At 43.7% G+C, this 72,089-nt stretch overlaps 1 long non-coding RNA gene across 1 annotated transcript; it reads right to left on the reverse strand.

The window, feature by feature from the left end:
- Positions 1-38,159: 38,159 nt before the first annotated feature.
- On the reverse strand, positions 38,160-49,534 carry LOC124798454. Its single transcript, XR_007016942.1, has 2 exons — positions 49,396-49,534; positions 38,160-38,353 (listed from the first exon to the last, which is right to left on the reverse strand). It is a non-coding gene; the product is annotated as an uncharacterized LOC124798454 (long non-coding RNA).
- Positions 49,535-72,089: the final 22,555 nt, after the last annotated feature.

Consider the following 72,089-nt stretch of genomic DNA (forward strand, 5'->3'; position numbering starts at 1 on the left):
AGCAACAGTGTCCCTAATTTGCTGGGAAGTGGCGGTGCGGTCCCCTACGGCACTGCGTAGGATCCTACGGTCTTGGCGTGCATCCGTGCGTCGCTGCGGTCCGGTCCCAGGTCGACAGGCACGTGCACCCTCCGCGACCACTGGCGACAACATCGATGTACTGTGGAGACCTCACGCCCCACGTGTTGAGCAATTCGGCGGTATGTCCACCCGGCCTCCCGCATGCCCACTATACGCCCTCGCTCAAAGTCCGTCAACTGCACATACGGTTCACGTCCACGCTGCGCGGCATGCTACCAGTGTTAAAGACTGCGATGGAGCTACGTATGCCACGGCAAACTGGCTGACACTGACGGCGGCGGTGCACAAATGCTGCGCAGCTAGCGCCATTCGACGGCCAACACCGCGGTTCCTGGTGTGTCCGCTGTGCCGTGCGTGTGATCATTGCTTGTACAGCCCTCTCGCAGTGTCCGGAGCAAGTATGGTGGGTCTGACACACCGGTGTCAATGTGTTCTTTTTTCCATTTCCAGGAGTGTAGTTGACCAGACTGCGTATTTGAAATACAGTTCAGGTTATAAATATTTATTAATACGAATTGATGTGTATTTCAAAAATGCAGGGGTGCTGCTCTGAAGAACCAGTTCCAGATGCAGTTACAAAAATATACAGAAGAAGTAGTAGGATTACGAATCACTTAAAAACATACTTGGGTAAGGAACTATACAATACTCGTTGAAGTAGGTAAAAGTAAAATTAATCACTACTCATTGTTTTCTACCTTTAAAACATCAATTGTTGAGCGAATCAATATAACTCTTAAATGTAATGCATTGAAACATTTCACTGCTCAGCGTTCTTCCAAATGGATGATATGATGCAAGTTCTAGTAAGTCAGTACAATCACAAAAAGCATAGAACAATTAATATGAGGCCTGTCGATGTGATAAATAGCAGCATTTTACCTACTGTGTATAATAAGATCAAGGAGATAGATACACAAGAAGCTAAATTCAAAGTCAGTGGTTTTGTTAGAATGCGCAAACACAGGATAGTTTTCGAAAAAGTGTTTAACCCCAGTGGGCTAACGAGATATTCAAAATTCGAGCAGTTCAGGAGACAAACCCAAGAATGTCTCTGCTGAAAGGTTACGTGTTGCGACACTTAACAGAATTTTTCTTCAGCACTGAACTACAAAACACCAGATTCCCACCAACATATCTAGCCGACATAATCGTGTGAAGAAAAGGAAATAAATCTTTCTTAAAATCGTTGGGTTTTGATGAAATACACAGTTCTGGGATTACATTGTCAGAGAGGACATGTGTAGGAATTGTTTGGATGGAGACAATCACGTGCAGGCGTTATTCCAAACAAGAATCAGTAATGAAAGTGACATGACACAATTCAAGCACAAAGTTTCTGGCTTCTCCACAAGGCAGTAGTGTCGGGAGAGGCATATCTTATCAGGCATCACTTTCAGCTGGCATGAAAACAATCTCTCCGACTGTTGTTGCTGCTGAGTTAAGAAGGCCTTACCTGAAGTAGCCGAGTCCTTCCACAGATGCTTTCTCTCCGGCGCACTGTTGCACTCAATCTGAGGATGAGAGCACAATATCTCTTTCAGATGTGTGTGTATGTGGTGTGTGTGTGTGTGTGTGTGTGTGTGTGTTTGTTTTGTGCCGATGGTTTAACTTAAGCACCCTACCCAAATTACCGTAGCTGATTAGGGCGTTAGGACACGAATACAAACAAGGTATCTGACACTCATTCACAGCATCCATTTTACTTAAATCATCCATATAAAGATAATTTAGTCATTCTAAAACAAATACCCCTCCAAAGTTTACACACTTCTACATATTCTTCAAACTATAAAAAATCATTTCTCAAAAAAACATCAATATACCAAGACATATAACCGCACGATCTCAGATACTGGCCAATATCTCTACAATGGATATCTTACCAAAACTCAGAAAAACTTTTACAATGTCTCAACACCTTTACAACAATTTTCCCAAACGTTAATTACACCGTAGCACGCCAAAAACAAGTTTTAAAGAAAAAAAACATAAAACCACATTACATAACAGTGCAAAAGCATTAGCCAAAGCCTGTTCAATTTTGTTAATAATATGGCAACACCATTCAGTAAAACAAATGATCAAGTTTGAAATAACGACAGGCTGATTGCAAGTCATTTAGACCTGTCGAAGGCACAGCAATTTTACGTCGTACATTCCACATTTTCCGCCCATCTCTTAACGACCAGCGAGGCGACTAACATCCACTTTCATCACAACATGAAACAGATTCACAGTATACATTGAACCTGTTGCCTTTCCCTTAATGCAGTAAATTTCCTGAAACATGTATACTATAGACAAAGGCTGACGGAGACCATACACAAGTAGAGCTTGCTGCGGGATAGTAACTTTTCAAATCTAGCCCTGAAAACAGAGTGTAAATAACAGCCCTTTAAGGTGAGGCACAATAGTTCCAGTACAGAGAAGGTCAAGCGAAACATGCAAAACATTTCTAATGTCGCCTCAGAAAATATAATGAAACCTTCAGTCTTAACACAAGCCTTTTCGTGTACTTGACAATCTTTACATTCCAGAATGAGATTTTCACTCTGCAGCGGAGTGTGCGCTGATATGAAACTTCCTGGCAGATTGAAACTGTGTGCCGGACCGAGACTCGAACTCGGGACCAGAGTTAGCCTCGGTCCAGCTCACAGTTTTAATCTGCCAGGAAGTTTCATCTTTACATTTGCCACGACAGTACATATCATAAGCCACAATTTTATTGGTGCTTAAAGAGCAGTAGTATTGAAAAAGACAAGCACAACAATACTCTTAAACGAAAAAGGACGAAGCACGTAAGCGTTGTGTAACTTGAAACAAGCAGAAGTAATTACTACTCATGTTTCAGCTGGTGTGGCAGCACTAATCTTCCAGGCTAAGTAATACAAGCACAAGCATACACAGTAAATGTCAGCAATACGCGACCATAACGTACCATAAAAGAGATTCCAAACCAAAGCCACATCATAGCAACACCATCCAACTCAAAGGTAACCAGATGAGCACCACAAGAGACCCCCCCCCCCACAGCGCAGCACTGCTTGTCGAATGTGGCTTTTATTTCCTTGTGCGTACACTCGGGCGCGAACCGTAATGCGTATCCGGAAACCCGACAATAGCCGCAGGGGCGGTGTGCTGAGCACGTGCCCCTCCGTACGCCATCCAATGACAAGAGGATGACGTGGCGGTCGGTAGGACCCGAGTGGTCGATCTAGGGTCAGGCCGCGTAATTTCACTTTATACTTACCATAAGGGCGTGTTTTCTTTTCAATTGACATAAATAATGTAGCAGATAAAGGCGGAAACCTCACGAGGCTGTTACAGACAAAGCTAGTCTCTCTGGTCCATTGTATGTCAGATTACTATCATCCCGTTTACATGGTGTTCCGAGAACCGGATTTCGCAAACCGATTTCCCAATACCGCTTCTGGGTGTTCATGTGAACACTTCAAAATCGATTCTGGGAATCCTCTTCTGGTTGCCGGTTTTCCAATGCCGCAATCGATTTTTGCTCCCATGTAAACGCAACCGGTTTTGAAGCGTGCTTGGGCTGTCAGTTTTCGTCTTGTTTTTAAAACTTTTCGGCTAATAGGGACCGAGCGGCTCTTTGTACAGTGAAGGATAAGTAGAAATGTTAGACTGAGGCTGTTTACACCTTGTCTAGTTGAAGAGAAATAGCGATTGTGCTGACTAAATCATAAACTGTGTCAGCTATTTACCTGCGTCATATTTAACTGGGCTAGAAAATCTGCGTCACAATCAGACTTCAATATGCAAGCACGACAGCGAAAAACGGTTTCCGAAATTCAGTTTTCGTTTTCGGGAAGACGTATCACATCTAAACGTAGTGCATAGGAACATGCAGAAACACTTGCGGACGGTGGATGATTGATGCGCAGACGTAAATAAATGTAACATTTAGTCATAAGTATGGGAAGAGCTCTATTATGGTACAATAACGATACTGGCGAAAAATCGTTAGAAACAGTAAAATTCGTAAAATACGTAGATTAATTGCCTGGCGCAGCCTAAAATGGAATGAGCACATAAAATAAATTGTTGGACAAGCAGATGCCAGGCTGAGATTGACAGGAAGAATCTTACTGAAATGTAATGCAATTACAAAACACTCGTTGGACTAAATCTTCTTGAATATTTCTCTTGAGCCTGGATCAAACGAACTCCAGTGACGCATTTACAAGAATAGTCTTGAACGAAGGTGACAGAAGCCTGAACAACGATGGAATGACGTGCTACGATATGCATTGACACTATGAAATAGTGCATTGATAATGGATAGGCACTAGCCGTACATTTGCATAATCAAACCTGAAATAAAAGGACAACTGATGGTTGTGCTCGATGATTTGAAAGGAAATTTAGAGGAAAGGCGTTGTACGTCAGGGAAAAGTTACTGTCGAAATTTCGAGAGCGACTATTCCAAGAAGATCAAGCAACACATTGCTTCGTCTCAAATACTCCCCGCGAAATGACCACGTGAGAAAGTAAAAGAAATCAGAGCCCATATGAAGGCTATACATAGAAAATGTCTGAAAATTTTGCAATATATTCCCAAGATACCGACCTCGAATAACCCTGACAGTTCTCTCGATATCTTTATCTGTTTCCGAAATACAGAGGTTCAAAGTTACTTTATTCGTGCACGTTAAACATGAGCGTAAGATCAGGTGTGAAGCAAAAACGTAGTTAACATAGTGACTTAGGTTGATTGTCATAAATTTAGAAGGTGCTGCTCCTCTAGCGAAACCTTCATTTCAGTGTATGCACAGAATAGTACAATGCAATACCCGCTACTATACAATATGATGCTCCATGTTACGCCACGCGTTACCCCGGTTTACACGACGAGCGATTCATTTTAGGCCTTATTCGTCTCCCCTTCTTCTAACACACATGTTTATTCTGCATGGGGATTTCAGTAAAAACGTGCTGATTGACCCTCCATAGAACGGCATGCCAATGGATCTACTTGAATCTTACATGATACAGACAGTTCACTTTGCAGCTAGTGTTCAGGGAACATCAGCATGACCATAGACAACATTTTCATAGATCGTTCTCTGTTCGATGGGAACAGTGTGAGGAAATTTGGTGATGGCCTGTCAAATAGTAATACTGAAAGTGTTATAGTGGTAGCCGTGTATCACAACTATCGATTAGCAACCCACCTGTAATTGCAGACCCATTTCACACCTCATCGTCTTTTTAGAACTTTCTAGAAAGTGGCCTTCGATAGAATACGGCATGTTACACCTATTATGTATTTTTTGATGCTGTGTGTGCGCTTTTGAGATGATAGGTACAGTATTTGACATAAATCATTTTTCAGCATTTTTTTTTTTTTTGATGATACGGGTCATTCATATAGTTTTGAGCATAGCGGCGCTATACTGATCGGCATGTATCATTTCAATTACTGATGAATACTTGATCTTTGATTGAAGAGATGTAAATGAGATGTGTTGGCTTAAAAGCCCTCTCATTGGTGCCTTTACAACATAATGGGCATGGCATCATGATCTCATTGTTATGATGTCAATAGAAAAGGGTGTGGCTTGTGACGTCGAGATGTTATCGTCCTAGAAAGGGATAGTGGCTTGTGGCGTGACGGATAGGGCACTGACTGTTACACGTGATTACACAAATGTAGACAAAGTGTACTGGAGTCGCCATGGCCATATTTCTTGTGATCGTGAGTGATATGTTACTGCAGTAGAGTATATAATCAGTTTCACATATTTTATGGGTACTGAAAGCAATGAAATTAATGACTTTTAGTGATTTTGCTTCATTTCTGGAAACTTGCACTGCACTATGAAATCTTTTTGTGGCATGATGCGTATGATAGTGCGTATGATTTCCTTCGGACTTGACTGATGAATCCTTGGGTATTCTTTCTCTTCAATGATGAATCCTTTCTCTTCACTGATGAATCCTTGGGTATTCTTTTTCTCAGCATGGTATGTACGAAGTTGGCGAATAGCAGAGATGACTCGACTTTTCTCGAATTTGTGGTGAACGTTGCTTGAGTTAATCTAAGACTATTTAGTATAGTACGATATTCTGCGGTGTCGTATTTCGTACATTTATTTTTGATGTCCTTCTTTTGTGCTGACATCCAGAAAGCCTTGTGATGCAGTGGTAAGTGGTTCCTTCGTGGTCTAAGGTTTGCATTACAATTATCATACACTCCTGGAAATGGAAAAAAGAACACATTGACACCGGTGTGTCAGACCCACCATACTTGCTCCGGACACTGCGAGAGGGCTGTACAAGCAATGATCACACGCACGGCACAGCGGACACACCAGGAACCGCGGTGTTGGCCGTCGAATGGCGCTAGCTGCGCAGCATTTGTGCACCGCCGCCGTCAGTGTCAGCCAGTTTGCCGTGGCATACGGAGCTCCATCGCAGTCTTTAACACTGGTAGCATGCCGCGACAGCGTGGACGTGAACCGTATGTGCAGTTGAAGGACTTTGAGCGAGGGCGTATAGTGGGCATGCGGGAGGCCGGGTGGACGTACCGCCGAATTGCTCAACACGTGGGGCGTGAGGTCTCCACAGTACATCGATGTTGTCGCCAGTGGTCGGCGGAAGGTGCACGTGCCCGTCGACCTGGGACCGGACCGCAGCGACGCACGGATGCACGCCAAGACCGTAGGATCCTACGCAGTGCCGTAGGGGACCGCACCGCCACTTCCCAGCAAATTAGGGACACTGTTGCTCCTGGGGATTCGGCGAGGACCATTCGCAACCGTCTCCATGAAGCTGGGCTACGGTCCCGCACACCGTTAGGCCGTCTTCCGCTCACGCCCCAACATCGTGCAGCCCGCCTCCAGTGGTGTCGCGACAGGCGTGAATGGAGGGACGAATGGAGACGTGTCGTCTTCAGCGATGAGAGTCGCTTCTGCCTTGGTGCCAATGATGGTCGTATGCGTGTTTGGCGCCGTGCAGGTGAGCGCCACAATCAGGACTGCATACGACCGAGGCACACAGGGCCAACACCCGGCATCATGGTGTGGGGAGCGATCTCCTACACTGGCCGTACACCACTGGTGATCGTCGAGGGGACACTGAATAATGCACGGTACATCCAAACCGTCATCGAACCCATCGTTCTACCATTCCTGGACCGGCAAGGGAACTTGCTGTTCCAACAGGACAATGCACGTCCGCATGTATCCCGTGCCACCCAGCGTGCTCTAGAAGGTGTAAGTCAACTACCCTTGCCAGCAAGATCTCCGGATCTGTCCCCCATTGAGCATGTTTGGGACTGGATGAAGCGTCGTCTCACGCGGTCTGCACGTCCAGCACGAACACTGGTCCAACTGAGGCGCCAGGTGGAAATGGCATGGCAAGCCGTTCCACAGGACTACATCCAGCATCTCTACGATCGTCTCCATGGGAGAATAGCAGCCTGCATTGCTGCGAAAGGTGGATATACACTGTACTAGTGCCGACATTGTGCATGCTCTGTTGCCTGTGTCTATGTGCCTGTGGTTCTGTCAGTGTGATCATGTGATGTATCTGACCCCAGGAATGTGTCAATAAAGTTTCCCTTCCTGAGACAATGAATTCACGGTGTTCTTATTTCAATTTCCAGGAGTGTATATTGTGGAGCGCAGTACGACAGCGATACAGAAATTTCTTATTATTATTTATTGAAATATGGATAGAAATTTTCAAATCGTAGAGAAACCATTATGTCTGATGATGATGTTAGTGTAATGGATACTGGGGGATGGAGAGTGGTCCTGTAAGTGGTGATGTTATCACATCTAATGAGACAAGTTGTGTCAGTGTTGGTGCAGGTTTAGACGAAGCTGAACTGATTGCTCAGCTTACCCGCACTAGTAACTGTGAAGTTTTATCCGATCGTAATTCTCTTCTTTGTTAAAGCTGAACAGAAAAATGCTCTTCAACTCCTGAAGGTACTGTTGATCATAGTTTGTTTTATGTATTGATGAGTTCTCTGGGAGCAATCACTGTTAGAGATTACTACACAAGAACAAAAGGATAGTAAAAGAGAGGAGTTTGAGCATCATGCAAAAGCATTAAAGGAACAGCACAGGGCTAGTACTGATAAATTAAAGGAGGGATTATTAATTGTGGGAAACACCTGCAGGAAAATGGAGGAGGAAAAGAGGGCTACTAGAAATGAATTAAAAGCACAAATCCAGAATTTTGTAGAGTAAGTTGTTATTTATTGGGGAGGATTTCAAATAGATTTAACGAAGTCACTAGGCAAAAAAGTGGAAAGCTACAATCTGAATACGATGGGGGAGTTACCACAGCTGAGAATAAGCTCACTGTAGTAGAAATGAGCGAAAGTCAATTGAGGCAATCAGAATAAATCGTTGCAGGAGAACTTAAGTACCCTACAAGAGAAACAGGCTAAGGACATGGTCGAAATTCCAAATAGGACTCAGAAAGTTATTAATCATATTAAGGAACGAATAGCTAGCCATGCTACTGCTCAACAGAATTTAAAGCAAGGGATAGAATTATTACAGCTCAATATAGGAAAGGAAACTTTAGGGACTAAAGAAAAAGTTCATAAAAATGCTTCCAAGGTTGACGAATTTATTGCTGCTGTAGCACAGCTGTCTGAAAACGTTGATCAGAGCTCAGAGGAAACTGTATGAGTAGGAGTCGAGGATTCTGAAGAAGTTGAGTTAATTTTGCGTTTTAAAGAAGGGTAGGTGGAGGTAAACCAGAAGAAAAGAGAACTAGGCCAAGAATTGCAGAAAATAGTATCTAAGATTGAGGAAAGTTAGGGTGACAGAAGTTTCAGCAACAACTGTGACATCAAAAGTCAGATTCCTAAAGAACAGTATGGCTCAGGTTATGAAGATGAACCAGAACCTGAACATAGTGAAGGTAGGAGACAGACTCATCACAGTAGAGAACAATATAACAGAGGAACCATATTTCGGGAAGGCACACTAGATATTGATAAGTACTATTTCCTGTCAGTGCGTACATTTCAAATCTTTTGAAATAATCCAAATAATATTCCTCCACATGCATGGCTAGAACAGGTTGACATTTCTCCTCATTCATGGTCAGTTGTCCAAAAAAATGAGTTTATTTGCAGGCACTTAAAGGCACAACTGCGATGCTGAAGGACACCTTGGCTCAAAATATTTCCGACGTTTATTCTTGTCTGGATATTAGTCTGATGCAACATATGATCAGGTGAAACATGGCATACTTACGACGCAGATCTTTCGTAGGTCTAATTTTATGAATTGTGGACACTTTTCGAAGGCATGATATTGAAGAATCAATTCTTGTACAGTCTATAAAGCCCAGATGAATTAGTTAAAATCTGTTTATTGAAATTACCTTCAAGTCTGTGGCAATTATTGCAGCCAGGCACTGCAAGGGTAATTCTGAAGCATTCTAGAGTATGTTTCAAGAACTTAATTATAAAAATGGGGAAGAGCCCCACAGGAAGAGAGAAATGAATGAATTTAAGTATCCAAATTCTAGTTCACAGCAGAGTCGTAATAATGACTGTGGATATCACGAGTCTCATAGACACCCACACAGAAATGGAAATTGGCAGCACAGAAACGAGTTTCTAGGCTACGACAATCATGACAGCTTCAGAAGGGATAGATGTAGTTGGAACCCAAGGGGGTTTGGACAAAATTATGGTAATTGTGAGGATTATAATCGCAGTTGGCAAGTCCAATCAGCTGATCCTAGGACAACCCATTTGTTGACAGTGTGCCTCCACGATAATGATGAATACTGTTGGCTGCCAATACTGTAGCTGCATGAGGGAAAGAGGAAGGCATTGAGCACGTGAATATGACAAATTCTCAAGATATGAGGAAAATATTGTCGAGGAAAATAAAGACGCTACCAAGTCAGTAATTAAGGTAAGCGATATTGTTTTCTCGTGCATTCTTGACAATGGATGGCAGGTGCCTGTATTAAATAGGTCTGAATTTCACAGATGTGAAGGGGGTAGGTTCTTGACCAGTTCTACCTTTACAATGACCAAAACTGAAAGGGGCAATCTTTGGAAAACTGGCCCTCAAGTCAAGCAAAACTGTTTACGGCGCCCATTCTTTGTACCAAATTCGTCGATCACACCTTCGTAATCTAGGTGCTATGTGTCATGTTAGAATTTAGGGAGAAAATGGCAATGCTGTTGTATAGATGATCACAAATAACTGTTGAGTCTTTTGTGGGGTGAGGAAGAGCCCTCGGCCGAGCAGTTGGTTGCAGCGGTTAACAAAAATATTCATAGTGCAGGAAACAGTTCTTGAATTTGGTTTCTGCTCAACATTCTACTTAGTGTACTTAGGGAGGACGTTGCTATTTGTTGCTCTTCACGTATGCTTTAAAATAAATAACACCGTCATTCAAAAATTCTTAAAACTCGTCATTGTAACGATGTTGCAGTTTTTAAACGTATTTCAATAGTTCAGTGGTCTCGTCCAGGAAAATTACTTCGAACTCAAAATTACCATAAAAGTTTTACAACTTTTTTTTCTTTTCTGTCATTCAGATGTCAATGTGTCTACAATAGCCAGAAATTTATTCATCCGAAAATCTTCCTTTTCTTCAACAGTAGTATCAAGCTCGGCTATTTCACATACTTTCAGTTTTCTTGATTTATTCTCTTTGTGACTGTTTTGTGCATATTTGCCTTACACCTTTCGATGCCAGCGTTTTCATATGTGACGTACATAGAACGATTCTCAAGAACTTATTCAAGTAAAGAATCGCTTAGCTTCATTACAGCCCCATTATCGGTATCAAGACTTTGCAACAATTTATTTCTAGCATTAAATCTCTTCACTGTCGCTGACCAAAAGGTTGTCATTATTACAGTTTTCAGACTGCTCGGCATTCCAGTTGCCTCGCATCTTATTGAAGCGCGATGAGTTTCATTATCCTGAATGATCTCCAAAGGTGGTATTATTTCTACTAAGTTAACACTGAGACTATGGCAGGCTTCGTGACGCCCTGAACAGCGGGTTTCTGAAGGTCGTTTTACGGAGACTGAACTATGTAATTTTGACTGCAAAATATTCCAGCGGCTCGTCGAAGCTGAGAAGAAAGTGAAATTTCTTGCAACATACTGAAGAAAACGAAGCCACTTAAGGACAATACTCGGCTGCAAACGATCCTACTAAGTTAATGCAGAGAGGTGCACACGGAATGTTCACAGCAAGAGGGTTGACTTGCTTAATTCTAGCTTGGAGACCAGAGTAATTAAAAGCTGTATTGTTTATACTGTAATAAGACAGACCCCTGCGCAAGTGAATGTTCAAACCATATTTACTTCGTAAATTTATTGATAAATCAGCTAATTCATCTGATTTGTGCCCTGAATTTGGGACAAAACATATAAATCTTGCAACAGGAAATCCATCGTTTGATAAATAGGTTATAACAAAAGTCAGCTAAGCCACATGCGTAATATCGGAGGTGGAGTCTAACATGGTGGAAAAATATTTAGTTTCCTTCACTTCATCTGCAATGCGCTTCACCACCCTTTTTGTAGAACAGATAAAAACTCTTCACATATTTGAAAAGAAAGATACAATGTGCTCCTTTTTCTTTGTTCCAATAAAGTTCTGCATGTTCAGTTACAAAAGGATAGAATTCCACTATTAGCTGTAGTGTCATATCGAAATTTCCCCATTGAGTTGATCCAAATATACAGTTGCGATTCCTGAAACATAGGCCTAGGAAAAAGTTTTTGACTACAGAAAACACTCGTTTTAACGCATCTCTTCAACATTTTGCTTCTCAAACTGAGATGTTGGTTTATTATCTATTCTCCCTGTGATATGTATTATAGTTTTTAAATTTAGCGTTTCCTAAGATCAGCTGAATTTTCATGGGTAGTTCATCGCGACTGACCGTTTCCCCATTCTTTCAGTCCCTCATTACTTTTTGCAAAGTATGATGTTTCATTAAACAATAAACATGGGTACAAAATACTCTGCCCTTGCTTTGAGAGTATATTTTTTCTCACTACTCCTCATGGTTCCGAAAAACAAACAATTACACATATCAAAAAAAAGTTTTGCATCACCCCGGTTCCCAGAACTCCTGAAGATAGACGTTGACTGTGGATATTGTATCACCGGCACAGTTCCTTTGACTGTTCAGAGATGTCACTAAATCAAAGATGTAAACAACCATGCACGAGCAGCGCCTATTAGGTGGTCCGACAGCCGATCAGTTCCAGTGATTCCACCAGGAAGGAGGTGAACGGCAGGTGTCGTCTGTAGTTCAACCATGCCTAGACGGTCAGTACCGCGGTTCGATCGCGTCCGCATTGTCACTTTGGGCCACGAAGGGCTAAAAAGACAAGGGAAGTGTCTGGGCGTCTCGGAGTGAACCAAAGCGATGTTGTTCGGACATGGAGGAGACACAGAGAGACAGGAACTGTCGATGACATGCCTCGCTCAGGCCGCCCAAGAGCTACTACTGCAGTGGATGACCGCTACCTACGGATTATGGCTCGGAGGAACCTTGACAGCAGCGCCACAATGTTGAATAAAGCTTTTTGTGCAGCCTCAGGATATCGTGTTACGACTTAAACTGTGCGCAATAGGCTTCACGATGCGCAACTTCACTTTCTACGACCATGGGGAGGTCCATTTTCACAACCACGACACCACGCAGCGCGGTACAGATGGGCCCAGCAACATGCAGAATGGACCGCTCAGGATTGGCATCACGTTCTCTTCACCGATGAGTGTCGCATATGTCTTCAACCAGACAATCGTCGGACTCGTGTTTGGAGTCAATGTGGCCAGGCTGAACGCCTTAGACACACCGTCCAGGGAGTGCAGCAAGGTGGGGGTTCCCTGACATTTTGGGGTGGCATTATGTGAGGCCGACGTACGCCGCTGGTGGTCATGGAAGGCGCCGTAACGGCTGTGCGATACTGAATGCCATCCTCCGACCGATAGTGTAACCATATCGGCAGCATATTGGCGAGGCAGTCGTCTTCTGGGGGACTGATGACCTTCGCTGTTTAGTCCCCCTTAAACATCCCACCAACCACCACCACCACCAGTCGTCTTCACGGACGACAATTCGCACCCCCATCGTGCACATCTTGTGAATGACTTCCTTCACGATAACGATATCGCTCGACTGGAGTGGCCAGCATGTTCTCCAGACATGAACCCTATCGAACATGCCTGGGATAGATTGAAAAGCTTATGGACAACGTGACCCACCAACCACTCTGAGGGATCTAGGCCAAATTGCCGTTAGGGAATGGGACAATCTGGACCCAAAGTGCCCTGATGAACTTGTAGATAGCATGCCACGACGAACACAGGGTTGCATCAATGCAAGAGGACGTGCTACTGGGTACTAGAGGTACAGGTGTGTACAGTAATCTGGACCACCACCTCTGAAGGTCTCGCTGTATGGTGGTACAAAATGCAATGTGTGGTTTTCATGAGGAATAGAAAGGACGGAAATGATGCTCATGTTGATGTCTATTCAAGTTTTCTGTGCAGCTTCCGGAACTGTAAGCACCGACGTGACGTAAAACTTTTTTTGACATGTCTATTAAATGCCTCGAAAAGTCAGTATATTGCTTACATGAATTATTGAAATCACAACCATATTCTGTGCCTCATGGCTTTGTTTTAGCGATACAATCGAGAGGGAATTCATTGATTATCCATTTTGCAGGGTCGTCAAAAGCTGAATCACTATAATCATTTCTTTATATGTGTCATCTGGGTCAGCTGAAATGATTGTTTCCGTGCCATTATTATTATTTCTAATTTCTGAAACGCCTGACTCAGATAAACCACACGCTGCACTGTTTTCGATACTGTTCACCACGTTATTAAACAGTAAATTATTACACTCTGATGTTTCCAGACTCGAGCCCGAGCTGGAACTAACTGTCTGTGTTTGATTCTTAAATAACATAGATTTTGGCACTATTTCTCACAATTTCCTCTTTCTTCATTTCCTCATCTATGATGAATTTCTGGTACCGAAAAAAATCTTACTGTTCTTCGACTGTCACTCATTTTAACTAATACTAGTATATGAATCACAAACTGAACACTAAACAATGGTACTCTTTGCAGTTTGAAATGAAACTGAACTACCAGCCCAGCGACCGGCTGTTACTCGACAACTGATCGTATTTTCTTTGAATCTGGAGTCTGAATGCGCATTTTTGACTGTTGAGACCGGCTGCTCCTATGAGAGTGTTAGCGGTGTCTCCCATCACAGAGCTTAACTGTGAGTAACGTGATTTACCTCTCTGATGTATGCCACGTGAGAAGGCACAAAACTGAATGAAGTGAATAATGGTCACATTTTCGTGACGTAACGTCATTGCTAAAACAAAATCTGGGCAGATCGTTCATGAAATTTGAGCTGATTACTGCCAATGTTACTCATATCCATTCCATTGTGAGTTAAGGCAGCATTCTCTTTTTCAGAGTTGCGAATAATATGTTTAAAAAAACAGTACCAGCTCATAAGCCATTCCTTGAAATCCGTCGCCTCTTAAAATCCATCGCCCTAGGTAGTTGCCTAGTCTACCTAGACCTAAATACGATTCAGATAAAATTTGTGCAATTAGAGGTTTTCCTATTTCTTCAACCAAGAAACAAGTTCGCTCATTTTTAGGCCTTTCAAATTTCTATAAATATTTTGTGAATCTCATCACGATTGCTGCGCCACATCTCTCTCTACGTGCTGATGAGCAAAAACGTTCAGTGGGAACAGGACGACCAAGCACAGACCGATTTTGAAGGTGTAAAACAGGCTTTTCTTACTGCTCCGACCCTGTCGCATCCTGCCATAAACAAGAAATTTGGATGGAACTTGTCGCTCAAAGATTGGACTTTTTCAGGATTTTGAGGAAGATGGTATTCTGTGTCGTAAAACGATTACTTTTGCAAGCTAGGTGCACCCGAAATTTAAACGTAACTATTCCGTTACTGAGTTGGAAGGCTCCGCTGCTGTGTTGGAATTTACAAAACCTCATTGTTATCTGTCCAGTCAGATGGCCTAAGTTTACGCAGATCATAGTGCTTTGCAATTCTTGATTACCACTAACACATGGACGCTTTGTCAGGTAGGTATTGTCTCCAGAATAAGATATTCACTCTGCAGCGGAGTGTGGGCTGATATGAAACTTCCTGGCAGATTAAAACTGTGTTCCGGACCGAGACTCGAACTCGGAACCTTTCGCGGGCAAGTGCTCTACCATTTGAGCTACCCAAGCACGAATCACGCCCTGTCCTCACAGCTTCACTTCTACCAGTACATCGTCTCCTACCTTCCAAGAGCATTTGCCCGTGAAAGGCAAAGGTCCCGAGTTCGAGCCTCGGTCCGGCACACAGTTTTAATCTGCCAGGAAGTTTCATATCAGCGCACACTCCGCTGCAGAGTGAGTATCTCTTTCTGGGAACATCCCCCAGGCTGTGGCTAAGCCATGTTTCCGCAATATCCTTTCTTTCAGGAGTGCTAGTTCTGCAAGGTTCGCAGGAGAGCTTCTGTAAAGTTTGGAAGGTAGGAGACGAGGTACTGGCAGAAGTGAAGCTGTGAGGACGGGGCGTGAGTCGTGCTTGGGTAGCTCAGTCGGTAGAGTACTTGCCCGCGAAAGGCAAAGGTCCCGAGTTCGAGTCTCTGTCCGGTACACAGTTTTAATCTGTCAGGAAGTTTCAGGTAAATGTTGTGTTTGCAAGAATTCAATTTTACTACTATTCACATTCCTGGAAAGAAAATGTCATTGGGGATACACTTTCACCATCAGCTCTGGGGTTATGTAGTGCATCTGAAGAAGATCATAATGAGAATAATTTTAGTCTTTTGTTTGCGAATGGCTTAGCCTTCGAAAATTTCATTACACGTTCATTCGTAGATATAGCTAAGGAGCAGGCTAAAGATCCCTCGTTGAAGGGAGTCAAACTGAAATGGAGAGTCCATTCTAACTCGACAGTTACGCAATATTATGTGAAAGAGTATCTTGTTTAAATGTAATAATCTACATAGTTTTCAATGGGCTATGTGCATACCAGATGATGTAGTCAACAAACATTTTGTACACTCATCTCAGTTATGCGTATTTTAGGCCTAAGAAATTTTGTGATCCTGGTTACTTCATTAACATTTAAAAGAAGATTTATAGGCTTTCAGCTACGTGGAAACCATGTCAGAGGCCTAAACTGCTGTCAGTAACTCATCAGGTTCCATCTCTTCCTGTGAGGTTTTCTAAGCTAAAGGAACTTGCTGCTATTTGGACATCTGCCACGTACTTCCAAGGTTTTCCCAAAAATTTTCGTATTTGTGAAACTTACCTCGAAATTTGTCATTGGCACCTCTCAGGAAACCCACTAGTAGGTCTGTGTAACCGGCTTTTGTGAAGGATTTTCTTAAGTTGGTTGGTCATGTCAAAATGGTCGCTTCTGACAGTGGCCCACATTTTTTCTCACAATTTTAAGAGATAGCTCTACTTACTTACTTATCCGTGGCTTGGGTCTTACTGACCATATGCCTGTTTCACACTCCTCCTCCATCGTTCCCGGTTGCGAGCCTCCTGCCACCATTCGCCCGCTCCTAGTCCCATGTCCTCGGTGTCCTTGTCAATATTGTCCTTCCATCCTGTCATCGCTCGTCCCCGGTACCTCCTTCCAGCTACAGCTCCCAGAAACACATCATGGGGTATCTTCCCTTCATTCATCCTTGCTACATGTCCATCACAGGTCAACCTTCTTCTTCTTATTCTTTTTATAATGTCAGGCTGTGCATAAAGATCTTTTAATATTTTTTTTAATTCTCCATTCCCCTGCTTGTGAATTTATCACAGGACCATACATTTTTCGGAGGATTTTTTGTTCGAAAACAAGTAGTTTCTCTTCACCTGTACTCCTAAAGGTGAGGCTTTCACAACCGTACATAACTACTGGCATAATCATACTTTGGTACAGCCTGATCTTAAAACTTCTTGACAGGGATCATTTCTTCAGCACATCCTGAAGGCTAAAGTATGCTCTGTTGCCTCCGACAGTTCTTGCATTTATTTAAATTTCTCAGGGGTTCTGATCACTGCAGAGACTACCAAGGTACTTGAAAGTAATTGACCTGAATCGGAGATTGTCCACTGCGAGCGGGTCTCTATCTCTCGCTGATTTTCTCAAGACCATGTATCCTGTCTTATCGCCACTGGCTTGCAGACCTGCCCTGCTGGCAATCTTGCGGTACGAGCCTGCCATTCTTCGGGAGCTCTTCTCTACTACCGCTGATTAGGATTATATCATCCGCGTGTGCCAGTAGAGTCATTGACATGTTTAAATGCGAACATTTTAGGTTAGGCTTTACCGTGACTGTTATTGACATTAAATGAAACAACAAATTTACTGTTACCAGTCACCGTTTTATTTATTTCCACGACGCGTTTCAAAGGTTTAAACCTCCATCATCGGTGGATTTACATTAGTTAGTATGACATTTGTGTGTGTGCTGTGTTACGATTTTTTGGAGGAACTTGTGGCACTGCCTAGTGGAGAAACAGGACACTGTTTCAAAACATGGGTTTGGATTTCTTCTGACAAAAAATTAAACTGATATCTAATGGTAAACATAAAATAAGTAAACTAGAGTACCTCCAGTGATCACAGGTTCCTTTCGCTGTCGTAACACATCACATGTATACTGTCACATTTGTAAACAAATATGGCGTCTGGAATCTGCTGCGTACAAGGTTCGTATAGAAGAAGAGAAGACATAATCGCAAAGTGCAAAGAATATACATCGTAACAACATTATTACAGAATAATTGTTTAAAGGATTTGGAGGTATTTTGTTTTGACGTGTCGAATGTATGAGTGTGTACTTCAGGCGGCATACAAATCCAATTTTGACAAGTTAAAACAGCTTAACATTCGTACTCGTTTATACAGTCAGGTAAAATGTTAAAATGTCTTAAACTTCATACTTGTTAATAACAATCAGGTGAAATGTTACAGACTTGAAGTACAATAATCATATTGGCTACAGCAATAAAATCATACATAGATGACACTATTTGATTGAGATTAATAGACAGATGTGAGAGGCTGGAGGCAGAGGGAGAGGAAGTGAGAGAGAGAGAGAGAGAGAGAGAGAGAGAGAGGGTGGAACGAGTGATTATATGAGAGCAAACATTTACTTGGCAAGGGGTCTTAAGATTACATGTTACAAATATTAGCTGCCTAAACGTTGGGGTAATACTATAATGCTATAAAATATGTAGATATATATACAATTTGTGCCAGGAATTGATGTACATACAGTTTCAAGCTGACAAGGGTTACAAGCTATTGGTGTGGTCAACCTCTTGTACTCTTGGCGGCTGTCACTATTTATGGTAAATATCAAGGTGTGTGCACGTGTGTGTGTGTGTGTGTGTGTGTGTGTGTGTGTGTGTGTGTGTTTGTGTGCATTTTTAAGAATGTAGGCAGTTGCTGAAAACAGAGATGATACTGTTGTAAATATTGTCATTTTTGTCATTTAAGATGGATTCCGGTTGTTTCGTTTGGTGTTTGTATATTTGGAGTGTTTCGAGGATGTCTAGTTTTCTGCCTTTTGGTTGGATGTGTAGGATGATAATACTTGTGTTATTAACGTGGTGTTTTGTTTCATGCAGGTGGGTAGCTATTGCTGATGTGTGGTATTTTTTGTTTTTTAGTTCTGCCATGTGTTCCTTGAATCTAATCTCAAATGATCTGCCTGTCTGGCGTATGTAGAAGCAGTCACAGTCCAAACATTCAATTTTGTACACACCTTTGTGATGAAGTGGGTTTCATGTGCCGATGTTGTGGGGTAACTTCTGTCCAATCTTGTTGTCTGTTGTAAAGGATATACTTATGCCTTTTCGTTTGAAGACATTGGCAATCTGGTATGAAATGTTACCTAGAAAGGGGATTGTATGGAAGATGTTACTCTCTTTTTGTTTTTTGTGTCGTGATTGCTTTGCCATTATTGAGTGTTTTAGGGTGTCTACTATGGAGCTGTTATAACCATTTTCAAAAGCTGTTTGTTTTATTATTTCAATTTCTTGATCACATTTGTCTTCAGAGAGTGGTAGTTGGATAGCTCTATTGATCATCTACCGGAATGCTGCCGTTTTGTGTGCTGTGGATGACAAGAGGAGTTGTGGATTGTGGTATGTGTTGCGGTAGGCTTCCGATAAATTTCAAACTGATGTCTGTTATTCTTTATTCTAATGGTAAGATATAGGAAATTTATACTCCCATCTTTTTGGTGTTCAACTGTGAACTTTATGTTTTCATCGTAGTTGTTGAAAAACTGGATCAACTCACTGATGTCATCTTCAGTGCCTTTGATTAAAATGATGGTATCATCTACATATCTGTAGTAGCAGATGATATTTTTGAGGAGGTGGTGATTTGAATTCAGGATTTTGTCTTCTAGGTTACTAATAAGTATTTCTGCTAGCAATCCGGAAAGATTTGAGCCCATTGCCAGACCATCTGTTTGTTTGTAGATTTTATTGTTAAATTTAAAATAGTTGTGTGGAAGTGTGAATTCAAGCAGGTCCATTAGTTCAGTAATGTGAGTTGAAGGGATATTTTTGTGTTTATGTAAGTTGGCATTGATTATCTGTAGTGTGGAATCTATTGACACAGAGGAATAAAGGTTTTGCATGTCAAATGAGGCAAGTGTGACTCCATCAGGTACTTGTATGTTTTTGACATATTGTGTGAATTCTGTTGTATTTTTACGTGTTCTCTCATTGACATGTTGTCCAGGGGTATTCCAATGGGGTCAGTTTTCAGAAATTCCCGCTCTATTTTTCCAAGCACAAGGTTGAATAATACAGGGGAGAGGGCGTCTCCCTGTCTGAGGCCGGTTCGAACCTCGAACTGTTCTTATAGACCAGTACTTGTCTGCACTTTACAGACTGTTTGTTCTAGACACATTGCCACCAAACGGATTATTTTAGATGGAATCTGAAATTCCTTTGGTAATTTGATTATAGTTCCCCTGTGTACGCTGTCACAGGCTTTTTTGAAGTCAATGAAGAGAATGTGCATATCTGTATTATATTCCCAGCATTTTTCATTTGTTTGACGTAGGGTAAATAGATTGTCCACTGTTGATCTGTTGCGTCTAAACCCATATTGGTAGTCTCCTACAGCTTCTTCAGCAAGTGGTAGTATCCTGTTTAGGAGGCATAGAGATGGTACTTCATAGCTGACATCTAGCAGAGATACTCCCCTGTAATTGTCAGATACCAGGGGGTCATTCTTTTTCAGTAGTGGACAGATGATGGCCATTTTCAAATCTTCTGGGAGACTTTCTTGCTCCCAGCCCTTCCGTAAGAGGCTTATCAGTAAAAGAAAATAAAAACTGTTTTTATTTCAACCTAGAATCCTGCTTCAAACCCATCAGACAGTTTAATGAAGTTATGAAGTTGCATACCTTTAACTGTAATTTTCATCATCAGTTGTGGGAGATGTACATCAGCAATTTTCAGCAGATTGTTAATGACTTAACAAACTATTCTACTCCTTTACCGCCAGTAACTGTATTGAAGAATAAATATCCTTTGGATAAGATTCGGAAACATGCATCTTTACCGTCTTCTTCGAAGCTGCAGTATACTGACGTGGTAAGTTTGGCATTGGCGCATATTCAGCAGAATACAGAGTAGGAAGAAGAGTGACAAGATTACGACAATAGCGACCATAGCACAGAACGTGCTGGTAAGCCCACACAGATTTTCGAATAAACAACACTCGCACACATGTATATTATTTTCTGTTTGTGTTGGTCAGTTGCAGGTGAAGCGTGTGCCACATCTGAATGCTCTGGAAGTGGAGATGCTCAGAAACAGGATGTCATGAGATCGAAACCTCATGTCCAATGTGAAGTCTTTTTGTGAACACGCTCACTGGCTACATATTGGGACAAAATTTTCAAATTTCAGTCTTAAAAATGGGATACGTATGGTCAGAGTTATATTGTATGATATGAGTCTGCAACATTAATTTCAGATAAACTAATGCAACAGAATTCTTCTCATTTTTTGTGTCAGTAGACATAAGCAAGATTTTCTTGTGAAGATGAGTGGAGCAAGAGTAGAGGATTTTCTAGTGTTGTTACAAAAGGAGTTACGTATGACACCATGATGAAAGCTGGGTTGAGTATAGAGAATCATGTCAGTTCTACAAAACAATGAGCTTGAATATGCGAGACAGAAAGTAGATGGACCTCTTGTCGAAGAAGTAAATTTTTCAGTACAATCAAAAACGTTCGCTGTCTAAAATATCCATTTTGTTTTGTTTTTTTTGTAATATAATAATTTGCTTGATTTTGTACATGCCTGTATCTATTGAGTAGTTGTTAGAATCCAACAAGAGTCAATAATATCACTAAACGCAATCGATGTCAATCCTTTGAAAGCAGACCTCTTTTCGATATGGGGAAATAACATAGGCCTGACAAGAGGCCCCTTTTCGGAATCTCTTAACTTTGTATGCAATGCCTCACAAAACAGCAACTCATAAGTTTTAGAGTCATTGTAAGGAGTTAAGAGTAATTTTGTATAAAAGACGAACATTTTTTGATTACAATAACGTCAAACACAACAAGTAGTCCATTTTTATATCAGTGTTATGAATGCCTACAGACGTTGCCAGTCTGCAGCTGGTCATAACGTAGAACAAAAATACCAACGCTTTGCCGAAGAGAAGAGCAAAGGCTTCACTAATCTCTCTCAATTTGGGGCCAGTTTACTTTGTTTTTAATTTATGTACACTGCAGTGTGCTGTCGGCATGAAGGGGTTAACCACATAATATGTAGTGTCAACTTAAAGATCTCTTTAGCACTTGGCAAACTACATTTTAAGGGTAATATTTGCACAGAATTTCTTTCCTAAATATCTGCAACTGAACAATGGTAATAAAGTGTAACTTACACTTTATCGCAAAACACGGCTTTTCCTTCACAAATATTCAACCTGTCGTAACTTACTCTAATCTAGAGATGTAAATCTACTTTTTTTTCTACAAATTGTTCAGAATTTAATGCTGAACGTAAAAAATTACAGTAACTCAGAATCCAACATTTTTGACACTTATTGCTTTGCTACCACACTAGAAGGTAAGCTATTAGATGCTGCAAGTACTGTCATCGCGACACTCATATTAACTTCTCTTTGTTAATATCTTTCTTTATTTCTTCTTGTGTCTTTCAAGTCATATTCTTCGTGTTACTCCAGGGAGTGTCTCATGTCGTTTTCGCCACAGGTGCCAGGGCACTCTAGCGTTAGGGATACTCTGAGAGTGTGCTTTCGTGATGACTGACGGTGCTATGATCGTGAAGCTTGAGCATAATTTTGATCCTGCATATCATGTTATTTACATTTTTTTGCATGTGTTTTCTGTGTAGGCACCGCTGGGACAGACACACTGGAAACGACAATGTGAATCTTGTAAGAGATCGGCTCATGAATATAATCTTATTTCCTTTTATAGGAGAGTGTCAATCAGTCAGTCTGAATAAAATTTTGAACTACAAAGTGTTATGATGGGACATGTTTTTTATGATCGATGAAGGGGTTTATTACAAGTCGCCACTTGGTATGATGTATCTGCGGGAGCACTATGGTCTTTGAATACTTTGTCATTAATATTTTTCCTCAACAGATCGACGCGTAATTGGTTAGGCACTAAATATTAGGAGTACTTCGTTTTCTGCGCATATTCAGTGATGGTAACATTTGAGCTTGTTGTTTAAATGAACATGTGCACATCTTCCATGCTCACAATAGTTGATCAAGCAATTCATCCGTAGTATCTCTCAGGCTCATAATAGTAGTTGGGTAGTTGGGATTGTTATCTTGAGTTTTACATTATGGTGTAATAACGAGTGAAGTAGCAAAAAATTAGTAGTCTTGTTGATAGAAGTGAAGTGGCTTGAAGGCTGGTGATAAATTTTTAAAATAAACTTTTCTAACGCGACGTTAACGTGGTTCTTGAGTTGTAAAATTCGCGGATATTGTGCGCCACCTATGAATAATTATTAATTTTTGCATGTGGGTACATTTAAATGTACTGTATTATCGTGTCATTTGTGTACAAAAGGCGACTATCTGATTTCTCAACATTTTTCCTTAAGATTTTGCATTTGTATGAAGAATATTAATTAGTGAATCGCCTTCATTGATCTTGTCAGTGGATAAGAGTCTAAATAGACAGAGGAGAAAAGTTGGCGAACATATGGACCATCATCTGAGGATTACAAATTAAGAAAAAATATTCTTTTTTACCTATATTTTCTTCTTTTGTGCATTTTAGGAAAGAGAAAGAGAGAGAGAGTGAGAGTGAACTAGTTTATGCGAAACATGAGCGAGGCAGCAACTTGACTGCACTCATGATGAGCGAGGGTGTGACAATTGGTCACATGGGTTGAAAGGGATACCGTGTCTGCTGGATGCTGGAAGGACAACTAACTAATCTGGGCAACAAGTGGTCTACTACCGTATTAAGTCAGCCGACATGATGCTCCTTGAGGATAAACATGCAGGTGGCCTGCAAAAGGATCTGCTGGCACTTGTACGGTTCTGCACTGGCTCGCAACAATGACCACGTTGTCCTACCAGGAGGTGCGATTTGAGAACTAAAGTCAAGGCAAATCTCAGTGCAGTCCCACGGCTGCTTAAGTTGAAATGTTGCCTACTGCATACCGTTTATATTCATAATGAGCGATCATGAATCCGCAAGCAGATGTCGCCACCCAGATTCTTCACCGCCGAAGAATCACCGCCCTACTGTCCTCCGGTACCCTGTAGTACTAACAAGTTCTAGAGCTTGGAGACAACCCTACATGGTAGAATCCTCTTCTGCCCCCCCCCCCCCCCAAATGCAAGTACCAACGCTTTGCATGTGGACCATGAAAGTTAAAGATTATTCTTTTCTTCTTTCCCTGATGAATTTTTTTACCTAATTTTTATCATTTAGGATTACATGGACTAATAACAACTTAGCTCATAAATTTCTTTCTCTCGTATTTCTTCTCTTCCTCTTTCTCTTTTTATGTCAAAAACTTAGGGACTAAAAGGAAATTTAACAAAATAATTTGACCTAAAAATTCTCTTTCCACTGTCCTTTCATGTTAGTGTTCAACACTTGTATATTTTAAAAATATTTTGCCAATTTACCTGAAACAAGTTAGCTAGGTCAACAGATTTTAACATTTGATTATCGATTTTGTTCTAATCAGTTTTGTATATTTCTCTTTGCTTGTCTATTTATATTACTACCCTGTGTGCTTTAAGCACAGGGACATTTTATTTTAGGTCTTTGAAATGTCTTCGTTGTTTTACTTTGTGTCTTGCTCAGTAGACAAAAACTCATTTTTTATGACTGTTTCACTTTGTGTGAAGAATCTAGCTCATGTTGCTTAGGGAGTAGGAATTTCAAACAATTACAGTAATATCTCACACTATGTACTCAACGGAAAACATTCTGTGCAGTTCTTACAAATGAGTGGAAGAATTCCACTGTTTCATGAACGTCTTTCATAATCGTGCACTCCTGTAAGGCATGTACAGGTTGATAATTATTGAACTATATGAAATAAAATCGACATAACTTCTGAACGGTTTGCGTTAAGGCGTTCAAATTGCACCGTTGGCCGTTTTGCATGACGGGAATTACTATGCGCATGCGCACGCGTGTTGTTGTTGTCGGCCATTTGCACGAGAAAATGTCACGGTACAGTGTTCCTGAGCGTAAAGCGCTTGCGAAGGCGTGCAATGCGAGCAGTAATAGCTCAACTGCGGCTTAAAGGAAGTTAAAGCTGAAGACAACCGGTCCAAGTGTGTTAACAATCAAGAATTTGATTCCCAAGTTTGAGAGAACGGGCAGTGTTAGTGATGAGGGTGTTGGCAATGTCGTCGTCCAAGAACGGTGAAAACGCCTGAAAACATCGAGATGACAAGCGCTGTGTTTCAAACCAGTGCCAGGAAATCGATCAGACGAGCTGCACATCAGCTTGGAATCTACTGGGAGACTCTGCGAAATATTGTTGTTGAAGGCCTGCATCTCTTCCCATGTTGTTGTTGTGGTCTTCAGTCCTGAGACTGGTTTGATGCAGCTCTCTATGCTACTCTATCCTATGCAAGCTTCTTCATCTCCCAGTACCTACAGCAGCCTACATCCTTCTGAATCTGCTTAGTGTATACATCTCTTGGTCTCCCTCTACGATTTTTACCCTCTACGCTGCCCTCCAATACTAAGTAGGTGATCCCTTGATGTCTCAGAACATGTCCTACCAACCGATCCCTTCTTCTAGTCAAGTTGTGCCACAAGCTCCTCTTCTCCCCAATTCTATTCAATACCTCCTGATTAGTTATGTGATCTACTCGTCTAATCTTCAGCATTATTCTGTAGCACCACATTTCGAAAGCTTCTATTTTCTTCTTGTCTAAACTATTTATCTTCCACGTTTCACTTCCATACATGGCTACACTCCATACAAATACTTTCAGAAACGACTTTCTGACATTTAAATCTATACTTGATGTTAACAAATTTCTCTTTTTCAGAAACGCTTTTCTTGCCATTACCAGTCTACGTTTTGTATCCTCTCTACTTCGACCATCATCAGCTATTTTGCTCCCCAAATAGCAAAACTCCTTTACTACTTTAAGTGTCTCATTTCCTAATCTAATTCCTTCAGCATCATCTGACTTAATTCGACTACATTCCATTATTCTCGTTTTGCTTTTGTTGATGTTCATATTATACCCTCTTTTCAAGACACTGTCCATCCCGTTCAACTGTTCTTCCAAGTCCATTGCTGTCTCTGACAGAATTACAATGTCATCGGCGAACCTCAAAGTTTTTATTTCTTCTCCATGGATTTTAATACCTACTCCGAATTTTTCTTTTGTTTCCTTCACTGCTTGCTCAATATACAGATTGAATAACATCGGGGAGAGGCTACAACCCTGTCTCACTCCCTTCCCAACCAGTGCTTCCCTTTCATGTCACTCGATTCTTATAACTGCCATCTGCTTTCTGTACAAATTGTAAATAGCCTTTCGCTCCCTGTATTTTACCCCTGCCACCTTCAGAATTTGAAAGAGAGTATTCCAGTCAACATTGTCAAAAGCTTTCTCTAAGTCTACAAATGCTAGAAACGTAGGTTTGTCATTCCTTAATCTTTCTTCTAAGATAAGTCGTAGGGTCAGTATTGCCTCACGTGTTCCAACATTTCTACGGAATCCAAACTGATCTTCCCCGAGGTCGGCTCTATCAGTTTTTCCGTTCGTCTGTAAAGAATTCGCGTTAGTATTTTGCAGCTGTGACTTATTAAACTGATAGTTCGGTAATTTTCACATCTGTCAACACCCGCTATCTTTGGGTTTGGAACTATTATATTCTTCTCGAACAGTATGTGAAGGTTTTCGAAGATGATTTAATCCCTACTATCCAAAGTACCCTGACTTCGACAAGATGTGGTTCATGCAAGACGGAGCTCGACCCCATCGAAAGTGTGTTCTGGAGGAGCAGTTTGGGAACGCATTCTGGTTCTTGGGTACCCAGAGGCCACTGGCATAGGCCGCCATATTCTCCGGATCTGAACACATGCGACTCATTTTTGCGGGGTTATATATACAGCAATAACACCGACACCATTACTGAGCTGAAAACAGCCATTCTGGTCATCGACAGCATCGGTGTACCGACGGTTCAGCGGGTCACGCAGAATTTCGCTATTCGTTTGCACCACATCGTCGCCAAGGATGTCAGGTATATCCAACATGTCATAACCTAAATCCGAATATCTGTAGTGACGTTTACATGTTGAATAAAGCGTGTGCACGACGTGGATTGTAACTAATTTAGTTTTTTTCTTATAGTTCAATAACTGTCACCCTCTAAGTCACTTGTCAACTCAAAAGCGTTCCGACTCTGCTGGAGTGATACACCTTTGTTACAGGAACGGGAAGGTATTTTTTAGGGAGACACAAAAGTCTTGACCAATGCCGGCCAATCAAAGCGCTGAGTGCGTATTTTTCAGTTGGATGCCCTGGGCAGTTTAAACACACAACAATCTCTTGGCTCTTCCCTGGCAGCACATCGAGCAGAAATGATTCAGACACTTGTATATTTGAGATGGGTGCATTCGATCACTTACTTCCAGCAATATGGTGAAATTACAGCAAGTGTCGAGCATTCGGGGTGGGAACTACACTGCAATTGAGTTATGTATAAATCTCGTACTTTTCACGTTGCAGTTTTCATTCTAACTTGTCGCACGCATCTCGTGGTCGTGCGGTAGCGTTCTCGCTTCCCATACCCGGGTTCCCGGGTTCGATTCCCGGCGGGGTCAGGGATTTTCTCTGCCTCGTGATGGCTGGGTGTTGTGTGATGTCCTTAGGTTAGTTAGGTTTAAGTAGTTATAAGTTCTAGGGGACTGATGACCATAGATGTTAAGTCCCATAGTGCTCAGAGCCATTTCATTCTAACTTGTCAAAACTTTTATACCTTTCTTTTCGCTTTAGCTCTAATCAGAATTCATGGTACACCGTATCCGTTTCTTAATTAAACATCCTTAGATTCAGATGACTTACAAGCAGCTTCGCTGTATCGCAAGATCATCTTTCAAAAGTGTGTGACTTTTTCTTGGAATATTTTTGCGGCATTATGTTCTGAGGAGATGTTAGACGATTTAATCCAATACATATGTCTATCCATGATTAGTAATCTTGTGTGTAATGTTTATTCAAACATTATACTGCATTTATGATACACTGGTCTTCGCGAAATTATCACGTTGCACCTCTTCCTTTGTTCACGAATTCCACCACCTGTACCGTATATTCATGAGTGAATACATAAATTTGTGCCACGCGAAGTAGCCGCACGGTCTTGGGCGCCTTTCCACGGTTCGTGGGGCTCTCCCCATTACAGATCCCACACCTCCCTCGGGCATGGGTGTGTGTGTGTGTTGTTCTTAGCGTAAGTTAGTTAGATTAAGTAGTGTGTTACCCTAGGGACCGATGATCTCAGCAGTTTGGTCCCGTAGGAACTTAACATACACACACACACATATGTGTGTGTGTGTGTGTGTGTGTGTGTGTGTGTGTGTGTGTGTGTGTGTGTGTGTGTGTGCGTGTGGTCCATTGATCGTGACCCGGCCAAATATCTTGTGAAACAAGCATCAAACGAAAAAACTACAAAGAACGAAACTTGTCTAGCTTGAAGAGAGAAACTAGATGGCGCTATGGCTGGCCCGCTAGATGGCGCTGCCATAGGTCAAACGGATATTAACTGCGTTTTTTTTACATATTCATGTAGTACGTAAAGAAATATGAATGTTTTAGTTGGACCACTTTTTTCGCTTTGTGATAGATGGCGCTGTAATAGTCACAAACATATGGCTCACAATTTTAGACGAACAGTTGGTAACACGTAGGTTTTTAAAATTAAAATACAGAACGTAGGTACATTTGAACATTTTATTTCGGTTGTTCCAATGTGATACATGTACCTTTGTGAACTTATCATTTCTGAGAACGCATGCTGTTACAGCGTGATTACCCGTAAATACCGCATTAATGCAATAAATGCTCAAAATTATGTCCGTCAACCTCAATGTATTTGGCAATACGTGTAACGACATTCTTCTCAACAGCGAGTAGTTTGCCTTCCGCAATGTTCACACATCCATTGACAATGCGCTGACGCATGTTGTCAGGCGTTGTCGGTGGATCACGATGGCAAAAAGCCTTCAACTTTCCCCACAGTAAGAAATCCTGGGACGTCAGATCCGGTGAACGTGCGGGCCATGTGCTTCGACGACCAATCCACTTGTCACGAAATATGCTATTCAATACCGCTTCAACAGCACGTGAGCTATGTGCCGGACATCCATCATGTTGGAAGTACATCGCCATTTTGTCATGCAGTGAAACATCTTGTAGTAATATCGGTAGAACATTATGTAGGAAATCAGCATACATTGCACCATTTAGATTACCATCGATAAAATTGGGGCCAATTATCCTTCCTTCCATAATGCCGCACCATACATTAACCCGACAAGGTCGCTGATGTTCCATTTGTAGCAGCCATCGTGGATTTTCCGTTGCCCAATAGTGCATATTATGCCGGTTTACGTTACGGCTATTGGTGAATGACGCTTCGTCGCTAATTAGAACGCGTGCAAAAAATCTGTCATCGTTCCGTAATTTCTCTTGTGTCCAGTGGCAGAACTGTTCAAAGTCGTCGCCATGTAATTCCTGGTCCATAGAAATATGGCACGGGTGCAATCAATGTTGATTTAGCATTCTCAGCACCGAAGTTTTTGAGATTCCCGATTCTCGCGCCATTTGTTTACTACTGATGTGCGGATTAGCCGCTACAGCAGCTAAAACACCTACTTGGGTATCATCATTTGTTGCAGGTCGTGGTTGACGTTTGACATGTGGCTGAACACTTCTTCTTTCCTTAAATAACGTAACTACCCGGCGAACGGTCCGTACACTTGGATGATGTCGTCCAGGATACCGAGCAGCATACATAGCGTACGTCCGATGGGCATTTTGATCACAGTAACCATACATCGACCTTTTCCGCAATTGGTAAACGGTCCATTTTTTCGCGGGTAATGTATCACGAAGCAAATACCGTCCGCACTGGCGGAATGTTACGTGAGACCACGTTTGTGACTATTACAGCGCCATCTATCAGAAAGCGAAAAAAGTAGTCCACCTAAATAAAACATTCATATTTCTTTATGTACTACACGAATATGTAATATGAAATGGGGGTTCCTATTAAAAAAAAAAAAAACGCAGTTGAAATCCGTTTGACCTATGGCAGCGCCATCTAGCGGTCCAACTGTAGCGCCATCTGGTTTCCCCTTCAAGCTAGACGAGTTTCCGGCTTCGTAGTTTTTCCGTTTGATGCTTATTTCGTGAGATATTTGGCCCGGTCACTATCAATGGACCATCCTGTATATATATTTGCTTCATAAAAAGTGCTCCATTCACTTATATTAACATCTGTTCAGGGGTTTAGATATATAAATGAGCAATATGTGCAGTTATGTTTCATCAGAACTTTACAGCGATTCAAGTAAGGCGACATAAATGCAATACTTGGAGGCACACGGCGGCGTTCTCCGGCGGTAATCCGAAAGGATACCGCCCTTCGATTGGCCTTTCGGTTTTAATGGAAGCGCTAGGTATATTGCAGCTGCCAGCAGCCAGCGTCCAGCAGCGGTTCCAGCCAGCGGCGGTCCCAGCCTGTAGCCAGCAGCGGTTCCTGCCAGCAGCCAGCAACCAACAGACGGCAGCGGTTCCTGCCAGCGGCCAGCAGCAGTTCCTGCCAGCAGCCAGCAGCGGTTCCTGCCAGTAGCCAGCGCGGCTCCTGCCAGCAGCCAGCAGCCAGCGTCCAGCAGCGGTCCCAGCCAGCGTCCAGCAGCCAGCACCGTCCAGCAGCCAGCAGTGTCCAGCAGCCAGCAACGGTTCCAGCCAGCAGCGGTCCCAGCCAGCCAGCAGCAGCAGCAGCAGCAGCAGCAGCAGCGTCCCCACCGGCCGGCCAGCCAGGTCGCCTCCCCCACCAGCAGCAGCAGAGTGGGGCTTCGGCTCCAGTCTCCTTCATCGTTTCTCCGTCCCTCTTACTCTGTGTCTCTCGTCGCCTTGTCTGCCCTCGTTTGCTTCTTTGTCCTGTCCTGTGTTTTTCCCCTTGTCACCATCTCAACCCCCACCACCACCACTACAGCCACCACCACTGCCATAGTATACACACCTCCCTCCACTGCCGCCACCACCATCACGTGGTGTGCCCAACCCCCCTCCTCAATCCATCCCCCCACTCCTCACTCTCCCATCTCCCTCACTTTTTGTTGCTCCATCCCCGGCTCCTCCCTGCCTTGCCTCCTCTAATCCCTTCCCTCCACTCCCCCCCTCTGCTCCACCCCGCTAGGGTGGTCGCCCGTAGGGCCACGGCCCACACTCAACTTTCCCCTTCGCCCTCTTCATTGTCTTCATCGTCACCGTCGCCATCGCCCTCACCATCTCCGGCGCCGACTCCAGCACCGGGACCTGCCCCTCCACGCCACCTTCCAGTTGCTCCTGTCCCCCACACCTCCTTCGCCGCCGTCAAACGCCCCAGCGCCACCCCTGCCTCTTCTGCATCAAAAAAGGCTCCGCCTTGTCCCCTTTCCCCTGTCCAGGATGCCATGGATGTCTCGCCACCTGTCCCTGCCCCCTCCTCCTCCTCCTTCTCCTCCCCCTCCTCCTACCACCACATCCTCTCCCGTCCTGATCCTTCCCTTCTTGAGGCCTGGAACCTCACCCTCTTCCTTCGCCAGCATTTTCCCAGTGCCCCCATCTCCCTCCTCATTCCTCGCCGTGATTCGGTCCTCATCTCCTCCACCAGCCCTACCCTTCACACAAATCTCTTTTCCCACATCCCTGTCACCCGCTTTGGCCCTCATGCCTCCCTCACCCCTGCCCCTTCCCCGCCTCCTCCCACCAACCCCAACCCCTGCATCGCCCGCTGACCCTCACTGCCGTGATCACTCGGCTTAGTCCGACGATCACAGAGGAGGAGGTGTTGGCGGAGCTCAAGGCACAGCCCTATCTGGAGGTGCGTGCGGTTCACCACATCCACAACTCAGCCTGCCCTACCCACCTTATGCGGGTCTTTTCCGAACACGCCCGCTCCATAGACCGTCTCCTGAAGGAGGGTGCCCTTCTTTTTCACCAACGCTACCAAGCTGACCCTTCCCATTTCCCTACTCAATCCCTCCCCTGCCAGAAGTGCTTGCGGTATAATGCACACACGACATCTGAGTGCCGCAAGGCCCCCACCTGCCCGCACTGTAGACAAGCCCACTTCTTACGGCAGTGCCCCAATCTCCAGTCCCCCACCTCCTGTAATACCTGTAACCTCCCTCATCCTACTTACTCCCAGAAATGTAAGACCCGACCCCCTCCTACCACTCCTGAACTCACCGTTCCTGTCCGCCCTCTGGACGCCCCCACCCCTCCCGGAAATTCCCTTCGCCCACCCTCTACCGCTGAGGACATCGTCAGATTCCTCACCATCGTCCTTCAGAATGTTCATCCTTTTCAGCGCCCCCACACCCTCCAACAGATATCCCTCACCGCCCATTCCGTTTTCCACCTAAAAATGTACGCCACCTACTCCAAAAACCAGGCCCATTTCACCTTCTCCCGTCTTGGCACCCTCCTCTAAATCCTTGTCATGGTGCGACAGCACCGTATCCTTTTCAACAACATCGGCTCCCTTCCCGCCAACAAGAACCTCTTCCTGCACATCCTTGCTACCCACCGCATGGATGCCTTCCTCCCCAATGAAACCTTCCTCCAACCCCACCACACCGTCCACACTTCGCCCTACCTCCTTCACCACTCCGATAATCCCCTCCCGATTGTGCGTGGCCGAGTTGCCAGTAGTCACCACCGCTAGATCCCAGTTCGGCTCCAACCTCTCCTTTCTGACCCCATCGAACACCTGATCCTTAGTCTCTTCTTCCCTGGCCTTACCGTCACCTGTGCCACCATCTATGTCCGCCCTTTTTTTTTTGGTCATCAGTCTACTGACTGGCTTGATGCGGCCCACCACGAATTCCTTTCCTGTGCTAACCTCTTCATCTCAGAGTAGCACTTGCAACCTACATCCTCAATTATTTGCTTGATGTATTCCAATCTCTGTCTTCCTCCACAGTTTTTGCTCTCTACAGCTCCCTCTAGTACCATGGAAGTCATTCCCTCATGTCTTAGCAGATGTCCTATCATCCTGTCCCTTCTCCTTATCAGTGTTTTCCACATATTCCTTTCCTCTCCGATTCTGCGTAGAACCTCCTCATTCCTTACCTTATCAGTCCACCTAATTTTCAACATTCGTCTATAGCACCACATCTCAAATGCTTCGATTCTCTTCTGTTCCGGTTTTCCCACAGTCCATGTTTCACTACCATACAATGCTGTACTCCAGACGTACATCCTCAGAAATTTCTTCCTCAAATTAAGGCCGGTATTTGATATTAGTTGACTTCTCTTAGTCAGAAATGCCTTTTTTTGCCATAGCGAGTCTGCTTTTGATGTCCTCCTTGCTCCGTCCATCATTGGTTATTTTACTGTCTAGGTAGCAGAATTCCTTAACTTCATTGACTTCGTGACCATCAATCCTGATGTTAAGTTTCTCGCTGTTCTCATTTCTACTACTTCTCATTACCTTCGTCTTTCTCTGATTTACTCTCAAACCATACTGTGTACACATTAGACTGTTCATTCCGTTCAGCAGATCATTTAATCCGCCCTAACGCCCCTATTCCCTTCGACTTACTCTCCCACATTGAGCGTACCTTCTCCTCCTATGTGATCGCCACCAACCTCAACATCCATAGTCGTTCCGCCGCCCAGTTACGGCGGTGGCATCGGTTCCTCTCTTCCCTTCAAGGCGACCTCATCCCCATCCCCCAGCACACCCGTCCTGAATCCAACTCCACTCCCGATGTTATCCTTTCCTCCCCTAACCTGCTTGGCTGCGTAACGGTGGATGTTCTGGAGCCTATTGGTAGCGACCATCTCCCTGTCCTCCTCACCGTTTCAGACAGTCGTCGCCCCCACCCCGACTCTCGTAATGACCATCCCCCAAAGTATGTCCATGACTATTCCCGTGCCAACTGGAATACCTACCGGGATACCCTCTACACCCAGGTCGATAGCCACCCCTTCACCTACCACCACCCTGACGATGTAACCCATGCCGCCTCCTTTCTCCAGCAGACCTTGTCTGAGGCTGTCGAGGCCCACGTCCCTACTGTCGCCATCCACCCCCACCGTTCTACCTTACCCCCACAGGCCGTCCTCCTCCTCCATGAATCCCGTCGTCTCTACCGTGCCTTTCTCCACACACGAGACCCGGACACACTTCGACGCCACCGGCGAACTCCAGCGACACATTCGTAATTTGCTCACGGCTAAGAAACGACGGGACTGGCGACAAACATGCACCCGTTTAGATACTACCCTACCTATAAACTCGTCCAAGTTCTGGTCAGCCTTCCGTCGCCTTACCGGAATTAAACCCTCACCCTTCTATCCTCTTCTCCATGATGATCACCCCTTCCCTGTCACCGTTAGTAAGGCCAATCACTTTGCCTCCTACCTCTCTGATGTCTTTTCCATCCCCGATGATCCCCAGTTTGATTACTCCCTCTTCCCGGATGTCCGCAATTGAACTGACACCTCTGTCCCTCCCCTCGCACCTGGTTTCCGGTACTTGGACAATATTGCAAACTCAATGCATCACTACACAGGATCTCATTGCTACACTCCGCACAAATCACCGCTCCTGGTCACGATCGTGTCACCTACTGTCACCTTCGTGAAACTCCTCTCTCTTTCCTCTCCACCCTGGCCAGGCTCTACAATGTAGTCCTGCCCACCGGTTACTACCCCGACCTGTGGAAAACCTCCCATATCCTGATTTTCCTTAAACCTGGCAAACCGCCGTCCGCTGTCTCCTCCTACCGTCCCATCAGCCTTACCTCGGTCTTCAGCAAGGTCCTGGAATCCATCCTCACCCGACGCATCCACCAGCATCTCCACCAGCACCGCCTCCTTCCCGTTACCCAGTGTGGATTTCGGCCGTCCTTCTCTTCCGACGACCTTCTCCTTCACCTCCCTCATCTCCTTTCCGAACAGCTGAATTCCCGTCGCTCCACAATCTTCCTCTCCCTGGACCTCGAACGTGCTTATGACCGCGTTTGGCATTCCAGTCTTCTCTGCAAGCTTCAAACCTTCGCCCTTCCCATTAACTACATCCGTCTGATTGGCTCCTTTCTCTCCCACCGTCCTTCCTACATCACCATCCATAGCACGGATTCCTACACCTTTTTTCCCTCCGCCGGTGTGCCCCAAGGCTCCATCCTCTCCCCCCTTCTGTACCTTTTGTATATGGCGGACACGCCGCCACCGTCACCCCTCGTCCACCTTCTCCAGTTTGCTGATGACACCGCCTTCCTCGCCCTTGTCCCCACCCTGCAGTGCTCCCAACACCTTCTCCATCTTGACCAGTTCATCACTTGGTGCAACCAGTGGCTGCTCAGGGTCAATCCCTCCAAGACCCAGGCGATCATTGTAGGCAAAACCACCCCTTCCTTCCGCCTCCATGATTTCTATCTCACCGTCTATGGCCGTCCTATCGCCCTCACCCCCACCCTTAAGTACCTTGGCGTCACCCTCGACCGTCGCCTCTCCTGGACCCCCCATCTCCGGACAATCCAAGCCAAGTCACGCTCCCGACTCCGTCCCCTCAAGCTCCTTTCCGGCCGTACGTGGGGTCTGGACCCCTCCATCATCCTCCACACCTATAAATCCCTCATCCGCCCTATCCTTTGTTACACCTATTCGGCCTGGATCTCTGCCCCCCCCCCACCTTTTATAAATCCCTTCAAATCCTTGAACACCATGCTCTCCGCCTCGCCTATCGCATCCGCCTACCCTCCCCCACGCAGATCCTGTACGATCTCATTCCATTCCCCCACCTCCTCCTTTTCCTTGAAAGGATACGGATACTGTACACCTCCCACAAACTCGATCCTCCTCACCCGCTTGTCTCGCCCATCCTCTCCCACCCCTGCCCACTGCCGTGCCTGTATTCCCACGTCCCACCCGGTCTCCATCTCTCCACCCTCCTTAGCCTCTCCCAAGGTGGCTTCCGCCAGCTCCCCCTCCCTGATGATGTCCTCCTGCCCTCCATCTACCCCTCCTATCAACTTTGATCCTCCCCCCCACTTCCTGTGTCCTTTCCTTTAGGCACCCTCCCTCCCTTCTCTTTCCTTTCCCCCCATCCCCCTTCCTTCACCCCTCTTCCCCCTTCCTCCATTCCCCCTATCTCCCCTGCCTGTGGCATCTCTGCTCTCCACCCCCCCCCCTCCTCCTCTCTTGGTAGGTCCCCGGACGCGTACACGCTCATAGATCATCGCCATCAGTGTCTCGGGTGTGTGCCTTCGTTTTGTGTTTAGTGTTCTTTCGCCGTCACGCCACCACTGTTCACGTGTGCCGTCGCAGTCATCCGTGTTATGTGCGCTGTGTCAACAAGTGTTAGTGTTTTTTCTCGTCCAGCGTGAACGGCTTCATGTTTATTGTTTTTCGTATCTACATTTTTTGCCCGCCGTTTTTATTCTATTATCTGTGCCACCTATATGTCATATTACTGTACCACTCAAGGCTGAAGAGCAGCGTAATATGCTGCTGACAGCCCGCCTTGTATGAGGTGATTAAAATTACAATAAAGAAAAAAAAGAAGCACACGGCGGCAGAGAAGGCGTCATCGAAAATTATTGCTTCCACCACACAGGCTCTTAGTTTGTCAGATTGTTAGGCAGCGTTGTTCTCAAATGGAAAACACATTTGTGTTCCACAAACAGAGCCTATAAGACGCAATTTGTTACACTCTGAAGCAGAGTAGTATGAAGTTGGCTGTCAGTGGTCTCACGAAAACGTTACTTTCAAGTAACTCCCCTTTCATTGCGCTTTGCTTAAGTTTTGTCATTTCCGAAGTTTGATAACACTAGTCAGATTGAGTTATTAATGGCACGTGTTCAGTATCTTGGGTATATTTCAGGGCACAAACTGGATGTATGATTGTGCACCAACGTTCAGGTTCATTTTCGTCAGGAGTGGCTCAATTACAAAGCACAGTTGATACCGGAATAATCTATAATTAATATGGCCACGAAAGATGCTGCACGTTATTTAGTGGGCAGTTTTTCACAATTCATTTTGGTGAAAACCGAAGTAAGATGCCTAAAGCTTTCCAGGAAATTTGTGAGGTGTACTGCTTAGCTGAATCAACCTGGTTATAAGTTCTATAAGTCACAGCAGGAAGTTCCTAAGTACACGAAAAACTGTGAGTTCACTATTAAAAGGCAAAACTTGGTTTCACAAGCGATTACTAATTCGTGACCTGGTTAGTAAAGCCAAACTCGAAACTTAATTTCTGCTGATGATAATTTGCTATAAGACGAGTAACACATTGAAACACCAAAAAAAAAGTTGGCGTTTCACGGTGATAGATTGTTTCATTTCCTATTTTCCAAATTTCATAGAAGCTATCCTTCATGCTTTTGCAACTTCCAGTCGGTATATTCACCTAGAAGTAAGACGTAATAGTCTGCAGCTTGTGGTCTTGCGGTAGCGTTCTCGCTTCTCGAGCGGGGTCCCGGGTTCGATTCCGGTCGGGGGCAGAGATTTTTCCTGCCTCGAAATGACTGGGTGTTATTATGTCCTCTTCTTCATCATCGTCATTCAGCCCCATTACGGAAGGCAATGGCAAACCACCTTGCCTAATACGGTGGTGCAGGTCTCCCGCATCGTCCCCTGCGCTGCTCAGAGTATAGGACCTCATCATCAAGAAATATTATGAAGCTACTGAGATGCCATCCGACTTGTCACCAAAGAGCTGCAGAAATATTTACAGCGTCGGACGGGATGTAAACAGGATAAACGTTTTTCTTCATGATTTTGTGGTCAAACCGGTTGCTTGTTTTGCTCCAGACTAGGTGAGAAACCAGCCTCACATTTCATCAGACGGATGTAGGAAGTGATCTTAAAACTGCTCTCGGTTTGGCCAGTGTATCAGATCAAAGGTAATACTGCACGCGGAATAGAATAGCATAGCAGAGTATTATTATCGGCGGTTGCAAATGAGAATAATTTTTTTTGCAGCAGACAAGTTAGTGGATATTAGCTGCACCCTAAATTTTCGAGAGTGAAATCTGGATAAAAAGTGCTGCTTATTTTCGGGTCGATACGGTAACTGCATTACCAGTCCAGATTGTTGTGACATGAATGACAAAAGAAATATTCAAATACATTTAGGACATTTCACTGAAATTAGTTGCGTTACTACCTGAGACAATCCCCCAATAATGCCAGTAACATGGGTGCACATATTGTTGTCTTGTATTGATGACAAATTTCTGTTAATGGAAGTGAGGAAAGAATAGAAAAAATAAAGCGGTTGTAGACCGTTGCGCTTTAATGAATATTTATCAGTGCATTCATTACACAAAGATAAGCTATTATGTATAACCACAAGACGCTGGCTTGCATTTAGCTATGGGGCAGCATGGTGGTGCAAAACATTGCACTTGGTGTGGAGAGCACCTCTCATTGTGCCTACAAGGATTGCTTGCACATGGGTCCTTGCACTGAAACAGATAAAAAGCATATATAAATGTTTACTGACAGAAGTATGTCAACATATCACTGTGGTTTTTGTGAATATAATTCCTTTACATTACTATAAATACATTTTTTTTTACTTCTTCAGTTGCTCGAATGGCTCTGTCGCTGCGCTCAGTTTCGTCATGCTACAGTTTTCATCTCTATACACGTGATATACACAACCTATTTTCAGTATTCTAGACTTCAGTATGAATGAAAAAAGAAGAAAACGCGACACTGCTGTAATGTCGCACAGTATTTATTGTTTTACAAACCATGTTTCGGCTGTTACACCATCGTCAGGCAGAACGTCTTACCAAACTTTTTGTGGGAACAAAGATTTTAATCTAGTGCGTCTGCAGCGCATCTCATCTTGTTTCCACGGAAGGTAATTCTTAATGTGCGATTTAGGACTAAAAGGAGATGGAGATTTCAGTAAAATGCATTGTAACGCTATTTAGTTTAGATAAAATATGTGGCACATTAAATAATGAACTACATGTTACATTACAACAATTGTTCTGAGAAGAAAAATAAGTCAATTAATATAAAGTAGGAGAGGGGAGGGGAAGGGAAATTCACGACCTAAGGAAAAATCGATGTGAGCTATTCATTATGTTATTAAACACCTAATAGAACGAGTGCATACCATACTATGGACATTTCTCGAAATATTCCAGTTGATTGAAAGTAGGTATAAACGTGACCTTAATTTTTAATACTAAAATAAGGAAAAATGCGAATGCGTGGCATTCCTCACCTCTCAGGGTAATGACACGCAGGGTATGGGGTAACAACACGCTAAACAAACAGTGCATGCAAATGAACAATATGTTATTTTTATTTTCATTAGTTTAGTTTATTAATTACATGAACTAAACTGTACTTAAAAAACATGGTTCAAATGGCTCTGAGCACTATGGGACTTAACATCTGAGGTCATCAGTCCCTAGAACTTAGAACTACTTAAACCTAACTAACCTAAGGACATCACCCATATCCATGCCCGAGGCAGGATTCGAACCTGCGACCGTAGCGGTCTTGCGGTTCCAGACTGCAGCGCCTTTAACCGCACGGCCATTTCTTGTTATATGAGCCTTTTATAAGTTATAGAAGTGTGCACTTACGAAGTGTGTGAGAGAAGTAATGAGGCTGATTTTTTATCTACAAAAGTTTGTTTTCTCGAGCAACAACACTGTCCCATTCATATTAGTTGCCTACGGCAGCTATAGGCCGGAGGAGTCGTTGTTTCCAGTCTTGGTGGCAGCGCTGAAAGGCTTCAACTGGTAGAGCCTCTAACATGCCCGCCACTTTCTTCTGTATGTTCTCCAGAGTCCCAAAAAGACGTCCTTTTAAGATATTTTTCAAGTGTGGAACGATGGGATTGCCTTTTCAGGAGAGCTTCTGTAAAGTGTGGAAGGTAGGAGACATACTGGCAGAAGTAAGGCTGTGAAGAGGGGGCGGGAGTCGTGCTTGGGTAGCTGAGTTGGTAGAGCACTTGCCCGCGAAAGGCAAAGGTCCCGAGTTCGAGTCTCGGTCCGGCACACACGTTTAATCTGCCAGGATGTTTCATATCAGCGCACACTCCGCTCCAGAGTGAAAATCTCATTCTGGCACCATCCAGGTGTCTACAACGTGTGGTCTCAGTCGATTCACTTCTTCCCTGAGCCTTTCAAGGACATTTTTGTAAAACACTTGGTTGACAGTTCGTCCTGGAAGAACGAATTCTTTATGCACAATATCTCTAATGTGAAAAAAAACAGATCAGCATTGTTTTGATCTTCTTTTTCTCGGTCGAGGAGATGTGTCAGTGTGTCACTCCTCACATTGCCGTTTTGTTTTAGGATCGTACTAAAAATCCAGGACTCATTATCTGTGTTAGTCCTCTCAATAAGACCAATGCACAAGTATCCTACTCAGTTTCAAGGTTATTCGGCACCACTTTAGCACAAACTTTTTGCATGTGCAAACCTTCAGTCAAAATTTGATGTATGGTGAAAGTCTTTAAGTTTAATGGGTCACCCAGCATCCTTACTGTTAAACGTCCGTCTGGTCTCACAAGAGCACTCACAGATTCGACACTTTCGTCGGTTTTCGAAGTTGAAGGTCTCCCTGAGCGAGGTTCATTTCCAACGTGTTCTCGGCCTTCCACAAATGATTTATGCCAGCGAAAAACTTGTGCTCTAAATAAGGTACGTTCCCCATTGGCCCGTTTCAACTTTTTAAACGCCGCGCTCTCGGATTCCCCAAGTTTAACGCAAAACTTGGTTGCACAATGTTGCTCTAAATTGCTGTGTTCCATTTTCGTAACACATAACAAAAACTAAACTTCACTGATGGTGCTCTAAAAAATCGCGTGGTGGCTGTACGGAGCTGAAAGTCAGACTGAACATCAGGGAGGGATGAACACACGGCTCTACACAAGCAGAGGAACAAGCACTGCCAGACAGCTCGCAGCGTTATCAGTGTGGCCGGCCGGGGTGGCCGAGCGGTTCTAGGCGTTACAGTCTGGAGCCGCGCGACCGCTGCGGTAGCAGGTTCGAATCCTGCCTCGGGCATGGATGTGTGTGATGTCCTTAGGTTAGTTAGGTTTAAGTAGTTCTAAGTTCTAGGGGACTGATGACCACAGATTTTAAGTCCCATAGTGCTCAGAGCCATCTGTTATCAGTGTCATTACTTTTCTCAGACGCCTAGAATCATCTTTATCCTTAAGCTTTCTTTGCTTGTTTGCTTCAGATATCTTTTTCATAGCTTCTTTTTCTTTCTTTATTGATAACTCCGTTTGTAGTAGTTCCTATTCTGGGGTTGTTGTAAGGATAATTGACTTTTCCTTAGACTTCCCTTTAGCTTGTTTTGTCTTGGGAAGAACTTCTTTAGTTTTAGAATAGATGATGTGTCACATACACTAAAATGGTTGACAGTTGAACTTTTAGTTGAATCTGTTGAGACCTCGTATATCAAAAGCGGAACGTCTTCTCCCGATGTTCTACGAAACTATTGTTGAATTTTTTCGGGGATGTCTGGTTCCTTTGTGGAAACAACCACATCATTCCCATTTTTTGCATTCAGGAGCTCTTCATCTTGAAGAACAGCGTTTCTGAAGGTGTCACATTGTTGTAAGCCAATATGCTAAAATTCGTCTGGATTGAAAGGACAAATGCCTCGTACCTTAAACACCGACTGTCCTTTGTCCATAGTAGCAACCTTAATATACGTATTATTAAAAGTACAGGTAACTCATAAGATGTAATTTTTTCACGCGCCCTTGACTTCATGTACAGATCATACTCTCTAGTGAAGGCTGATTTTAAAGAGGGGAAGAATATGAAGTCAAGCAGTTGAAGCTTGTGAGAACTGTGTGGAAGTACACTACTGGCCATTAAAATTGCTACACCACGAAGATGACGCGCTACAGACGCGAAATTTAACCGAAAGGAAGGAGATGCTGTGATATGGAAATGATTAGCTTTTCAGAGCATTCACACAAGGTTGGCGCCGGTGGCGACACCTACAACGTGCTGACATGAGGAAAGTTTCCAACCGAATTCTCATACACAAACAGCAGTTGACCGGCGTTGCCTAGTGAAACGTTGTTGTGATGCCTCGTGTAAGGAGGAGAAATGCCTACCATCACGCTTCCGACTTTGATGAAGGTCGGATTGAAGCCTATCACGATTGCGGTTTATCGTATGGCGACATTGCTGCTCGCGTTGGTCGAGATCCAATGACTGTTAGCAGAATATGGAATCGGTGGGTTCAGAGGGTGATGCGGAACGCCGTGCTGGATCCCAACGGTCTCGTATCATTAGCAGTCGAGATGACAGGCATCTTATCCGCATGGCCGTAACGGATCGTGCAGCCACGTCTCGATCCCTGAGTCAAAAGATGGGGACGTTTGCAAGACAACAACCATCTGCGTGAACAGTTCGACGACGTTTGCAGCAGAATGGACCATCAGCTCGGAGACCATGGCTTCGGTTACCCTTGACGCTGCATCACAGATGGTGTACTCAACGACGAACCTGGGTGCACGAATGGCAGAACGTCATTTTTTCGGACGAATACAGGTTCTGTTTACAGCATCATGATGGTCGCATCCGTGTTTGGCGACATCGCGGTGAACGCACATTGGAAGCGTGTATTCGTCATCGCCATACTGGCGTATCATCCGGTGTGATGGTATGGGGTGTCATTGGTTACACGTCTCAGTCACCTCTTGTTCGCATTGACGGCACTTTGAATAGTGGACGTTACATTTCAGATTTGTTACGACCAGTGGCTCTACCCTTCATTCGATCCCTGCGAAATCATACATTTCAGCAGGATAAGCACGACCGCATGTTGCAGGCCGTGTACGGGCCTTTCTGGATACAGAAAATGTTCGACTGCTGCCCTGGCCAGCACATTCTCCATATCTATCACCAATTGAAAATGCCTGGTCAATGGTGGCCGAGCAACTGTCTCGTCACAATACGCCAGTCACTAATCTTCATGAACTGTGGTATCCTGATGGAGCTGCATGGGCAGCTGTACCTGTACACGCCATCCAAGCTCTGTTTGACTCAATGGCCAGGCGTATCAAGGCCGTTATTACGGCCAGAGGTGGTTGTTGTGGGTGCTGATTTCTCAGGGTCTATGCACCCAAATTGCGTGAAAATGTGATCACATGTCAGTTCTAGTATAATATATTTGTCCAATGAATACCCGTTTTTTCATCTGCATTTCTTCTTGGTGTAGCAATTTTAATGGCCAGTAGTATATGGTTATCATGATAACAGAATATTTTTACAAAATTCAAAAGTAGTATGTGAAACGTGACTGCTGTAATTATCTAAAATCAGCAACACCGGATCATCAACAGTGAATTTTACATTCTTTGGAAATGCTGGATCATTTAGGAAAATAATGACTCATTGGACCAGCCACTCATGGAACAACCACATATTGCTCCAAATGTTCCATCTTTAGTTAAGTGATTTGATATTCTTTTCCAGGGGAAGATTAATAAAGCAGCGCTTAAAGAACATGTCACTGTAACGTTTTATCCCCTTTCCCAGGAGGTAGCTCCCTCTCTCTACTTGTTTAACATCTTTAGCAGCCAAAATTCTCTGAGGCTTTTGTACGGTATTTATGCCTTTTACATCGATAATGAACACTCGTCCCTCTTTAAATTTATTTTTTTCAAAGACAAACTCAACATTTTAAAAATATACTTTAAACTGTTCTTCATTAAATGCCTCTGTTCTATTGATGCTAGTTGCTTCAAGTTTTCTCAGGCTATTACTCGGGAAACTTTCTAAAAATGGAACTAGACAGTCCTTTCTAGCTAACCTAGATGACTTATCAAAATTATTAGTGTTCTTGCTAGCCTCTCGTACTCAAACGCAATCTTTCGCAGCTGGATGCACGTAATGCCACAGAAGAGCTTAGTCATCGTAATGATCCCTAGTCTTATTTTCCTGATCAATCTAAATGTGGGTTTTCTTCCAAGTTTTGGACTCTCGATACTTTTCTCTCTCATTTCGGTATACAGAGTAGCTTCATGAACCCAAAAAGTTCTGGGTTCTTCTCATATTTTTCTTCCTGATTTTACGGCATTAAGAGCCTTATTACTTCCTCTTGGATCCATTTTGCTTCCTGGATTTTTCTTTTATAATCTTTAGTCATCTGAAATAAAAGAACTCGTTGGATTTGAAAACAAAACCTACAACTTTTATTATCAAGAGGAAATACCATGTACTTGAACAGCCACATGCCAATACCCAAAAGTGAGTTCGGTACTAAACAAAGCAGAACTCTGCCTCTAGTTCAAATATATAGACAAATCTACAATTAAATGAAAGGCTAAATCTAGGGCTAGTACTTGATATGCAAAGCGTTACATTAAAGTGACTTACAGCAGCACTTACCTTGCAAAATACAGCTGACAAAAATTACATAAAACACATTGAAAATAATTGTTTAAGCAAGCAAACTAACTTGCATGTTTTTATTCTCATGTCCTTTTATACTTAGCACAGCACCCATGATGCCTCCTGTGAGGGAATCAAAAGTTCCTAAATAAATGGATAATGCAATACGCAGTCTTTGTTACTTGGTGTCCGCTGTAACGTCATAGGTGAGGACTCATATGGTGCTGACACTGACATCTTGGTGACCCTTTGACCTTCCACCATTTTGGGCTAACACTGATGTATATTTTAAGAAAAATCATGCCTTTATTATTGCCATATAGTTTCCAGGCAACATACAGCGACACAGCTGTAATTTACAAAGGTTATAGTATTCTGCGACAAATCCATTAGGCACTCTAACCAAGATTTTACTGTCGAAACGTTGGGGACTTATAAAATTATCAGACAAGTGGCATGTGTTAGTGGGACTATTTCAGCACAATACCACTGCTTATCAGCATGTAATACATGTAGAGAATTTCCCATGGGGTGGAAACGCACTCACCGTAACTCGCAACTATAGTCATAGATCTCCGATCATGAGCAAAGAGTTTCAGTCCTACATACCAAAATAAGGGAGGAAGAACTGAAATGCAACTTCGCGAGTTGTGATGGGATGTTATTGTGGTGATTACAAAACCTAATCAATCTGACGAAGAAACTAGCTTATGAGTCTACTTGCTATGTGACGTTCTACTACCTCTGGCCTGGGTTCCCGCAATGATTTGGTCGGGGAGGGTGTCATAAAGCTGTTTTATCCTCTCCTGAGGTAAGCTGGCGCACAACAGTTGTATCTAGTCTTTGGTATAACGGATACCGCCATTGGGATGGTGTCACAACTAGTCCCACGTATGGTCTACGGTGGACAAGTCTGATGTAACCGCTGGCCACGGGAGAACCTCAACAGACCCAGACAGTTCATAGAGATGCATACCATGTGTAGATGGTCACTGTCCTGATGAAAAATGGTACCGCAATACTGCCACATGAGAGGTAACACATGATGGTGCAGGATGTCCATGACATAGTATTGAGCCATCATGGTTCCCTAAAGCACTACCAGCCATAAAGTCATACCTAATGACTACCCACACCATGACGCCAGCAATGACGCCTCTAGGCCTCTCTGAAACACTGGAAGAATGGGACCGGTCCCCACGTCTCCGCCATACTCGCTGATGACAATCATCTAGGGTAAAGAAGAACTGTGATTCATCACTCAATGCAATGACACACCATTCATTAGCAGCTCATTATTCCCGCTCATGGCACAAACCCTAACACAGCCATTTGTGATGCGATATTAATGACAGCCTATGTACACAAGGGACAGTAATTCCCTAATACAACTACTGGTAAACACTGACCAGTGGTTCCTTATGATACAGAATATTGCATGGTATCCGATGGTAGGCACAGGTGTGAAGGGGTATAATGTGTTTGGTGCACAATATGGTGATACTCCTATTTGGAGATCAGCTGTGCTTTACTGCAACCTCGATGACAAGTGGGCCTACCCTCATATTCCCATGTAGTCCATCATTGGTTCACTGTCACATCTGAATTCCCCACACATTTAGATGTTGCATGATTCCAATAGCCAGCCAAATGGAGACCCGGAATCCAGCCCCTTCCTAGCTCTATCAATATCACATCAATATGTGGCATTCTTGTATCCTTCACAGTGATTAAATCTGTCACTATTTACACTTCTTGTATGACCTACTGGGCCTGATGATAACACTAAAAACGAACAACACCAATGAACTGTGGTGACCATTCAGTGTGTAGTTGGGTCAGCCATATTTTGGACTGGTATCATGTAAAGGTGAGGATCGGCTTTCATTGCCGTTTGAAGGCCATGTAGTATCTGAACAAGATGTACCAACAGACTGTCCAGTCACATAGCCTACATGTTGGTCACGAGTTAATCGTTCAAAATGATTTTGCAGCACCACACCAGACCTATATCTTGAAAACCTTCCATCAGAAGGCGGGAATAACACAAGCTGAACGAACTATATTATTTGCTGACACGAGCTCAACTAAGGCATGCGTGGAACTAGCCATCATAGGAACCAATGGAAGTGCCCAGGAGGGCCACTGCAAAGACTGGAATGGGCTTCAGCAGCAGCATCTGCCGTGGGCAGCTTGCCAAACAAGAGTAATGGACATTGCAATGGTTCACCTACATCAGCCGCAAATACGCTTTTTATTTCCCCCTTTCAAGTCTGAAAACGTTTGCTGAGTGATGGAAGAGGGCTGGTAAGTGGGAAAAAAACCTTTCATCATTATTTATAAAAATTTATTTGTGTCATCATCATAAAGCGTGCAAGACGCCACAGAGCACGACGTGCTGGGGACTGTAGCACCTGACTGACCAACATGGAGGTAGTGTGGGAGAGAAAGAATCATCAAGGAACAGTAAACGCTAGACAACCCGCCCGCCGATGTTTTCTTGAGAATGAACAAAGTATGAATGTGTAAGAGCTAGTTTTGGCATCGTGTTGATGCCTAGTTGACATAATACTTTTTGGTGCACCAGACCACAATAATGGAAAGTAAACATTGTTTCATCTACGTGAAGGGTAGTTAGGTATCTCGACGTGCGGTGAATGTAAATGTGTTTTTCAGAATGTACTCAACAGTTATTTGTTCAACAATTCTCTGTTTCACTTTTACATGATGAGAGTATTCGAGTAACTGTGTGTTGACCTATTATCCATTTGTTACAATACAGTCCAGTTTACCTTTCATTTAATGAATATTTGTGTGTAAGGAGGGATAATTGTTACTTACTTGTGGTGGTTTACGCCTTGGAATTGTTAATCGCTCGGAGCAGAAGAATTTTGTATATTGTGAGAATTACAGGTGTTTAGGCAATGAGATGCAAACTTAGGATGCCAGTAAGACTTTAAGTACTGGATCTGTTGCAGCATAATTTAGGATTTTTTCGTTAGGCCCCTTTCTTTGGACGGTCCACCCGATTCATAAAACAGGACTGATAGTATATAGGAAGTGAGCGCTCGCTAAGTGGAGACTGGACTCCCATAAGTTAAATCTAATCGTTCAGGCCATTAAATAGGAGAACCGACACCATGTACATGATGAATTCTGTGCGGCAGCATGGTATCGATTGTTAACCAGTGGCAGATTTTGATTTTATAGGTTTGCATTTCCTAACAGACTGCCTGTATTTTGGTTATCGTTTTATTTTTATTTCACGTTTCTGTTATTTAAAGTAATAGGGATTACTCGTTATTAACTACTGCCCTAGCCCCTAAACCCACACGGGTTCTTAGATACGAGGGGGGACCCAAAAGAAACCGGAATCGTAATGCTGCACATCGTGTACTTGTAGTAGCAGGATGAGTCGCAAGAGGGTTGTAGTGGGAGCTCTGCTGAGTCATTCTGCCACCACGCAGCGTCACCCAACAGTGAGGAGTGTGGTTTCATAGTCAGTTCTTTGAGTGTGCGTACAGTGCAGACGTGACACGAGGAAATGGTTAGTTATTACGAACAACGTGCGGCAGTGAAGTTTTGTTTCTTGCTCGGCAAGAACGCAGCAGAAACTGCTGCGATGATTCAGACAGCCTACAAAGACCATGCTGTTAGTAAAACGCAAGTGTACGAATGGTTTTCTCGGTTTAAAAAGGGAGAAATGGTGATTGAAGATCACCCCATTCCGGTCGACCTCCAACTGCTCGAAGCGAAGACAACATCGACAAAATCTGTGATCTCATCAGTGAAGATCGACACAGGACAATCGACCAACTCGAGAACTTGTCCGGGTTGTCCTGGAGCTCAATTCAGCGCATCTTGACCATCGATTTGGGGATGCGAAGAGTGGCAGCAAAATTCGTGCTGAAGCTTCTTGCCGGAGATCAAAGGGATCGTCGCGTTCAAGCCTGTCTCGAAATGAAGGACACGTTCAAAGATGATCCACATTTTTTCAACAAAATTATTACAGGTGATGAGTCATGGTGCTATGGGTACGATCCAGAAAGTAAACAAGAGTCATCACAGAAGTCACCTGACTCACCTCGACCAAAAAAAGCTCGACAAGTGAAATCAAATGTGGAAACGATGTTGATCTTTTTTTTGACATCAAAGGGATCGTACACTCTGAATTTGTCCCTGAAAACCAGACAGTAAACCAACAATTCTATTTGGAGGATATGAAACGGCTTCGCAGAAGTTTGTCGCGAAAACGTCCGGTTTTGTGGGATTGTGGCGTGTGGTTGCTGCATCACGACAAGCCTCCCGCGCACACGGCTCTCAGCGTTCGCCAGTGTTTGGCCCCAACGAAGACGACTACCTTGACCCACGCGCCCTCGGACTTCTTCCTATTCCCGAGGATGAAAAGAGACTTGAGAGGGAAGCGTTTTGCGCACGTGGAAGACGTAAAACGCAATGTCATGAAAGTGCTAGCAGGTATCAAAGAGGACGAATTTAAAAGGTGCTTCTAACACTGGAATGAACGTTTGGACAAGTGTATTAATGCTAATGGAGAGTACTTCGAAGGAGATTAAGGTTGTATTTGAAAACAATAAAGTATATGCTTTCTAGAAAGAAATTCCGGTTATTTTTGGGTCCCCCTCGTATACAGGCATTGAGAAACGTTCTTTGAACAGTTCACATGGAGTCTCAACTCCTACAGGTCGAGGGACATCTGGCCAGCAATCACCACATCAGAGTGGCTTTACTGCTCAAACTTCTGCCTTTCCTCCAGGCTTCTCCTGGTGCCAAATGTGAACAGGGCGATGCACAGTTTCTTGTGACTAGGAATACGCAAGCTTTCTTTGAAGAATCGTTGGCAGCATAAGTACAAGTTATGTTTGAAGCTATGCCATTGCGTTCAAACACTCTCAATTCAGACAGCATGGAGTTAAGTGTGATATTATGTACTGTTCTTTAATCCTAGGGACCTTTTTATTGACATGCATCTCGTCTGCATTATAAAATTACTTTTAGTCACACGAATCTTTTTTGGTCATGCAGTTTTCACAAACGTTATCAAACGTTATAACTAGAGTACATATTTAATAATATTCTGCCTCAGTTTCTATTACCTTTTGCTGTGTTACATCCCGCACTGTTCCCTTCTGCTGTGCTACTATCTTCTCCTTTGATGATGATGATGATCCATACGAATCATCTGACGTGACAATGCAAACCACCAGCAAAAAGAGAATAAATTTCCCGAAGATGTTCATGTTGGAAGGAAGGCCGGAACTGCAAGAGATGATATAGTTTTCTTTGTTTATGTCGAATAGTTAGCATTTAATATGAAGAATATTAACACTATATAAAAATAAGATATCGTCATAGCAGGACACCCTAAGGTAAAGATATTCCAGATGATATTAATTTTATGTATGTGAAGATATTCGTGAAAATCGTATCGCATAGCAAGAAGTACATACTTGTCACATGTCCTTCATGTAAAAAATATGGCTATAATTGAAACTTGTGGTAGGTATATTCCGCCTCTCCTCCTCCAAATACAGAAAGCATAAACTCATCTATCCTAACCACACACACACACACACACACACACACACACACACACACACACACACACGATTTTTTCAATGTGAAAGTATTGCATCAGTCTCGGGAACCCGTCCCGTCGGCTTCTCATGCATTGACGACTTACTGAGCAATTCCTTTTTATCTTGAGGCTGTTGGAAACCAGCGAGAGCACTCCAAAGATAGGTTACCAGAGATATAAGGCAACTGGCAGGCGCAGTTGGTGGAATTTGTGTTGCAGAAGGAAAACAATAACGGAAGAAGCTTGTAAACTGCAGATGCTCCCCGCAGCTATCTCAGAGCTGAAGTTTCAGTTAAGAGAATTTGCTGGTACCTCCATAAGCCGTCTGGAAACTGTTGTAAGGTGCCACAGTAGATAGTGGCAGCATGGAAGCATATCTCAACATATGCAACGACACCGATTTTATTAATGACAACCCCAACATCAGTGGGTTGACAAGGGCTAGAGTGCGGTGGGAAATGGGCAAAACTGCTAAGGCAGCGGTCCTATCCCCGAGAAGGAAGTTTCCATCCTCAGGGAGAAGCAGAATCATGTTAAGCAATATTTTTGCTAGCCTTACAAAGAAGGGCAGTGATGATTAACTTACATCTGAACTGTTGCTGATGAAGAAGGAGTTTGTTAGTGTGTAGGATCGAAACATCCCACCGACAGAGTAGGATAAAGGGAAATACCCAAATGTAGTTGGCCGGAGACACAGTGTGGTGGCGCCAAGACTCACATCAGACTGGCCGTTGACTAAAGTACTTGTGGGGGCTGGAGGGCCTCAGGTAACCTCCGACTTAAGTCTGTTTTCTCACTTGGAGTGCTCCTCTCAAATATTTGCATTTTAAGATGCTGCTATTGATTGCTACTTATGATGGCTCTCTGGATTCAGATACTGACTTTTGCTGTATCGATAGTCTAACCTTTGCTTTTTCTAAAGTCTAGAAATAGCCTTTAGTGTAGTAATTTGAACATAATAAAAAAGTGCTGTTCAGACATTTTGCGTTCCCTGAGCCCCTACAAGTATGCTTAACGATTCCTAAAATCTGCAACTCTTGTAGGTGCTGTGTGACAGTGTTTGGCGCCGATCCGAGGAGACACCTGCCGTCACCGGAAGTTTGTCTTTCTGCATTTCTTTCTGACCGGAAATTGCACACTGATCGTCATACGATTTCTCTAGCCTATGTCAGGACACGACAGATTTTACGAAAATAACGAGCGCATCATCAACACGGCTGCAATACACGGTAGGAAAAGTTCTTCTTCGTTAAGCAAGAGTATCTTTAGTTGTCGTCTGACTTATTCACTTCTCTTTTTCTCCAGAAAGGTATAGGCCGGAGCTCTTCTGGTCAAGTTTTTCTTTAGGTTCAAACATTTACTTCTATAAAGCATTTTGTTACTCTCATTACTTTGTAGATTTTTCGAAGTGTTTGCCGTTTGCTGTTTCAAAAGTTCATCTTGATCGTGCCCCACAGACACAGAAATTGTTGCTGCTTTATAACGACATTACAATGCGATTCATAGATAATGTCATAACCTAGATATAAGAACGTGTTCTCTTGTTTTGTTGTTAAGAACCATCTAGGCCCAGATAGAATCAGTTCCTTCGAATACCATCAGGGTGGAATTTGTTGCAGATTTATTTAAATAACATTCTCACTGACAATCCGAAACATTATGATCATTTCCCACCGCGAGGCTGGATGTCGCATGGCAGCGCTGCGGGAACGTGACACGGTAAGGAAAGTATGTAAGTGGATCAAAGGCGGATGGAGAATCATTGTAGACGACATGGGCCGCAAATGGAGTAATCCACTGACATCAGTGACTTTGACAAAGATGATTTTACGATTACTCAGAGCCTGTGAACCAGTATCTCGAAAACGGTGTAGCAGGTCGAACGTTCACGTGCTACTGTAGTGACCAATTATGGAGAGTATTAGAACGACAGTGAAACTACCAATGGGCGACAAGTGGTCGGATTTCCACGACTCTGTGGTGTCTCTGCCGAAAGACCACAACGCTGGTGCACCCACAAGTGTTTTGGAGCACACTGTTTCTCGTACATTGCTGAACATGGATCTCCGCAGCAGACGTGTTCACATGTCGGCCCGACAGCGGCAACTGGGACTACAGTGGCCACGAGATCGTCGCGATTGGACCGTGGATCAATGGAAACGTATTGCCTCGTGGAATAAACCACGTTTTCGCTACACCAGGTCGATGGTCGTCTCGACAACCGCCGTCATCCACGCGAACAGCGCTTGGAAATGTGCACCGTGTCAAGGACGAAGGCTGGTGGGAGCAGTATTATGCTGCGGGAGACATTCTGCTGCCCTCGCACGGGACCTGTGGTAGTAAACGAGGACTCTCCGACAGCACGGATCACCTGCAACCCTTCATGCTTGATGTCTTTCCCGGGGATGTCATCTTCCAGCAGGATAATTGTCCGTGTCTCAAACCCAGAACCGAGCTGCATTGGTTTCAGGAACGTGATAGTGTACTCGAGTTAATGTCTTGGCCATGAGACTCGCTAGATGTCTTTATGTGAATCGCTACTAGGCGCCATCACGGCATACACAGATCAGTGCCCCCCCCCCCCCCCCCCTATGTAAGGAAATTATTATTATATTTTTATTTCTTAACAGAAGTGGAATAAATGAAAGTAAGTTGGTCTCTATTCCTAAGACTTGTGTGTGGAGCCGGCCGCGGTGACCGAGCGGTTCTAGGCGCTTCAGTCTGGAAGCACGCTACTGCTACGGTCGCAGGTTCGAATCCTGCCTCGGGCATGGATGTGTAGGTTTAACTAGTTCTAAGTTCTAGGGGGACTGACGACCTCAGATGTTAAGTCCCATAGTGCTCAGAGCCACCTCGTGTATGGAGATCTGATGCGACATACCTCCACACACCTACCAATAAACTGTCGAATCCATGATACGCAGAATCGGTGACGTATTGTGTTCAAAAGATGGACCAATAAGTTATTAAGCAGATGATCATAATGTTTTGGCTCGTCATTTTATTTTAATCACCTTCACACACTAAATGTTAGAAACAAGAGGAAGAGAGCTTCGCGTTTTAATGTCTCGTTAACAACGACGTTAATAGAAACGGAATACTAGCTCAGATTGGGGAAACTCGGCGATGTCTTTTCAAGCGAACCACCCTGGTATTTTCCTTATACCACTCCGACCTGGATGACAGGACAGGGACTTGAATCGTCATCCATACGAATGCGAGTGCGTTGCCGTACCACTGCGCAACTTTTTTCGGTACTAAATTAGTTATTCAATAAGACTTGGAATAGTTTTACCCTGATTATTGTGTCGAGAATTTCTTCGTAATCAGTAAAAACAATGTGAGTTAGTAATTATTAGTCTCTGAATTCTTCTTTTGGCTGTCCATTCACCATCTATGTGTGGGAAGTCATTCTGAGTGAAATTTAGGGATGTTTCTCCTGTCACGCCTAATATTACTGTGTTTATCTTGGCACATGTTTAAAAAGAAACTTTTGAATTTTCAGAAGCACACTGAAACCGCTCAGAATATGTAATTACAACCTGACGATCATTTGTTTCTTAGCTCTTATCCGATGCACAAAACTACACATGGCTGCTGTTGTACCTATTTTTATTAGATCTTCACTCGTGTGCGGTGTTTGAAATGCTGTAGCCCCTCCTTTTCGGGCATCGGAATAAGAATTTTCGCCTCATTCATGTCTCTTAATACATGACCTTTTTTTCCTGTTTGAAATGAAAATCATGGTCTAGGTAATTTCTATCAATTATACTAGCGTTTTCTCTTTATTTTCTTAACTTTTCTTCTTCCTATCTACATCCGTTGCAACATAGACTTACCTGTCATGGTCACGATGCGAACTGCAACTCGATTAAAAGACAACTAGCGTTCCTTACTCTATCAGCTCAGACTGCCTTTTTCGCTGATATCCTGTTGCGTCCAGACTCCTACTTTCCGAGGCCAAAGTCAAATACAATTGCATGACTTCTGGCCCACTATGTTCGTTGCATTGTAGATGGAGGGGGCGATACGGGCCAACTCTCCTTAAGCCAATGTATAGCCACTGTGTACTGCGAGTGCGCCTGCCACGGTATCGCGACTTTCTCGCCAAGGTATCGGTCTGTTTGTCAAGGTATCGGTTGAGTTAAGCAGTCCTTTGGTATTCTCGTCATAGTCCCTTATCAGGTGAACGGTTAGACAGTTTATTTCATAGCTGTGGCCCTTTTGGTCTTGTTTGAATATATAAATTTTTAAAAATGCGATTAAGCGCCTGGTTTCGTGGGCGCAGGTTCCCTGGATCGAGTCTCGCTGACAGCGCTTTTTTACCTTTATCGTTCGTCCTCCTCGTAAATCGAGGGGCAAAAGAATTTTCTTTCTCTCGCGTATGGGTTCAACATTTGATTAGACTCTGTAGTTGCATAATGCTGTTGTATAAAAAAGATTGGGAGGGGTTGGGTGGCGGGGGGGGGGGGGTGGGGGTGTGGGTGGAGGGGGTCTGCGTGTCTGATTGCCATCCGGAGGACCCGGGTAAAGAAGAAAAAAAAGTAAGGTGATTAGTGTCGCGCAATGTAGATACAAAGCCTCGAGTTGGAGTCCCCTCTATTACGTATATCATTAAACCGCATTTCGGGCGACTGCTAACGTTATCAAGAAAAAATAGCGGATAGAACACTGAACTTCTGGTTTGACGGTCGCGGGTTCATTCTTAGATTGGGGTTGGGTTTTTCTCTCTTTCAGTCCCTTTAGATGGGCCCAAGGTCCACTCAAGTCTGCTGTCAAAATGACTACCAGGGTTATTTCTACACTCCTGGAAATTGAAATAAGAACACCGTGAATTCATTGTCCCAGGAAGGGGAAACTTTATTGACACATTCCTGGGGTCAGATACATCACATGATCACACTGACAGAACCACAGGCACATAGACACAGGCAACAGAGCATGCACAATGTCGGCACTAGTACAGTGTATATCCACCTTTCGCAGCAATGCAGGCTGCTATTCTCCCATGGAGACGATCGTAGAGATGCTGGATGTAGTCCTGTGGAACGGCTTGCCATGCCATTTCCACCTGGCGCCTCAGTTGGACCAGCGTTCGTGCTGGACGTGCAGACCGCGTGAGACGACGCTTCATCCAGTCCCAAACATGCTCAATGGGGGACAGATCCGGAGATCTTGCTGGCCAGGGTAGTTGACTTACACCTTCTAGAGCACGTTGGGTGGCACGGGATACATGCGGACGTGCATTGTCCTGTTGGAACAGCAAGTTCCCTTGCCGGTCTAGGAATGGTAGAACGATGGGTTCGATGACGGTTTGGATGTACCGTGCACTATTCAGTGTCCCCTCGACGATCACCAGTGGTGTACGGCCAGTGTAGGAGATCGCTCCCCACACCATGATGCCGGGTGTTGGCCCTGTGTGCCTCGGTCGTATGCAGTCCTGATTGTGGCGCTCACCTGCACGGCGCCAAACACGCATACGACCATCATTGGCACCAAGGCAGAAGCGACTCTCATCGCTGAAGACGACACGTCTCCATTCGTCCCTCCATTCACGCCTGTCGCGACACCACTGGAGGCGGGCTGCACGATGTTGGGGCGTGAGCGGAAGACGGCCTAACGGTGTGCGGGACCGTAGCCCAGCTTCATGGAGACGGTTGTGAATGGTCCTCGCCGATACCCCAGGAGCAACAGTGTCCCTAATTTGCTGGGAAGTGGCGGTGCGGTCCCCTACGGCACTGCGTAGGATCCTACGGTCTTGGCGTGCATCCGTGCGTCGCTGCGGTCCAGTCCCAGGTCGTCGGGCACGTGCACCTTCCGCCGACCACTGGCGACAACATCGATGTACTGTGGAGACCTCACGCCCCACGTGTTGAGCAATTCGGCGGTACGTCCACCCGGCCTCCCGCATGCCCACTATACGCCCTCGCTCAAAGTCCGTCAACTGCACATACGGTTCACGTCCACGCTGTCGCGACATGCTACCAGTGTTAAAGACTGCGATGGAGCTCCGTATGCGACGGCAAACTGGCTGACACTGACGGCGGCGGTGCACAAATGCTGCGCAGCTAGCGCCATTCGACGGCCAACACCGCGGTTCCTGGTGCGTCCGCTGTGCCGTGCGTGTGATCATTGCTTGTACAGCCCTCTCGCAGTGTCCGGAGCAAGTATGGTGGGTCTGACACACCGGTGTCAATGTGTTCTTTTTTCCATTTCCAGGAGTGTATTTGGTAAAGGGCGGCCGAAGTGAGGGGTCCACCATCCCACTCCCTCCTAGTGCTGTGGTGAATAGAAATGCTGCACTTTAACTGCAGTAAGCTCTTAGTACAGTCACAGTCCCGAGCCACCTACTTTTTGTTGATTACTATCTTCATTTTTTCTATAGTTCCACTTGTTATACTGTTTTTAATATTTTGCCAAGCCTCATTAATTTTGTCATCTGTTGAGAAAGTTTCTAATTCACTGTGAGTGCAGTGCTGATCTGGTTTACCGTAATATACTCCTTCAACAAACTTACTTTTAATGTGTGTTCTATTCATCTCCTGTGCCAACCTTTTCGTTTCGGAGTAGCACTTGTAACCTATGACTTCAATTATTTTCTGGACGTATTTCAGTCTCTGTGTTTCTCTGAAGTTTTCACCTTCTACAACTCCCTCCAGTACTATGGAAGTCGTTCCCTGATGTCTTAGCAGATATCCTATCATCCTATCCCTTCTTCTTGTCAGTATTTTCCACATATTGCTTTCCTCGTCGATTGTGCGAAGAACTTTCTCATTCCTTACCTTATCAGTCAACCTAATTTTAACATTCTTCTGCAGCACATCTTGAATGCTTCAATTCTCTTCTGTTCTGCTTCTCCCACAGACCATGTCGCACTACCGTGTAATGCTGTGCTCCAAATGAACATTCAGAAATTTCTTCCTAAAATTAAGGCCCTTGTTTGATACTAGTAGACTTATCTTGGCCAGGAACGCCCCTTTTGCCAGTGCTACTCTGCTTTTTATGTCTTGCTTGCTCCGTCTGTTATAGAATATTTTGGTGCCTAGGTAGCAGTATTCCTTAACTTCATCTACTTCGTGAACACGAATTTTGATGTTAACTTTCTCGCTGTTCTCATTTCTACAGCTTCTCATTACTTTCGTCTTTCTTCGATTTTTATGTCAATCCAGTTTTGGTTCTTATTAGACTTGTCATTCCATTCAGCAGATCCTGCAATTTCTCTTCACTTCCACTGAGGATAGCAATCTCGTCAGCGAATCTTAACATTGATGTCCTTTGACTTCGAATTTTAATCTCACTCCTGAAACTTCCTTTTATTTTCGTCATTGCGTCTTCCATATATAGAATCAACTGCAGGGGCGAAAGACTACATTCCTACCTTACACCCTCTGTAATCCGAGCACTTCGTTATTGGTGTTCTACTCTTATTATTGTTCTATCTTGGTTCTTGTACATATCCTACGCCATCAGTTTTCCCCTATAGCTTACTCGTATAGCTTACCGTGTAGAATTTCGAACATCTTGCACCATTTTACGTCATCGAATGCTTTTTCCATGTCGACAGATCCTATGAACGTGTTTTTAATTTTTTTTCAGTCTTATCATTATCAGTCGAAACGTCACAATGCCTCTCTGGTGTCTTTACCTTTTCTAAAACCAAAGCGATCGACATCGAACACATCCTTAATTTTCCGTTACATTCTTTTGTATGTTATTCTTGTCTGCAACTTAGGCACATGTACTGTTAAGCTGATAGTGAAATAATTCTCGAATTGTCGGCTCTTGCAGTCTTCGGAATTGTGTGGATTGACGTTTTCCCGAAAGTCTCATGGTATATCGCCAGTCTCATACACTCTGCACACCAACGCGAACAGTCATTTTGTTCCCACTTTGTCCAGTGATCTTAGAAATTCCGAAGGAATGTCATCTATCCCTTCTGCCTTATTTGATCTTACCTCTTGCAAAGCTCTTTTAAATTCTGATGCTAATACTGGGTTCTCTGTCTCTTCCAAATCGACTCCTGTTTCTTCTTCTATCACGTCATGAGACAAGACCTCTTCCTCATAGAGATCTTCAGTGTACTTCTTCCACGTATCTGTTTTCTCCTCTGCAATAACAGTGGAATTCCCATTGCACTTTTAATGCTACCTTGCCTGATTTGGATTTCACTGAAGGTTGTTTTGACTGTTCTACATGCTGAGCGGCAGTCATTCCAACAATCATTTCTTTTTCACTTTCTTCACATTTTTCATGTAGCTATTTCACCTCAGCTTCCCTCCACCTCCTATTTATTACATTCCTGGGTGACTTGTATTTCTGTATCCCTGAATTTCTCGAAACATTTTTCTTATTCCTTCTTTCGACGATCGACTGAAGGATTTCTTCTGTTACCCATGGCTTCCTTGCAGTTGCCTACCTTCTACCTACGTTTTTCTTTTGTGATTGCCCTTTTTATATGCGTCTATTCCTCTTCAGCTGAATTGGCTACTGAGCTCTTCGTTATCACAGTATCTATAGCCTAAGAGAACTTCAAACGTATCTCTTCATTCCTTAGTATTTTCGTATTCCAGTCCTCTGGACGCTGATTCTCCCTCAGTGGTCTCTTTAACCTATTCTTCACCATTACTAGATTTCTTAGTTTCCCATGCATTACTATTTTCATAATTAGTGGAAAGTAGTCTGTGTAAATATGTAACTTCCCCACAAAATTGTATTAAATAATAATAGTGTAACCTCCCCACAAAATTTATTAAATATTAATAATAATAATAATAATGTGATTCTATTTTTAGTGTAACCTCAGAACAAAATTGGTTCCCATTTATAACCTCCCTACAGAAATTCATTCACATTTAACTTCCACACAAAATTTGTTTCCCATTTAATGTACCCACAAAATTCTTTTCTCATTTAATGTAAGCTCGAAACAGAAAAATTCCTAAACCTCGTAATAAAAAATAAATTTAGTAACCTGGTACATTTTGGACGACAGCAGTGCTGCGTCATGGCCCTGTAAGATCATTCTGAATAAAAAAGCAAAAATTCTTACCTCAATAAAGTCGCCAACTATCTGCTCTTACAATAACTTTTTCCGGCACAGCTCTGTGCAATGCTGGCCGATAGATTTTGTCATTTATGAAAGGAAGCAACTGATTTTTCTTTTGCAACAATCGGAATGATCATGGATTGGAGAAATTAGTAAATTCTTTAAATTGAAATGAATGCTTGTTGGAAACTACTTTATACGACAAAAATTATTATTAGGACATTTTAAAAGATTTACATGGGAGTTCACATAACATTACTAGATATGCGCGAGGCTGCTTTTTACCTTATACAATAATGCTCAGGCTTCGGCATCGCTGCACCGCGACCGGACCAGCCAACACTATACCAGACCAGAGCAGACTCCAGACCAGACTAGCGCAGACAAGCGCAGATTAGCCACAAGTTACTGCTACAGCTACACAGTTCCTACAGTCAACACTGCTCTCTGGTCAACGATTCTCTTATACCTTGCATATCGCAGGCAGCGCATGAGCAATACATCGAAATTACATCTGCTCGGACCCCTTACATAAAATTACATCTGCATTACATCTGCTCGGACCTCTTACATAAAATTACATCTGCTCGGACCTCTTACAAATATTTCCAATGCACACTCTTGTAACATGTGCTAGTTTGACTAATTTTGTTTTTGTTACTGTTCAGTCAGTGGGAGGTCTACAACTATAGTGACTCTATATAAGCATTTATACATCTCTGCGAGTAAAGTAAGTATTGGTAATCGTCAAGTCACTGATACTACAAAGTCCATCAGCTATTTTCCGTTTAAATTTAAAACATGCACACCATTTTTGGTCCCATTACATTCTGCAGAGGTGTGTTCCCTACTAGGGGCATGAGATTATCTGCAATGAGATAATAATCATTTTGTTAACATATTTCAGGGTTTCTTTATGACATTTGGATATTTGATTTTGGAATATTCCCGGTAGATTTTCTGGGCAATCTCTCCAACGCTGTACTGCGACTACACCGCCTTCACAGCAGCCGTCATCCATCACGTTTTTGCAACTGCCATGTCACCCATAAATAGAGTTCTCTTGTTAGCATTCTGTTATTTCTGACGACTCCCCCTGTTAATAAACGCTTTTTTCAAATTCTTTAAAGCTACCGAGGTATTTCTGTAGCTATATCGCAGCAGTGGGATCTATAACAGCAGATGTGTAACATACATGCGTGATTAGGTTGTGAACGTACCTTAGCTAGAGTAAGACATTTACTTCACTACAGCTACGTGTACTTCTAAATTTTACATATAATGTCAGTAACTTTTTGTATGCCTCTGTAACTTATAAAATAATGTTGAGATAGGTCCACATAAGAAGAGTTACACTTTCCGCAGGTTTATGAACATTGTTTACTGTGTTACGTTCCAGAGAGTTACAGCAAGAGGTGCAATTTTTTAAATAGAACATTAGTTTTTTCTATCGTGCAGTTGACGTATTTAAACCAGCTATGTGCGTGATTTAAATACCGTTTTTGTCACTTTTAGTTTGGGAGTTGGAAAGCTTCAGGGCGTTGGCGGTGGATGTAACATGTTGCACATAATACTTGGCAATGTGGAGATGGATGTTCTGATATTGAAATGTTGATGTACACTATGTGATCAAAAGTATCTGGACACCTCCAAAAACATACGTTTTTCATATTAGGTTCTCTGTGCTGCCACCTCAGTAGTCGTTAGACATCGTGAGAGAGCAGGATGGGGCACTTCGCGGAACTCACGGACTCCGCACGTGGTCAGGTGATGGGGTGTCACTTCTGCCATACGTCTGTACGTGAGATTTTCACACTCCTAAACATCCCTAGGTCTACTGTTTCCGATGTCATAATGAAGTGGAAATGTGAAGGGACAGGTACAGCACAAAAGCGTACAGGCCGACTTCGTCGGTTGACTGACAGAGGGTCGTAACGTGTAACAGGCAGACATCTATCCAGACCATCGCATAGGAATTCCAAACTGCATCATGACCCACTGGAAGTACTATGACAGTTAGGCGGGAGGTGAGAAAACTTGGATTTCATGGTCGAGCGGCTGCTCATAAGCCACGCACCAGGCCTGTAGATGCCAAACGACACCTCGCTTGGTGTAAGGAGCGTAAACATTGGACGATTGAACAGTGGAAAAACGTTGTGTGGAGCGACGAATCACGGTACACAATGTGGCGATCCGGTGGTAGGGTGTCGGTATGGCGAATGCCCGGTGAACGTCATCTGGCAGCGTGTGTAGTGCCAACAGTAAAATTCAGAGGTGGTCGTATTATGGTGTGGTCGTGTTTTTCATGGAGGGGACTTGCACCCATTGTTATTTTGCGTGTCACTATCACAGCACAGGCCTGCACTGATGTTTTAAGCACCTTCTTGCTCCCCAGTGTTGAAGAGCAATTCGGGGATGGCGAATGCATCTTTCAACGCGATCGAGCGCCTGTTCATAATGCACGGCCTGTGGTGGAGTGGTTACACGACAATAACATGTCTGTAACTGACTGGCCTGCACACAGTCCTGACTTGAAACCTATATAACACCTTGGGTTGTTCTGGAACGCTAACTTCGTACCAGGCGTCACCGACCGACGTTGATACCTCTCCTCAGTGCAGCACTCCGTGAAGAATGGGCTGCCATTACCGAAGAAACCTTCCAGCACCTGACCGAACGTATGCCTGCGAGAGTGGAAGCTGTCATCAAGGCTAAGGGTGCGCCAACACCATACTGAATTCCAGCATTATCGATCGAGGGCGCCACGAACTTGTAAGTCATTTTCAGCCAGATGTCCGGATACTTTTGTTCACATAGCGTATGTCAGGCGTTGAACTGTTTGCCCATGCACAATGCTGTGCGCTTTCTAAACGACCGGCGGGACGACATGTAACGTCGCCGATGTCACGGAGCGACAAGCTTCCTCATGTTCACGTCATGTGGGTTCAGTGACATAAACACGATTCTTTAGATAGCCTGAAAAAAGAAATATACTGGTGTTAAATGGGGCGACCGTGAGGGCCAATCTTGAAGACCACGGCCCCCCACCGATCTTCCAGAGAATCTGTTGCTCAGATCTTGCACAACATCACGATCAGAATGGTCTGGGTGACCGCCATGCTGCATCCACATGTGGCCTCTAATGTCCACATGGTCACTTTCAAGGAGACCACCCAAATTATCTATGATAAAAATTCAATATAATCACGTGTCGGAGTACCTGCGAAGTAATGAGGAGTAGGATTTTATCGCCAAGCATTTCACACCACACATTAATGGAACGCCTCCATAGATGATCGACAGGACGAACCCAGCTAGGATCTCCTGTGGTCCAGTAATGAATATTGTGGCGGTTCACTGCACTATCGTTTGTGAACATGGATTCGTCGGAGAATCATCCAGAGTGAAATTACGCTCTACCCATTCGTAGAGAGTAACTCGATGATTGTAATCGTTCCAATGCGGCCCCTGTGTCAACGACAGGGGGTGCGGGTGAAACCTGTGATCCGTACCATACGCCGCACAGATGTAAGGCTGATACCAGTGACTGCAACAACCTCTCGTAAGCTGACATGAGGAGAGTGGTGTACTGCAACTGAAACAGACACCTCCATCTCTCCACTTTTTGCTAGTCTTCGTCTGTTATTATTTTGAAACTAATTGTTTCCCGCAGTCGTTATTCAGCACTGTTCAAGACTATCAAGGAGCGTGTAATGGCGAAATTCGATGAAGGGCGAGAATGCGGTTCCGCCGTTCATTATTGGCATTTACAACATTGGGCATTCGACGTAGCCAGAAATCTCGGGTGTACAAACTTTACAGCTTCACTACGATTTATTACTAATTTAAAAAAGGAGTTAAGGATAACATCACGCCATATCACTATGCCCCAAGCACGAAAAGATAAGGATGACGAAGAAGAGCTGATTGAAAGAGCTCAAACGTTTGTTGCTGACGTCAATGAGCATATCACGAGAGAAAACATCGATATTAGTTCAGTATGGCACTGTGATCAGAGTCAGTTCAACTATGAACTTTCTTGTGACAGAACACTATCCATGAAAGATTCTTTATCATGAATATGCATTCTGTCATTTCAATGAGTTATCTGCGGGAGTATACAGACCAATGCTTCGTTACGCGTGGCAGAACGATATTGGTGAACAAGTGAACAACTTCAAAAGTGTCATTGACGTGGCGTTCAACACTGATATTATAGAATGTGCAAATACGTCATGCGATCAACTTGCATTTGTTCACTGCGCGTTTTGCAGTCATTCGCATCGCTCGGAGCATTTTATTGACATTCCGCATTTACATTTATAGTTAAGATTGCTGCATTGCTTATGGCGTCTACAATTACATATATAGTGATACCTGGAGCATGACTGCAGAGTTTTGCAGAAAAACGACACCCACCAGCACATTCAGAGGTACATAATGGTCCTGCAACCAAACATTCATACAGATCTGTTTGTTCGAGCCCTAGTACTTTCCTGGTAAGATGGTGACAGACTGTCCATGTGAAACACCACTATCTCAGAAGGCAACAACTTTTTTGCATGAAAACGACAGTCATTCTTGTTCGCAGTAACAGAATGGATACATTCTCTGGTGCTACACTCCTGTGTAAAGCGGGGAGGGACTTCGATAAGTCTCGTAAAATACAATGAAAATATCCCTCCGCCCAGGACTTCACAGACATTCGCGCAGTGTATGTGCAGATCAATACAATATTACCACCAATCGCCCTTCCTCCTCCCTGAGCCCTTCCTCACACCATCTCATTGACGTCTTGCAAACTGCTGGCATAGTTTGGAAGGATTCCGTATTTCGTTAATGTAGTGCATTGCAGAACTTACAAATGAGTTACAGTTCTTCGATTCTTGCTATGTACACTCAGCATAGGCTAAGATATGATAAAATACAGAAAGGACGCGTAATGGCTGCCGGAGCTCTTCGTCCAGGATACTTCATGGCATATCCCGTGGTTTCTTTATTGAAATCGTGTCAGCAATCTCCGAGCGTCAGCAATGAATTCCGCTTATTTGGCGTCCTACCTGCCGTGAGTACGGTGGTATAAGGCGACAGTTGGAGATCCAACGGAACAAGGCATCTAACATCTCACTTTGAGGAAGCGTTTCGCTCCGAGGCACCGCTATTGCATCCCGTCCGCAGGCTATTTAGGAGGGGCATTGCGTTGTGCATTCAGGAACATGGGCAGACATCTGAGCACCTCTCATCAACAATCCGCCAACAGAACATCCAACTGCATACAGCCAAGCGTTATTTACAGCACGTTGCATCCACTCCTAACGCTCTATAGGTTTCTAGCTACCAAACTAAATGTGGTAGGAGTGTGATTTAAATAACGCACACAGTTGGTTAAAATCAATCAGCTACATGACAGAAAAAAACTAAAGTTCTATTTAGAACACTGTATATTGTTGCTGTAACTCTCTGGAAAATAACTAAATAAACTACTTTCATATTCCTGCAGAAAGTGTAACTTTTCTTATGTAGACCTATCTCCATAAATATACCTGACCCCTGTTGTTTTTGTAAGTTGCTGAGGTACACACTTTACCTGAAACACCCTGTATACCTGTAGGCTGCCAACTGGCCATTCATTTCGTAATTTTGTTTGAAAGTTGGCTGTTTTGTTTTCTCCAAGGCTGTTGTAGTATCAAAAAAGTGGTTCAAATGTCTCTGAGCACTATGCGACTCAACTTCTGAGGTCATCAGTCGCCTAGAACTTAGAACTAATTAAACCTAACTAACCTAAGGCCATCACACACATCCATGCCCGAGGCAGGATTCGAACCTGCGACCGTAGCGGTCACGTGGTTCCAGACTGAAGCGCCTTTAACCGCACGGCCACACCGGCCGGCGCTGTAGTATCAAAATTCTGCTTATTTCCTCAACACGATTGGCTCGTCAAGGCCTAGCAAGCAATTGTCGAGTTGTTTATTGATGTTGTTGTGTTCGTCAGTTAGAAGACCGTTTTGATGCAGCTCTCCATGCTACTCTATCCTGTCCGAGCCTCTTCATCTCAAGATAACAACCGCAACCAACATCTTTCTGAATCTGCTTAGTATATTCACCTCATGGCCCCCCTCTACGATCTTTACCCTCCAACAGTTCCCTTCAATACTAGATTTGTGATCCCGCCCCAGTAGCTGAGTGGACGCCGCCACGGCAGCTCAGCGTGTTCGGTCAGAGGGTTAGCTGCCCTTGTAATAAAAAAACTGAGTGACTGGATCAATAACGAACTTCAACGGGCGTCGGGTGACGTCCGCCACGAACAAAAAATAAAAAAAATAAAATAAAATAGTGGTCAGCGCGACAGACTACCAATCTTAAGGGTCCGGGTTCGATTCCCGGCTGGGTCGGAGATTTTCTCCGCTCAGGGACTGGGTGTTGTGTTGTCCTAATCATCATCATTTCATCCCCATCGACGCGCAAGTCGCCGAAGTGGCGTCAAATCGAAAGACTTGCACCAGGCGAGCGGTCTACCCGACGGGAGGCCCTCGTCACACGCCATTATTATTATTATTATTGTGATCCCTTGTTGTCTCGGAATGGGGCCTAGCAACCGATTCCTTCTTTTGGTCAAGTTGTACCACATATTTCTTGCCTCCAGAATTCTATTCAGTACTTCCTCGTTAGCTACGTGATCGACCTATCTAGTCTTCAGCATTTTTCTGTACAACCACATTTCGAAAGCTGCTATCCTCTTTTTCTCTAAACTGTTTATCGTCCATGTTTCACTTTCATACATCACTACACTCCAGAAAAATACCTTCAGAAAAGACTTCCTAACACTTAAATCTATATTCGATTTTAACAAATTTCTCTTCTTCAGAAATGCTTTCCTTACCATAGCTGGTCTACATTTTATACCCTCTCTACTTCATCCATCATCAGTTATTTTGCTGCCCAAATAGCAAAAATAATCTACTACTGTAAGTGTCTTGCTTCCTAATCTGATTTCCTTAGCATCAGCTAATTTAATTCAACTACATTCATTTATTCTTGTTTTACATTTTTTGAAATTCATCTTATATCTTACTTTCAAGACACTTCCCATTTCTTTCAACTGCTCTTCCAAGTCTCTGACAGAATTACAATGTCATCGGCAAACCTCAAAGTTTTTACTTCTACTCCCTGAATAATTTCTTCTCCAGATGTTTCTTTGGCTCCCTTTACTGGTTGTTCAGTGTACATATTGAACAACATCTCCTCCCTTTTAAACCAGTGCTTCCCTTTCATGCCCCTCGACTCATATAATTGCCATCTGGTTCCTATGCAAGTAAATAGCCCTTTGTTCCTTGTAATTTACCGCTGCTACCTTCAGAATTTCAAAGACAGTATTCCAGACAGCAATTTCAAAAGCTTTCTCTGAGTCTACAAATGCTATAAATTTAGGAGTGCCTTTCCTTAACCTACCTTCTGAGATAATTCGTAGGGTTATTATTGCCTCGTGTGACCCTACATTTCGCCGGAATCCAAATTGATCTTCCCCGAGGTCTGCTTCAACCAGTTTTTCCATTCTTCTGCAAAGAATTCGTGTTAGTATTTTGCAACCATGACTTATTAAACTGATAGTTCTGTAATTTTCATAGCTGTCAGTAACTGCTTTCTTTTGAATTGGAATTATTACATTCTTCTTGAAGTCTGAGGATATTTCGCCTGCCTCACACATCCTGCACACCAGACGGAACAGATTAGTCATGGCTGGCTCACCCAAGGCTATTAGTAGTTCAGATGGAATGTCATCCACTCCCGGGGCCTTTTTTAGACTTAGATCTTTCAGAGACTTTTCAAATTCCTCTCGCAATGCCGTATCCCCATCTCACTTACATCTACGTCCACTTCCCTTTATATAATATTGCTTTCTAGTTCATATCCCTTGTGTGGACCCTCTATATACTCCTTTTGCTTTTCAGCTTTCCATTCTTTGCTTAAGACTGGTTTATCAGCTGAGTTCTTGATATTCATACACCTACTGCTTTTTACCCCAAAGGCCTCTTTAATATTCCTGCAGGCAGCATCTCTCTTTCCCCTAGAGAAATATTCTTCTAAATCTTTACATTTCTCCTCTAGCCATTCCAGCTTAGCAATTTTGTGCTTCCTGTCAATCTCATTTTTTAAACGTTTGTATTCTCTTTCACCTGCTTCATATGCTGCATTTTTAATATTTTCGCCTTTCGTCAGTTAAATTCAATGTCTCTTGTCTTATCGAAGTTTTTGTACTAGGCGTATCTGTTTGATCCTCTGCTGCCTTCACTATTTCATCTCTTAAAGCTACCCATTCGTCTTCTACTATGTTCCTTTCTCCTGTTATAGTTAATCGTTAACTAATGCTTCCTCTGAAGCTATCAAAAACCACTGGTTCTTTCAAGTTATGCAGGTCCCATCACCTTAATTTCCTACTTTTTACCTGTTCCGTTTTAATCTACAATTCATTACAAATAAATTGTGGTCGGAGTCCACGTCTTCCCCTGGAAACGTCTTACAATTTTAAATCTGTTTCCTAAATTGCTGTCTCACCATTATATAATGAATCTGAAACCTTCCGGTTTCTCCAAGTCTCTTCCACGTATACAACCTTCCTTTATGATTCTTAAACTGTGCGTTAGCCATGATTATATTACGTTCCTTGCAAAATTCTACCATGCGGCCTCCTCTTTCATACCTTTCCCCCACCTTCACCTATTATTTTTCTTTCTCTATGTTTTCATACTATCGAATTCCAGTCTCCCACCACAATTAAATTTTTGCCTCCTTTAAGTATATGAATAATTTCTTCTACCTCATCATACATTTCTTCAATCTGTTCATCAGCGGCGGAGCTAGTTGGTGTACAAACTTGTACTACTACCGAGCGAGGTGGCTCAGTGGTTAGCACGCTGGACTCGCATTCGGGAGGACGACGGTTCAATCCCGTCTCCGACCATCCTGATTTAGGTTTTCCGTGATTTCCCTAAATCGTTTCAGGCAAATGCCGGGATGGTTCCTTTGAAAGGGCACGGCCGATTTCCTTCCCAATCCTTCCCTAACCCGAACTTGCGCTCCGTCTCTAATGACCTCGTTGTCGACGGGACGTTAAACACTAACCACCACCACCACTTGTACTACTGTGGTAGGCGTGGGCTTCGTGTCTATCTTGGCTACGATAATGCGTTCACTATGCTATTCTTAGTAGGTTACCCGCGTTTCTATTTTCTTATTAATTATTAAACCCACTCCTGCATTATGCCTACTTGACTTTGAATTTATGACACTGTTTTCACCTGACCAGAAATCCTGTTCTTCCTACCACCAAACTTCACTAATTTTCACTGTATCTAGCTACAACTTATCCATTTCCCTTTTTAAATTTTCTAACCTACATATCTGGTGATGGGATCTAATATTCCATGCTCCGCTCCGTAGAATGTCATTTTTTTTCTCCTGATGACGACATCCTGCGGAGTAGTCGCCGCCCGGAGATCCGAATGGGAGACTACTATACCTCCGGAATATTTTACCCGAGAGGATGGTATCATCATTTAACCCTACAGTAGAGCTACATGTCCTCGGCAAAAATTACGGCTATAGTTTTCTCTTGCTTTTAGCCCTTCGCCGTTCCTGCACAGCAAGGCCGTTTTGGTTGACGTTACAAGGCCAGTTCAGTCAATCGCCCAGACCGTTGCCCTGCCCTGTAACTACAGAAAAGGCTCCTGCTCCTATTCAGAACCACACGTTCGTCTGGACTCTCAATAGATACCCCTCCGCTGTGGATATACGTACTGCACGGCTATCTGTATCGCTGAGGCACGCAAGCCACCTCACCGACGGCAAGATCCGCGGTTCATCGTTCATGGTTCAAGTGCTAACAGTAATATTTCTGAATATGATGGTCAAAATACTTACCAAATTTTTGCTCTCGTAAGTCAAAGCGGTGAGTGGATATACTGAGGTTGACATAGCACGCATGCGTAGTAACTGTCGGCAGACGTGGTAGTAACAGGTTAATAAGCGCACTGGATATTCACGATCGTGCGAGTCTACAAACTCAAAGCTTTGAAATGGTTCAAATTGTTCAAATGGTTCTGAGCACTATGGGACTTAACATCTGAGGTCATCAGTCCCCTAGAACTTAGAATTACTTAAACCTAACTAACCTAAGGACATCACACGCAGACATGCCCGAGGCAGGATTCGAACCTGCAACCGTAGCAGTCACGCGGTGCCGGATTGAAACGCTAGAATCGCTCGGCCACCACGGCCGGCCTTTGAAATAACTTCTAAAAGTGACCAGTTGGTTTGATGCAATAAAGCGAATTTTTCAGTTAAAGCAGACCCTCGGTGTGTCTGTGCGGCTGGCCCCGGCGGAGGTTCGAGTCCTCCCTCGGGCATGGGTGTGTGTGTTTGTTCTTAGGATAATTTAGGTTAAGTAGTGTGTAAGTTTAGGGACTGATGACCTTAGCATTTAAGTCCCATACGATTTCACACACATTTGAACAACATTTTTTGTGACCCTTGGTGTAGGCACGCCAGGGTTGTTGTTGTTGTGGTCTTCCGTCTTAAAACTAATCTCAGGCAGCTGTGCACGCTATTCTATCCTGTACAATCCTCTTCATCTCTGCAGCAGTACTGCAACCAACAGCGTGTTTGTTTTAACTTGAGACAACTAAATATCTCAAAAACCCCGCATTGCACGAACAATATGTTGTGGGTGAAAAGTTAACATTAGTATAGACGACTGGCAATCACCTAACCATCACTGATGCATAGGCGCGGTCAACATTGCATTTTCAAATGGGAACCCCCTGTTTTATTCGACATCCGGTTTTCCCCCAAAAATCCGTACACTTTACTCGAACCACCATTTTACATTTGTGGTAGATGACTCTGTAGTCGACAAATATCAGGTGTACCTGTTTTTGCAATTAAGAACCGTCGCATCTGATTCTACATTTCGTTTACGGTGTAAATATAAACCTTTGTGTGCTAACGGTTGATGTTTATGTTCGAAATTTGCTTTAGTGTAGCAAATTTGATTGTACTGTACTATATGGTCAGCCGTTTCCAAATCTGGTTAGAAACGACGTTTCGCGTGATCCAGGGAGAACGAGACGAGTGTAATAGATTTCTGTTCCCATCAATGCGTTTGATATCGGTGAATCCCCATGTCTGTCACCACTGGGGTGCTTATTTCGGTGAGTATCCACGGTAGCTCCGCCTATCACTATCCCTTAATGGACATTTGACGTTATTACTATGGCTGTTGTTTGGATACCGCCGGTAGCCGCGTAGCGGACACAGCGAGAGTTCCGGCGGTTGGATGGAGACAGACACCGAAATTAGTCACCCTGATGGCAGGGTTCGAGGGCGGCCAACGAAATCAAGCATTCCGAAGGTCTGGGGACTAACCGCAGTCTAACGGTATGGAACAGAAAACTAAGTTACCATAAATGTAGCTTATTTGCCACTGATGTCAATGTCTAGCCACATTATTTGTATTGTACAAGTACATTTGCAACACTAAAGTAAATTTCTAACACAAATATCAACCGTTCGAAGAGAAAGATTTAAATTTTTTGGAGTAGAATACGATTATGCAATAAAAACGGGGGATTACCATTTCAGAATACGAATCTGACTTACTAACATTAACTTTTTAATCTCCAACATTTTTTCGTACGATGCGTGGCTTTCGAGATATTTGGTTGTCTCAATTTAAAATAAACAGCTCACCAAATTACCCTACAATAAATTTATCATGGTGGTACTGTATTTGAGGAAATGTTAGTAATTTTGTAATTTTTATACTGTGTCATTTAATTTATTCTTTTCAAAGCATGAAAAACACTTTACCTATATAAAGCTGGCGATATGACACTTTTGTTCTTTCTTTAAATCCTTGTGTTCTCCATATTCTTTCAGTCAATTTACGCACACTGAAAAGTCAAAGTGGTCCGGTACTCAGGGAATGAGCGCAGATGAGCAGGTGCAGGAATTCTGCACTGCCGCTCATGCCAAGGTCATAGTGGAGGTGGTTTCGTTGCCTTCCTTCGACCCGTCAGGAAGTGTCAAGTGGATGACGACGCTGAGTGCTTGTTCAGTTTAGTGTTGCGTTTGTGTAGTTATGGATAAACGGAAGGCACTAAATCACTACAGGCAAATGCCGGGATGGTTCCTCTGAAAGGGCACGGCCGACTTCCTTCCCCATCCTTCCCTAATCCGATGAGACCGATGACCACGCTGTCTGGTCTCCTTCCCCAAACAGCCAACCAAACAACGGAAGGCAGAGGTGAAACCTGATGAGGGAACATAGCCTGTTCCTCTGGAGCAGCACGAAGGGGGCCCCCAACCTAACGTCCCCATCCGGCGGATGGTTCTCCATCAGCAGCGACACACGTAAACACTTCATGAGACACTGCGGAGAGGTATGGAATTTAATCCAGGGCTTTGAAGCTGAGATTCATGGTAAGGAACTCTACGCCCTCACCTCTCCTCCCCTTGCCGGCCAAATACTGGCAGTAAAACTTTTCTACGACCGGGCTTCGAACCGTCTTACCTCTGAATCGAGCGGCACGGCACACGCGTGCATTAGCGACCTCGGGTAAGGAGGCGGGTTTACACAAACATTACAAGTGACTAAATAACTAACACCTGCTAAAGTCGAAAGAACGAAAAAAATTACTAATTACACTCATATCGAACTCAGCATACACCAGCCGGCCGATGTGACCGAGCGGTTCTACGCGCTTCAGTCTGGAACCGGGCTACTGCTACGGTCGCAGGTTCGAATCCTGCCTCGGTCACGCATCATGGATGTATGTGATGTCCTTAGGTTAGTTAGGTTCAAGTACTTCTAACAAGGGAACCTCCCCATCGCACCCCCCTTAGATTTAGTTATAAGTTGGCACAGTGGATAGGCCTTGAAAAACTGAACACAGATCAATTGAGAAAACAGGAAGAAGTTGTGTGGAACTGTGAAAAAAATAAGCAAAATATACAAACTGAGTAGTTCATGCTCAACATATGTAACATCAAGGACAAGTCTGAGCTCAGGAGCGCCGTGGTCCCGTGGTTAGCGTGAGCAATTGCGGAACAAGAGGTCCTTGGTTCAAGCCTTCCTTCGAGCGACAATTTTTTTTTCAGACAATTTTCAA

Source organism: Schistocerca piceifrons, chromosome 5 (assembly GCF_021461385.2).
Source record: "Schistocerca piceifrons isolate TAMUIC-IGC-003096 chromosome 5, iqSchPice1.1, whole genome shotgun sequence".
NCBI classification, from domain to species: Eukaryota; Metazoa; Arthropoda; class Insecta; order Orthoptera; family Acrididae; genus Schistocerca; species Schistocerca piceifrons.